Consider the following 72,089-nt stretch of genomic DNA (forward strand, 5'->3'; position numbering starts at 1 on the left):
AATAATGCAATGGATTTAAGACTATGCAGCCTTGGTATTTAGCACACCAATATTTAATTCCACCAGCCTCAGGTTTCTGAGCGGAGCTTTGTGCACTGGCACTCATTATTTTACAAATTAAGCACTGCATACTTGGAATAAATTTGTAAACTTACTATATATCACTACTGATACAGGTCTCCATTCCTTTGCATAGGTGGAACATATGTCCGAGTACTACCTAAACACTCCATCTATTACACACCTTGTTAAAATCCTCTGCACTCAGGTGCTTTTTATGTAAGAAGATAATTTTTATATTTCTACTTTTCATAAGTGAGAACATCCTATAATCTTTGGTGTAATCATGTGATCCCGAGGTATTGCAGGATATCAATGTAAGCCTCTTGCCATCGTAATGTTCACAACTGAAATCCATCATCCCACATTCCAGGATTAATTCACCTTTTCACAGTGTATCATTCTAAAACTTACACCACCACAATTTATCCACAAATCAAGCCCCTAGATTTTGAGAAATTTTGAAATGGTACTGCCATCCAATACATTTCACCATTCCATGCCCTTCAAACCGCGTGGGTGTTGGGAGAACAACTGTTAAACCTTTCTTAGCTGTCCCTCCATCATCTAAATCTCGCCTAGCCCTAAGTAGAACAAACTGCAATAAGAACAAAAACATAACTCTATAAGATAATTCAGAGGGGACAGCAACCATGAGGTTATGAACATCTCTCCCACTCCTGGAAAGACCCTTAGGCATCATCCATGGAACACAAGGTCTAAGGGCCCAGCATTCCCATCCAATTGCGTCTAATGCTGTCGCTGCAGCCACCCTGTCATCTCATAGCTGGAAACAACCTTTACAATGCAGTCATTTCATCGCACTACCTTGACAACGCAGTCATCATAAAGCAACATCCTTTACATCGCATGCCATTCCAAAGCAGCCATTACATAGCATGTCACTACAACGCATGTCATTACAATGCATGTCACTACAACGTATGTCATTACAACGTAATATAAGGTAAGTAATGGTGAAGAGTAATTTTTACCCCTCCCCTATCCAACACTTACCCTACTGTTGCACTCACTGGAGTGGGAATAGTAATTTTTACCCCTTCACTATCCAACACTTACCACACTGTTTCACTCACGAGAGGGGCAATAGTAATTTTTACCCCTACACTATCCAACACTTACCCTACTGTTGCCCTAAGAGTAATATGCGTTGTAATGGTATGCGTTGTAATGGCATGCGTTGTAATGGAATGCGTTGTAAATGTAGTTTCTAAAAATGCGTTGTGATGGCATGTGATGTAAAAACATGCATTGTAATGTATGTTGCGATGTAAAAACTGCGTTGTAAAGGCATGCGTTGTAAATGTTTGCGTTGTATCTTCATACATCCCTCATAGCAATCCTTTGTCATTTCAGCAAAAGGAATTATGCGGGGATCAAGCCACTGCAAGATTGTATCCTCATGTACAGCCACTTTATAGGCCTAATGCATGAAGGTATCACTCGCTGCATCTTCTGAGACCTCTCTATTTATGTCTCCAGTCTAACCCTGGGCGTGACACTACGCTTCGCCCACGTAGTGTACGTAGCACTGCCTGCTTCGCAGTTTTCGAAGTAGGCGAAGCAGGCAGCGCTACGCACACACCAGGGCGAAGCGTAGCTGCCTGCCGCCCACCACCCGCCTCCCGCCCGCCCTCCTTTTAAAACATACCCTTAATGTAAAATAAATAAAAGTAAAGACACTTACCTGAAGCGCGGCATCTCCGGGGCTCCCTCTTCCTGGTTTCCAACTTCTTCTAACAAATGCGCATGTGCGGACGCACGCGCATGCGCATTTCTCGCAAGAAATGCGCATGCGCTGACGTCCGCGCATGCGCATTTCTCGCAAGAAGTTGGAAACCAGGAAGAGGGAGACCCGTAGATGCCGCGCTTCAGGTAAGTGTCTTTACTTTTATTTTTTATAAATTCAGGGTATGTTTTAAAAGGAGGGCGGGCGGGAGGCGGGTGGCGCGTAGTGGGGCTACGCGGAGCACGTGGTGTGCGTAGATTTGGGCACACTACATGCTGCTTCACGTAGCCCCACTACGCCCACCCTTACTCCAGTCCTCCTAGTTCCAGCCACCGCTGTAGTTCAGCTTTTCTCAGTGCTCGGCCATGATTGACCCAGTCCCACAATGTCCTTAGGCAGTGAAAACATATGACTTTCCATCTTATGTTTTATTATTCTTAACTTCGCATGAATGATAACATGTATTTAAGGTTGTGTTCCAGCAACCTGCGCTTCATTCTATCAAAAGATTTCCTCTGGTGTTGCACCAGTTGCATATAATCTGGAAAATTCTAGATTGGAGCTCTGCATATTGCACCTGGTCACCACGCCTCACACCTTGGCATACTGCATCATTCTCTCTGAAGTTTAGGAAATGGGCGAGCACATACCTCACTGGTGCCCCAGCTTGGAGCCCACACTCAAGAACCATGCATTCTTTGATTAGTAGAGATGTTTGAGAGACACAGTGTTATGGGATTCATTGTTCTAGGAACAGTACCACCAGGGAGATGGTTGATTGTTGCAACATGACCTTCCCTCCACTTCTTCCACTCTCACCTCTCATGACTAAGCCTTTCTTGGAGCTTTATGATGCTGTTATGCATTTTAGCATCATTAGTAGTCACATTTGTCATGCATCCTTTGTCAGCTTTTCTTCACTCCAAGAGCTTATAGAGATCTGCTTGGCTGACATTCATTTACGTTAACGATGAGTCTACTTTGATGGGACTCTTTCTTCATAGGTGGCTCGCTGTGGGAGTGCTGCAGGCGGTGGGGCAGGAGAGGGGCAGGGTGGGGGGTAGTGGAGTCGGACATACGACTTCCATGAGCAAGGTAAGTAAATAAATAATTAAAACTATTTACCTTGCGCTCGCTGCACCGCCAACTCTGCGATGCAGCGAGCGCAAGGTGAATAGTTGTAATTATTTATTTACTTAGCTTACTCGTGGACGTCGTATATCCGACTCCACTACCCCCCCCCCTCTCTGCCCCCACCACCCATCACCAACCCCAGCACTCCCACTGTTTTACATGCTCATTAGATCAGACTGGGATTGCAAAAGTTGGCATTAGGGAGGCTGTGAGTGGAGTATCTGAAGGCATGGAATGAGCCCTACATTTGCTAACTGCAAAGAAATAATGTTTTACACATTCACAAGTTTTTAAAAACACTTACATGAGTACCTAAATGACATACCATCAGGAAATCATACTTCTACCATATTAAAATATGTGGCCATTCATCAATTATGTACAATTGTTTGGTTTGGGAAAATGGCACAAGACTTAATTGTATGAGATTATCACACATATAACTGTGTATGGTATAGGTGCAAAGAACTCCAGGAAAGTTGCACTACCGAATATCGACACCAACAAGGTCGAGATGCAAGAATATCGAGGACAGAATATCGAAGGACACATTATCGAAAGGGAAGTGTATAGGGAGGTATAGATTTACTATCCTTAACTCCAGATACCTTGAATACATAAGTAGCGCTAAGGTACACATATGTGGAGTTAGGTCGGAAAGTATAGATTTACAGTTCCTGACTTCACATCTACGTACCTTGAACATATATGTACTGCAAAAGTACACATATGTGGAGTTAGGTATGGAAAATGTAGACTTATCTATCAATACTTTTTTCTATATTTTGTCATTGATATTCTGTCCCTCTGATATTAAGGGTTTGATATTCAGTGTGGGACACCCTCCCGAGTCACATGAAAATGTTTGCAAATTTGTATAGCACTCTAAACTATTCAAATGTATACATACTTGATTTTCCATACATTTGTGAATCACCAGAATAGTCGGTTATCTTTTTCACTATTCTAATGTTAACATTGCCCATGTATCCATCTTTAAGATATAAACAATTGATTTATCAGTCTTTTGTAGCAGGATGGGAGGTTCAGTGCATGGACATCATTTAGGGGTCACCAGGGGTCGCAGTTGCAATCCCCATCTTGCCCCTTGCTACCCCAGGCACTGCCTTTGCGACCCCCGGCCTCAGAGGTGGCAAAATCAGTGCCAATAACACAGGGCTGTCTTGCATTATCAGAGTTAGGCTACAACCTATTTTTGTGCTAATTTTTCTTACATTAATAGAAAATAATGGTTTATTATTCTCTATTAGTGTAATAAAAAGCGGAGCAGCAAGATCTGGACCTTCACCGGCATCTTAGATAATTAAAATAAAATACTTTTAATGTATGTTGTGTGCATGCAGAGCGAGTTTAGGTGAAAGAACATGTATATTCGTGAGCATGTATGTGTGTATATGGGATTGTGGTTGTGTGAGTGGCAAAATGAGTGCGTAAGTATAAGTGAGTCAGTGAGAGTGCAAATGAGTGATGCAGGGTGAGAGTGAGTGCACAAGAGTAGGTGAAAATGAATGAGCACAAGTCAGTGCTAATGATATAATGAGTGTGAATAAGTGAATGTGAGTGACCATGTGTTGTTATGCTTGCAGATCCGCTGTTGGAGCAGGCTTGCTTCTTGGCTTATAGAAGAACCCTTGACAAAATGTTGGCCCTGGAATACTGGAGGCAATACTTGTATATTGGATACCCTTGGCAAAATGCTACTGCTGGTTCTCTATAGGTAACTTTTGGCATGAAGCACCCATGAAAAAATGCAAGCGCTGTCCTCCTGGAGGAAATTCTTGATGTAGTTGTCACCTGTGGCAAATTGCTAGTAATGGCACATTGGAGGAAATTCTTGGTATATGGGAAGACAACTGTGGCAAGGTCATGGGGCCATCAATGACAAAATGTGGTCCATGACATATTAGACATAACCTTTGCCATAAGGGACCTCCATAGTGCAAGAGAAGCAGTATTAGGACACTTTTGGCACTGGCATATTGTATGTAAAATTTGGCCAAAAGGAGCCATCATGGCAAAATGTTGGTCTTAGCAATAGAGGTAATTTTTAACACAAGGGGACTTCATAGGACATTTAAAAAACATCATTGAGTGAACTCATGGGGAGTTAGCTTGGCACACCATGATAGGACTTGAATATTTAATGAATGTTTTTTAGAGCCTATGCGGCTTATTACGAGTCTGGGTTTCCACGAACTTCCAGACTCATGGTGGCACAGTGGTGACAGTGACCAAATGCCCTATTAGGAAGAGGGCCGTCGAGCCACCTAAGACCACCGCAACTGGCAGGGATCAGAGATCCCTGGTGGTGATGTGACAGTCTTGAGGCCAAAATAATCTTGCAGGGCTGCTGCAGCCTGCCGAGCTATTACGAGTTTCCTCAGTACACACTTTTCATGGCAGTGCGACCGCCATGAAAAGTGTGGCAATGAGGAAACAAAGTGGGCCATGCAAGGCCCCCTTGTGCCTCTGCGCCATGGGTTGCATGCAGGGGGACACTTGTTGTGCCCCCCCCTGTCTGCATGCACTCGAAGTTCCTGCAGGGCATTGGCTGACTGTCCATGCCCTGCAGGAACTGCCTTTGATGCTTACATTGCGGTGCCACTGCCAAAGAACCGCCTGCCGGAGTAAAAATAAGTTGTACTCTGGCAGGCGGTCTTTAATGGCTTTGCCGGTCTCGCTGCAGGGCAGCTGCATGGTGACCCCGTTCCGAGACTGCCAGAGTCATAATAAGACCCTAAGGCTTTTTTGCAAATTTATGTGAAAATTGTGCATTACAATTATCTAGTAAAGCACATTCTTTTAAAAATCTTCTCAAGGAAGAGAACCCCCCATCCTTTGTTCTCTCCTAGAAGAATATATAATATTATTTATGCAATTATGTAACTGCAGCAATGTTAATTATTGTGATGTCATCAGGAGTAAGGTTATGCGGCATCATTTCTTATGTTGATGCAGGGTCAAAGAGCATATAATGTCACTGTTGCAACATCATTAAGTTCAAAGGGTATATGACGTTACTTCCGCTACCCCAGGCGTTTTGGTGAATCGACATCCATGGTTCAGTGGAGCCTTATATTTTCGCTAATATGATTGTTTCTCAAAATATGGGCCCAATTAAGCTCAGGAAATCACATGAAGGTCACCTTGTTAGTTGCAATTATGTATTTAGTAGCCAGAATATCAAGAAAACCACGATTCGCGCATGGAGAAAACCGTGACTAAATGTGTGCAAATTACTTTTCTTCGGTCCAATTTACATTTCAGCATCTCTGTAAGGTAACCTGAAATAAATATCGTGCTTGCAGGGCATAAGAACTTGATGCGCCCCCACGAAAGCAGGTTTCACACTTCACAGGAATGTTTGGAGCCCTGGAATTTCTACTGAAGTCCATGGACAAATTATGAGCAAAAAAAGGGCAGGGCATGCAAATAAAGAGGAAATACTTCTGGACCCATCAATTTTCACATTCAGTGTGCACAGGATTTAACTTATTACATTTTTTGCAGAGGCGTTTTAAGTCTTGAGCAAAGTGGGAAATTGCCCAGGGCCACCAACGTCCATGGCACCCTTGAGACAGTGAGCAGGAAAGTCAGACAACTCTCTCTGGGGTCTATTTGAATGTCTAAACCTCTCTCCCTCTCCCTACCCTCTACTTTTCTATCTGTCTCTCTTTATCTGTCTCGCCCATCTCTCTCAAACTTCCATCTCTCTCCCTTCCCTGCTCACTCTTGTTTGCCTCCCTTCATAAACCTATATTTTTTAGTCTTGCCACAATATTTGATATGCAGTTCAGTCTAACCACTCTGCTCCTCCAATTCTAGAAAAGGTATTGTAAAATGTATTGACCTTACCGTGTCCTTTCTGCAAATGGGAGGACGGGGGGTTACACAATGAATTCCACGTAAAATATTGTTATTAAAAATATTAAATATTAAATCTACATCCAAGTACAAAAGTAAATTGCTTGGTCAGTGGCTATTTAAGCTTTCTTAAGGCAATAATTGGTTGGCTGATCAGGCAGCTTTAACTGTTAGCTATTTTTCTGAGTCCATGTATCTAAAAGCCTCACTTATTATTCGATTTTGCTTGGCCTTATGAGGGTTTCAATTAGCTGAAAATAGGTATACAATGTAGGGGGATATTCACAACATTCAGCGTAAACTAACGCTAACCTCAGTTAGCGTTATTTTTTATGTCGGCGTCTACCGCAGAAATTTATCGCAGTGTTAGCGATAAATTCCACTACCGGGTGAAATGTCCGGTGTTAAGGTTAGCGTCACAGCGATACAAATCCTGACCCCAACGTGAAAAAAGTGGCGATGGGCCAATTGGAGACCAGGAACGGCACGCTAATCAGCGTCAGCGCACCTTTTTTCACGTTCAGTGCTCAAAACCACCATAAACCCCCGCTATGCAGCCCAAACACACACACACACAAAAAAGGAAACATAGCAGATCCATGGAGGAGCCTGGACCCAGCACAGAGGCTAACAACAACCACACAAACACCCAGGAGGACCAGTCAGAGACCCAGTGGAAGGCCAAGGAGAAGAGGAAGACGCTGTTCAGTCAGCAGGAAAACCAGGTCCTGATTGCGGGGGTGACAGAACACCAACAACAACATTTTGTCAGCTCCATTGTGACATTGGCAACCAAAAACAAAATATGGCAGTCCATCGTGGCCAAGGTGAATACGGCCGAAGAGGTCAGGAGGACAGTGGACGACTGCAAGAAGCGCTGGCATGATGCCAAGAGCAAGACCAAGCAGAAACTTGCAGCCAACTTGAAAGCAGCAATGCAGACTGGAGGTGTGAGTCCAGCGCCACAGGAGGAGCTGGATCTGTTGGAGGAACAGGTGTGCCAAGTCATCAGTGAGGAGACGGTGGTCGGAGTTCCGGGACAGGATACTGCTCAACACGACCAGACAACAGCTACAGGGTGAGTATCAAGCAGGGAGTGGGGGGATGGAGGGAGATGGGCCCAATGGCACTCATGCACAATTAAATATATTGCAGTGCACACCCACAATGACTGTGGCTCATGTCACGCATCCCCTTGGCCCTGGTGGCATTGACACATCTCACCTTACTCAACTAATACATTGCAAGACACATATTGGTGGAAATGTGTACAGAAAAGTCCAACAAATATAGTCCAAGTATCATATCAGACCACAAGATAAGGGCTACGTAAAAGAGCAAAGGACTACATTGATTGGCGATGTGGCAGTCTGTCAACATGGCTGCCTTGCATTAACACCACGCATATGCATGTGCCCGTATGTCTGAGTTGTGCGCAAGAATGTGCATGTGCATCAAGGGTGACAAAACTGCACATACACAATCTTGCACACAACGCAGACACACAGGCACAATGCCACATGTCTGCTGACATTGGTGGTGGCATGCCCACTCATGCACATGATCAGTCACACACTTAGTACATCCACATGTCAAGTATCAGAGGGATGGGACCCTGTGCAGACGATTAGAAAATGTGTGATGTTGAGGCAAGGTGGCCATGTAGACATCCTGCAACACTCCAGCAAATGATTCCCCCTGCATGCCCATGAGAGGCAGTCCTGTGCACACATTGACGGCTTGCAGCATTAGCCCTGTGGGGCGATGGTGCATGGCAGTTGTGCTGGTTGGGGGCAGGATGAGGGGGGAGGGGAGTTGGAGATAAGACGTACTGGAGTTAGGTAACTAAAAAATAAAGCCAAACAATGACCTTGTGCTTACTGCATAGCTAGCTTGGTGTAGCAGCAAGTGCAAGTTAAATAGTAGGATTATTTAATTACTTACCTAACTCAAGCACGTCGTGTCTCCAACTCCACTACCCCATCCTGCCCCTCACCTGCCCTGCACCAGCACCACACACCACCGCCCTGCAGAACTACCACTGAAAGCCTTCACTGTGTGTACACCAAGTGAGAAACCATCTAGTGAGTCTGCATACCAGAAACACATGCAGGGTCATATTCGCATGGAAGTGGCAGAGAGTGGCGTTAGCCTTCTTGGCTTAACGACTCTCTCCGCCACCTTGGAAAAGCAAGGCTACACCATATCCACAAGCTCATGGTGCAGCCTTGCTTTTCTACCTGCGATGGTGCTAAGTCTCACAACTTAGTGCAAACGCAGGCACCCTTGCACCAGAGTGCAATGGTGACTGCAAGCAGGGAGGTTTCCTTTATGTACGGGAAGGTGTCTCTTCCTGCATAGAAACAAACTTAAAATGCCATTTACTAACTTACTTGTGTGCTGCTTCATGCAGCACACATGCAAGTTACAAAACGTCATTTAAAAATAAAGGTTTGTTTATGTACAGTAAGCTGTCCCTTTCTGTACATAAACAAACCATGGCATTTAGCTTTTCCCATGTGTGCTGCAAAAGGCAGCACACATGGACAATGCAAAAACAAGGAGAAATTAAGCACTTTTCCTCTAATTGCCAACTTGAGACAAGGGTTTTCTTGGTCTTAAGGGTTGTGTTGGCTCCTATTTAAGCTGCCCTTATGAATAGGGAGCAGCGAAAATATCAATGTGTGTTGCGGGGGAACGCCCACCACAACACCCACTGCACGCCCCTTTAACGCTAAACACAGCGTGAAATGGGGCCTATTCACAACGCAGTATTAAACCACATAAAGTGGCTTAACGCTGCCTTGTGAATAAGGCGAGGCCCCTATCGCCACAACAACATCACAGAAAATGACGTTGTGTTCGCGATAGGGGCTTGTGAATATGCTCCGCAATGCCACAACAAACTGATCATGCAGCCAAATGGCTCAAACGTGCATATCCCACAATGCACCCAAATAGCAGACCACTCAAAAGGTGATGTAATACAATGAGCAGGGTGGCTATGCCTACAACCCCACAGGACGGGGACAATGCATATCAGGAATGTGTCAATCAAAACTGTACTACATTACTTATCTGTGTGCCAGACTCACAGAACTACAATGTCCCTGTAAAGAAGTAAGACAACCAAAGCATGACAACAAGCAAGGATAGCAAAGTAGCAACAAATGAAGACAAGTAGCAAAATGGCACCCACACCCCTTATAGAATTGCACACCTCCACTCCCATGAGTACACATCTGCCATAACGAAAACACAATTTCACATCAGTCCAGGTGTCATTTGCCCATGACACCATTATGTGCATGTAAACCTAGCTGTTTGTTAAGTCAACTGTGTCAGTGACCAAATATGGAGTCATAGTTGTTATCAACCACCCGCAAATCTATGCATTGAATATCCGAAACCAGTACAGCATGTATCATCCATGTGACCAGCTGCGCGTCACATACACAAACACACATCACCCTGACATTTGCTTCTGTTGGCAGGTTCGTGGTGACAAGGCCTGAGCACCACAAATATGCCATGGAATTCAACATCCCTGTAATCCCGGGCCACTTAAACATCACACGTGGGCTCAACGTAGAGGGGTATGGTTGTTGACACTGTCCAGCCAGCAAAAACAATAGTAATTCATGCAGCACCATACTCACAATGGGTAAGCCAACAGGAGGACAGTAAACAATGCACACAAGACAAATCACAATAGACAAAGCTACCTGGATGCACATGTATACAGCATAGTGCAGCACACATAGAAACAGCAAGTAGGTCTTAGTAGCCAATGCACATAAAGGGGGCCCTCCTCACAGATAACTAATCTTGCAATCAACCGATGCACATTTGCAGTGCACAGAGAAGGTGCGGCTCTGTCAGCCACACTGACAATGCAAGTGACAGTGCATGATGAATACCATGTCTGCAACCCAAACATCTCCACATGGTGCAGGCCACGTCACAGAGGTGGCTGAGTGTGGCCCACATCCTTAAAGGAGCAGGTCACACTCTGACACATCCAAGTGTACATAAAACCCCATACGTAACCAAGACCTCTACTTGAAAACAATGCACAAGTGTCACAACTTTGACCAAACACATATTTAGCTCAGCTTGCAACATCTCAGCATCGGAAATGCACAGAAGTGGAGGACCATTGCCTGAAAGGGATAAGGGGCAGAAAAACAAAAGCTGCATGGGTGAGTATCCCACAATGCAGCACACACACATGCAATTTGGAGTACAACCACAGTGACTACAATGTGGGACAAACTGCATCCCCCTCACAACTGAACACAGGACACAACTAGTGCTGCCTGTGTGTATAAACTGCACAATCACATTAGTCATAGCTGTAAATTGTGGCATGACAATGTACAAGTACAACCTCATACCTGTAATGTAGTCAAAAAAGCCAACATCCAGCAAGAAATAGGCAACCCCTTCCAAACAGTCACAATGTACATTGACATGAAATCGGCCAGTAAAATTTTGCAGTGCATGATCATCCAATAAACACACAGTTAAAATGCTTCTCCCCTTTACATTGCAGAGGGACAAACATCACCTTCTGAACAGCAGCCTGTCCCACTCTTCACTGATGAAGAGGATGAATTCTCCACCATCAACACGGACACCCTCCAACAGCTACTAGACTCCATCAGCACCCCACCTCCAGGTGCAGGGCAACCCAGCTGCATCGTGCAAACCCGATCCCCTGTACAAACCACACAGAAGCATGCACCTACCACCACAGCTGTCTCCCAGGATCTCCCGGACCCAAATCTTGAATTCCAATGCCGTGTGTTAGAGGTCCAGCAGGAGCTGGCCCATCAGGTGCGGTTAGGGATTGACAGCCTGGCGGCCAAACTTGATTCCATTTGTGGGTGTCTGAGTTCCATCCGGGACCACGTACTAAACATCACGGACACCCCCAGTCCGCTCAATGCTCTCCAACACTCCTTGGCTGACATCGCTGGAGTCATGACTCAGAGACAGGAATAACAGTCCAGTCAGAGTGGCTCTAGCGATGGCAGCCAGGAGTTGGGCCGCATGCGGCGGATAATGGAGAACATGGAGCGGATGCAGGCGGAACAAATGGCTGCCATGGCTGCACACCAGCGAGATGTAGCTGGAATCTTCCATGCCCTGCAGATCATCATCACTGCATTGCTGCAGCAAGGTCTGGCGCAGATGAATGCTGCTGCTTCTACATCCACAGAACCGCCCCCTGATGTGTCAGTACCTCACAGTGCTACAGCCAATCTACCGGCTCCCACATGTGAGGCACATGACACATCAGAAGACAAAGATGATGGGTGGTGGAGTGAGCTAAAGAATGATGATGGATTAAACCCAGATCAGTTGACTGACTGGGGGTGAGTGCTTGCAATGCAGTACAATACAGTGCTGCATCAGATGTAAAAAGCTCATGTGCAGCCCTGTGTGTCCCACAGCAACTGTGTGCAGTTCATCTAGTCAGCGCTAACATAGGCACTCTTGCACAAGAGTGCAAGGGTGTCTGTGTGCAGGGGGACTTGTTAATGTGTAGGAAGGTTACCCTACCTGCACAGGAGCAATCCTGGGACAGCCCTACTCATGCTTTCACCTGTGCTGCATAATGCAGCACACATGTAAACAGGTTGGGTGTCTAAACACTGACTTGTACATGAAGCGCTGTCCCTCTCTTCACCACAACTCCACAATAGGTGACACTTTGCAGCAAGGAAGGGGGAAACATCCTTTCCTCAATATGGTTACTCATGCATGTCTTGGATCCACTAATATCACTCCATAGTGATGCAAGATATGCAGCCCTTTACAACGCAAACTGTTACAATGCATTCACCATTGTAACAGGACCCTGGAGTCTGGGGGCCCGATTCACAGAACTAACTTAAGACAAAATCCTAAACTTACTACCATTTTGGTATTCACAGAAGGCACTTACTCATTTTGGTATTCACAGAAGGCACTTACTCATTTCGGGTATTCACAGAAGTTAGGAGTTCTAACTTTAAGACTCCTAAATGCCTTCTGTGAATACCGAAAGTCTTAAAATTAGGATTTTTCTCAGTTTAGTAGTAGTATAGTTAGGACTCCTAACTTTAGGGCTCCTAAATGCCTTCTGTGAATACCAAAAGTCCTAAAATTAGGATTTTTCTCAATTTAGTAGTAGTAAAGTTAGGACTCCTAACTTTAGGACTCCTAAATGCCTTCTGTGAATACCGAAAGCCTTAAAATTAGGATTTTTCTCAGTGTAGTAGTAGTAAAGTTAGGAGTCCAACTTTAGGACTCCTAAACTGAGAAAAATCCTAATTTTAGGACTTTCGGTATTCACAGAAGGCATTTAGGAGTCCTAAAGTTAGGACTCCTAACTTCTGTGAATACCGAAATGAGTAAGTGTCTTCTGTGAATACCAAAATGAGTAAGTGCCTTCTGTGAATACAAAAATGGTAGTAAGTTTAGGATTTTGTCTTAAGTTAGTTCTGTGAATCGGGTCCATGACGGTTATAGTGTTGTTATGGGTATGCCTTTCTCACAGATAGCGTTCCCCAGGCACAGCAATACATGCTGAGCTAAAGCATGCGGGGTAAATGCATGCAGAGTAATGTCAACAATTGTGGCAGAGGAGCTCGTACTCCTGATTCAGAGTTGGTCTGGAAATGACCCCAAGGAGACAGCTTGACAACACCATTGCAGTGGCCACACATGCCAATGAGGTTCATAGGGCCATCTTTGCTGGGTGTTCGTGGAACATGCCATTGATATGCTTGGCTCAAAGCTATGCACTGCCACTTTTGTGGAGCTCGTATGCAGCTCGTATGCAGCATACCTACGAAATCACAGTACAGACCTGTGTCTGAGCACGTACGGCCTGAAAACCACTGCCTCCTGGTGCATGATGGGGCACAATTGCATAGTCATCTCAGTCAAGGATGTACATGCATTCCATGTCTGATGATACTCATCGGCAATGGGAAACATACATTACCACGCGGGCATTGCATCGCAATGCCTTTACCTCACGGGTAATACAACGCAAGTTCTGTACAGTAACAGACAACGGCGGACACAGTGACCGCACTATCCTATTGTGTACCCTTTGTATGAAGATCAGCAATTTGTTTAGGAAGGGTGTGCATTGACCACTCCAGCACCTGCCGTTGTTTGGTGCTAACTGCGACACAGACAAATGCTAAATCCAAGGTTTGGAGTGGTGCACCACAAAAATATAAAAAAAGTTGTTTTTCAATAAGTCTTAAAGTCTTTTTAGTAGATTATCAAACACAGTCCTTTATTACAAAAATGTTAAATTTTCAGGAAATTGTCAGCCAATGCGTTTCGTTCATAACAATGAACTTCTTCAGGGCATAAGATTAAGTGGCGTCTCGTACGCAATATGAGCGTGTGCAGTGGGCTGCGTGGGCCTCTTTGATAAGGGCTCGCGGTCTTCGTGATAAGATATCTGCTGCTTTCTGCCCTGAAGAAGTTCATTGTTATGAACGAAACGCGTTGACTGACAATTTCCTGAAAATTGAACCTTTTTGTAATAAAGGACTGTGTTTGATAATCTACTAAAAAGACTTTAAAACTTATTGAAAAACAACTTTGTTTATATTTTGGTGGTGCACCACTCCAAGCCTTGGATAATACAACGCAAGTTGTTACAACGACTTGCGCTGGATGGCGCTCTAACCTTAGGAATAGTTTGATTTACTATTTCAACACCTTCCCTACTGTACGTAGACTGGTGCTGGAATAGTCAATCATACTATTCCTAAGTCCAGTTCCCTCCAGCGCAAGTCGTTGTAACGACTTGCATTGTAAAAACTGCGATGTAACGTTCCTCGATCATATTGATTGCGTTGTAATGTCACATATTCATCGGCAACACCACTTACATGTCTCCTCGCCTATCAGTGCACCCTGTAATCCACATGCATGGGTTGTGGTAACAGAATCCATAGACCTTATTTCCATGTGTATCACAGATTGGGGATGTGCAAAGATACAACTGGGAGACAAATGCATTGCGCCACCTTCACTTACAGATTTGTACACACTTCTGACTTCTACAATACATCATCACACTGTAGTCACGGTACATGTGATACACACCCATACTGCATACTACAATGTAGATCATTTGAGGTAGACATTCATCACACCGCACTGCGCCAATATATGATGTCCAAACTCACCTGTGACGTGTGGGTCCTGGAATCTGTCAGTGTCCCCCTGTGTGATGATAGGTCATCCAGCTGTGAGACAACAAAAGTAATTTGTGTTAGTATCAGACGTGAAACCACGTGTCATATTCATCATACAAATCATCACCATAACTGAAAATGCTACGGAACTGTAGTGTTGTGTTTCATGTTGGCTACATCATTGGGTGTACTTTGCCTGCCATTCACACAAGACCTGTGAATGCTGAGTCTGGCCAAACAAGACAATAATGCTAGCAAACATGCACATACTAGTTTTGTGACACATTCACAAGGCCCCGTTTCTAAACTCAAAATGATGTAATACATGATCAGTATACAAATGCATCGCTGCAGACTGCACACAGCCGTTTCACAAAAGTTGTTGGTGGTGGAAGTCACTCTGCGGATCTCCTATTTCATATGAGCATTTGCTCAGATCTCATAGATTGTCACACAGAGGCTATGTACAAGCCCAGCATAGCTAACGTACCACAATTTATGAGGACAGCGTTTTAACACTTCATTTTGGCCAGCACACAGGTCACAGAAACAATTCTCTGGATTGTTCATGTACAGTTACCCTTCCTGCACACAAACAATATTTATCTTGCACACATTTTTGCACAGGCGTGCCAGCTTTGGCCCAACAGTGCTAAGTGTTGCTCCAGTGCAGTGGGTAATACAAACTTGCAACCTATGATTGTCAACATAATATCGCCTTGTGTCTCTGATGTGCCAACATTATGTGTGAACGCATTACGTCTCCTGCCTCATGGTTCTACATTTTTGCACTTGGACACCAGTGTGTTCCACACGGCAAATTTTCTTTTTCGTTACAGTATTGATGAATAAATATAGATTTCAATCTTACCACACTCTAGACCACCGATGACTACCACGTAGTCCATGAGGTCACCTTCCCGGGCCAGGGTATCCTGCCAGCGATGCTTCCACTGGCGCACAGTGCGGTCGACTCCAAATACGCGCAGCCTCTGCATTCGCATTCACTCCCACCTCTACTTGCGCAAACTAACTGGGTATCCGGTGAGGATACGACCTGCCCTCTCCACCATCAGGGGAAGGAAGAACTTTATCAGCCACGGAAGCTCCCCAAAGTCCCCTCGGACATCCTGCCCTCCCTTATCACACCCACCATCTCCCTGCATTCACCTAACAACACTGCCAAAAATAAAGAAACCCTAGTTAATATCCCCAACAACTACAAATAAATTTAACTACCCCAAGACAAACACCCGACAAGATTGATGACAGGAGTCAATAAAACACGTAAATACAAGGACAGCACACTTCGCAGAGACACAATTGACAGGACACAGGACACAGCAACACTCTCCAAACCACAAATCTGCAGTACATACCACCAAACACCTCCAACACTCTCCACAATCACCAGCAATGTGCTCAAAAGAGAAACTGAAAGTGCAGAGCACTCCTACAGGAAACAGGAATCATGCTGACATCACTTCCTGTGCAAATGCGGCCCGTTTTTTTACTTTGCGATGCAAATCTGCATGCAAAAAGGCTTTGGGGTAACATTTCCTATGTATCAATGTGTTTAGCGATGTATGTCCCATCGCTAGAATGAAAAATACATCACATTTTCGGGAAAGCGTACAGTTTTGCATGCTAAGTGCAACTTCTTGCACAGATGAACCTTCTTTAATGTCATTTAATTATTTGGAGAAAATTACACCATGTTAGTTTTGATTGTACCCCAAATGACACCCTAAAATTCCTAATTTACCCCAAATGACACCCTAAATGTAATAATTTACCCCAAATGACACCCTAAATATCATAATTTATCACAAATGACACCCTGAATTTCAAAATTTTCCCCAAATGACACCCTAAATTGAATAATTTTCCACAAATTACACCCTAAATTTCATAATTTTCCACAAATTACACCCTAAATTTCATAATTTACCTCAAATTACACCATAAATGTAATTATTTACCCCAAATTACACCCTGAAATTCCTAGTTGACCACTATTGACATCCTATATGTGATCAGAATCCTCATATAACGCTCTGAACAGTAGATTTTAAAAACACATTTGACACCCTGACATGTCTGGTTTAGAACTTATGTCACACTAAACAGCATCTCTGTTCAGAGGTGACAGATCCACCATCATTTTCTAATTGAGATATTGTGACCACTTAATGTTACACTTACACGTGTCAGAGTGATGTACTCATGCAGATGAGACACATGCACACAGGGTATGTGTGTAGTTCTTTTTTTTAAAATATGTACTGTGCTTGGGGTCATTTGGAACAGATATATGATTGGTATGGACAGTCACGATGTGACGTGCTCATGTGAAGAAATTGTCAATGATTCTGCTCCTTTGTGCTGCTCCTGCTGCAGAAGTGGTGCAGTGTGCTCCACCTGCCTCATCTTCCTCATCATCCGGAGCATTGCCCGGTGCATCTGACACTTGGATCCATGGGGCATTGGTGAGTACACATATATTATGCAATACACAACATGCTATGATCATCTTGCATACTATTTCTGGGCTGCACAACAGTCTTCCACCTGTGATGTCAAGGCACCAGAAACGTGACTTTAGCACACCAAATGTACTCTCCACAATGACCCTGGTGCGCACATGGGCAGAATTATACTGCCTCTGGGCCTGGGTGTTGGTGGCTCGCAGGGGTGTCATCATCCATGGGGTAAGTGCATATCCTTGGTCACCTGTAACATGTAATGGAGAGATGTGTCCGTTAGTAGTTATGCATGCTGTGTGGGCAGTGTTAATAGATTAGTGTTGTGTGATTGGTGCTACTTTGTGATTAATGTTTGCCATGTGTAGCTTCTGGCCAATTGACCAGCATCAATGCACATTACATTGCCTCACAGATGCTTGTACCTCCCCCCCAAGGATATTCACTTGTGTTCGCTGCGCGGTTGCATTACTAGCACTCCAACAGTGCACCAATAGCACATGTCCTCAAGCCTGATACCTACACAAGCAGGGTCCGTGGCTCTCATACCGTTTAACACTGCCACCCATGGGCACTACTCGCAGTCAACGCCAGGAGATCGTTTAGGTGCCAATGGGCCACACCAGACACGGCTCACGTTCTGTTCAGCAGCTGCCACTGCTGCTAGACATTCCCTATCGCCCAACACCTGCATTTTCCGGTCCAGACCTGCCACAAGGGAACACTCAGTGGCACCCTCAGCTGCAGGGTCCACAGAGGGCAGGACCACTTAGCATTCACCATCAACGTCATCATACACAACATCATTTACTCCATGGTATACATACTCAGCCATAGTCAGAGACTCCACCTCACATACCTCAAGTACTCAAAACCCATTACCCTGTGACCGATGCTTGCTAACATCAAACTGAGCCAACTCTTCTCGACACTGATCCACAAGGCAGGGCACACCTTTAACCCCATCTTCACATGTGGAAACTGCGTCCACTTCAACAACCCCACTCAACACCCATAGTGTGACCAGCACAGTGTACAGTTCCTCTTCATGAAACCCCATGACACACAAACCCACAGCAGGGGCCATACAGACTTACAGGAGCTGAGTCAACGAAGCACTGGTACATTCCACCATCAACAGCAACACCCACACCGCTGCAGGCAGCGCCAACAGCGCAGGCCAGATTTTCCAACCATGTATAACTGCACCTACACACTTGCCCCAATATGCAACTCCAACATACAGCGTGCTGTGAAAGCAACTTCGTTCACATACAAGATCGAAGATGACCGATGCATCTGCAGACACCTGGAGTAGAACTTGAGCCACATGAAAGGAAACATTGGACATCACCACCTACAAGGACACCTAGCTCATACTCTCACTCAACAAGGCACCCCCAAACACCAGACCTGGGTTCCAGGGAGGATTGCAGCAAGTTGCAAAATGGATGTTCAACACCTGGGGGTGCTCTACAAAGAGGGGACCTTAGTCCTTATCCTCCTGGCCACAACATCAGCATGTGGCAACACCTGGTGGGCCACCGCCTTTGCCAACCCAACACACAACAACTTTAGATACCTAGCCATCGTACTGGACTCCTCCCTTTCCATGTACATACAGGTCTACGAAGTGGCCAGCAGCTGCTTCAACAGGCTCTGTATCCTACATGCTGCCTTCACATGGTTCCCACCCCCGTCATGTCGGACAGTCAACAACGCTGTCAATGCTATCAGGCTTGAAAGCGGAAACGCACTATATGCCCACTTGGACGTGTCTGTGCTCTGCACAATCAAGACTGGCCAGGACACCACTGCCACACTCGGCCTTGTGCACATTCTTTCTTTGTTGGTCGAGTGCCTATATTGCACATACTTGGTTGCTACCTCTCACAACATTTGCTAGTGTGTGGCAGAAGGGCTATGTTTTTGGGGATGGTTTGTCTACATGGCTGACAACAGTTACCACAGTTACTTGTGTTGTCATGTTTGGTAGGTGGGCATGTAGATTGTCATGTTGAATGTGAGTTTGTAACGTGTGCATTCTCACAGTTGTGTGTTCCATGATTGTGGAGTTGAGGTTTGTGTTGTGTTCAGTTAGTACTTACCAACGAGCAGTGCATTTCCATATGTGCCATCCTCAAATTGCTGATTGATGATGGACTGGCGGAAAATGTAGGAATAATGCACACTGCCTGGAAAATTGGCTACGACATTGGTGAACAGGCCACGGTGATCCACTATTGCCTGCACATTGATGGAATGTGTGTGCTTTCTGTTGCGGTATATGTGCACAGTGTCGGCAGGAGGCACAAGTAAGACATGTGTGCAGTCAATTGCCCCCAACACATGCGGGAAGCCAGCTATGGCGTAGAACCCTTGCTTGGTCTCAAGCTGTTCCTGCACAGTATTGGAGAAGTGAAGGTGCTGGGGTATCAGGCTGATGATGCCATCCAAAACTGTTGTGAGGAACTTTGAAAGGGCTGGCTGTGAGACTCCTCTGACTCTCGCAGTTGTTGGTTTGAAGTTACCAGAGGCCAACAGGTGCAGCACAGCCAGCATATTTGTTTGCGGAGGGATGTTGGTTATCCGTTGTGTTGGTGCCGTCAGCCTGTGGGTGCCTCTGTGTCAGGATACGGAGGATGGCTGTCCTTTTGAGCCTGTAGTGGGCAATGACATCCTCTGGCGTTAGGTCTGGGAGGCTGATGCGTCAGCGGTGGACCTGCAGTCTTATTTTGCGCAGTCTCGGCGGTGGTCCTGGGGGATGTGGCAGTGGTGGTGGTTGTTGTGGCCTTCTTGGTGCTCCAAGCTGCATGATTAGTACCTCCATGGCATCAGTGGGTGCGCAGATGAGGCTCTGGGCTGGTCTCCCTTATATACAGCTATTTTTCACCATTTTAGGAACTCCTTTTTTCTGGTCTTAAGTTCCACCAGCTAATGGCCCTTAGCAGCTGTTTATTTATCGCATCGCTGGTCCTGGCCATCGTTGTGTATAGGGCGATGTGGTGTTTGTGTGCGTTTTTGCACAGGAACGCCTACATAGCATATCATTAGCAATAGGTATTGCTAACATGATAGGCGATGTTGTAAGCAGTTGCTAACGGCGGAAAACTGTCGCTAACAGCTGTTAGCGACAGCTTGAGAATAGGGCGATAAAAATATGGGTGCTTTAGATATCGCCTTGTGAATATGCTCCAAAGTTCCTCAGAACAGGCGCTCCCAAAGTATCTTTAAGATGGCACTGATTTTCAGCCATTTTGCAAAACCCCCTCTGTCTTCGTTTGCACATGAATTAAGAGCAGACTACTTAAATTAACATTGATATAGGGTACGGTTTTGTCCATTTTTCCTTACCACTTTAAGGACAGGCTCTATGTTTATTCCTCTAATATGCATTGCTAGGCAATCCTGCAATAAAGTTCAAAATTCAGAAACGTTAATCAGAGTTTTATAAGTAAAAACTCTACATTCAGACATGCCACTCTGTTTCTTGGTGCCTCCAACAAATGTGTTATCTTTGAAGGGGCTTCCGCCCCAGATGTGCCAGCTGAATCTCAGACAATCAATCTTATATTCTTTTAAGTTGTACATTTTGTTACGAAAAAGAAGGGCACCATTACCTTTTCAAAAGCTGCTGTCTGCTGAATAGTGAGGCATGAAAGTTCTGAAATTTGTGTAAATCTGACATTATCTGTCACAATATATTAACAATGTTTGAGTAACAAGGCCTGTTCATTCAAGTGGTGTTATGGGCACGTAAGGAAAACGCAAAGTCCATCATTACAACTTTGACGGAATAGGGCGGGGTATTTGCCAAACATGGTATATATCTCCTATTCCGAATATTCAACTAGAACTTGAGGCAATACATGAATAAACACTTTTTAACACACCAAGGGGCATATTCACAAGCCCTTATCGCCACCAGATTGTCACTTTTTCTGACGTTGTGGTGGCGATAGGCGGTTCGCCCTATTTACAAGGCAGTTTTAAGCCACTTAACGATGCTTAACGCTGCCTTGTGAATAAGGCCCCCTTAGCATGAAAGGGGTGGGCGATGGGTGTTGCCATGGGCTTCCACCGCAACACCCATTGATTTTGACACTGCCCCATATTTAGAAGGTGGCGTAAATATGGGGCAGCACCAAAATTAGGATCAGGAAAAACCTGATCTTAAACAGGCGCAACAAGGAGAAATGTGCGCTGTGCAGCACACATAGAAAACTAAAAGGCCATTGATTGTTTATGTGCAGGAAGGTGACCCTTCCGGCACATAAACATCAATAAAAAAATGATGTTTAGTAACTTTCTATGTGCGCTGCATTGAGCAGCACACATAGAGGTTTCAAAATGCCATTTCATATTGTTTATCTGCAGGAAAGGACACCTTACTGCACATAACCAATCTTCCCCTACAACGCAGGCTTCCTTGGTGCTATGCAGCTAAAATTAGCGCCAGTGCAGGGGGAAATGCAAGGCTGCCCTGTATCCTTGTAAACACGGTGCAGCCCTGCGTTTTATAAGTGGCGGAGTGCGGCATTAAGCCATGGTGGCTAACACCCCGCTCCGCCACTTCCTCGTAAATATGCCCCCAAATTCCATACATTTTTTATTTGTTCAAGGCCTTTTCGCCTGAATGATTTCAGTAGGTTTGACCTGTTTGAATTTATCAGAGGAAAACATTGAGGGTGAGATAATTATCGCAAAACCGGTAATTCCGATCCCTGTAAAATTCTTGTTTGACAAGGGTTTGGACCTTAGCCATTAAATTGTAATGAGAGTCTGCACGTCTCATATTTTTAAACTGCCACAATTCCGGAACTTGGGCCAATGCATGTCACCCATTAAAGTAGGACAGCAATTCATAACCCTCAACATTGATTTCAAACCGTTCCATTTTTCCATACACCTTATTTTCCTGAAACAGGGACAGTATTAGATTTTCTAGCACTTTCGGTCGCTCTGCATCTTAAGGAGCGGCACCAGTAGAGGAAAGCCACCAATGGACTGACCAAGGAGAGAAATTGCTAAAGAGGATCAGAGCCTCCCTTTTTTATGGTTGGTTAATTTCAGAGAGCTAGGATTCATCCAATGTTCAATTGCGTTGGAATCCAATCCTGGCTTGAGAATGCTTGAGCAAGTAATCTCTTTAAGTTCCGGACAGCATCTTATTTGGGTTTCTTGGGTACTGTTTGTGTTGTGCTGTAGTACTTACATGGCACCACTAATGGCCGCAGGCCAGCCTTTCACCCCCAGAAGCCGCTTCTCACTATGCTCAAGAGCTTTCCCTTGAATGAAGGGCTTCAGCAAGTCTGGTCCATACTCCCCATCCCCAAGAGCTCCAGACAGTTATAGCTGCACTTGCAATCCGTGCATGTATGATGGCATCTTGGAAAAATGTTCAATAGTTTGAAGAAAACCACTCCCTTATGTTATAAGAAGGACCTTAAGAGCTCATATCTAGCTTCTACATTTCCTCAAGCTACCAAAGGATGACGTCTATCACAGCAATTAGAGCTTCATTTTGTAATAAGCATAGTGAGTTGTTCCAGAAAAAGAATCTACACACCCTACGGTTTCTTAGAAGCTGTTGAATTGTAAGTTTTAATGCTAATGTTTTGGGATAGTCGGTCTAAGGTTTAGCATATTAGAAATGTTAAGCATTTTTGACTAGGCCTGGGCAGAGCTGGCAGAGTTCCGTGGGGTGGCCCAAAAACTCAGTGAGATTTCGCAAAATCCCATGGATGGGAGGAGCTGCTTGACGCACCCGTTTGAGCAATGATTTTGACATCCAGTAGTGCGACACGCATTCTCGCGCTGGAAACTTCACCTGAACAGCACCACAGGGTTAACTTTGGAATAGGGTTTAGGATTAGGAAATTAAAATAGTTCAACTTAATACTATTACTATAGGTGATCTGATTTTGAAAAGTACAATGTTACTGCATTTACCTTCGCCTGTTAAAATATATTGGGGAAAATATTAATTGTAACTCTAATCTTTTTATTTTATCTTCTTCATTTCTCACATCAGAATCCAGGGGCCAGAAGAGGACTAGCAGTACGGTGGCGATCAGGGATCCGGAGGTGCCACCACGGCAGGTGGAAGTTCCACCACCACTACCAAAAGCACCGTGGCCGACACCCATGGATCTGCTTGCCCCAGTAAGTCCTCCTGTTAATAATATTATCAGTTCCCCAACTTTTAACGCTCTACATTTACAATAATTTTTCTCTTTTGTGTTTTTACTGTCTCATAAGGTTTTTCAGCTCCTCGTTGTTCTATCTAATCTTTGTTAAATTCTTGTTATCCCTACATTATCTTAGTTATTTTCAATATTTCAAATTTCTGTAGTTGACTTCCTCCTGTCTATATAAGCCTGTCTGTAGCTTCCATTCTTCTTTGTCATTAAGCTTCCCCTTTCCCCTTATATGTCTTGTGGACTGGTACTGTAAGACTATGAAAACTGGTTTTAGGACAGGCACTCTACTGTGAAGATTGAATGCCCAAGTGAGCTATTCTACGCATGTTTGCTGAGAAGCCATTCTTTTTATTGCTCGTGCTCAAACAGTAAAACTAGAGCGTGGCCATGGTCATGGGTGGACTCCCTCAATGTTGTGTATCTATTATCATTCATTTATACAGTAGTAATCCAGCAGATGAATGACAGTGCAGCATGGCTGGAAACTAGTATCAGGACAGTCCCATTGCATTTGCCAACCAAGACCATATGTCTTTAAATAATCAACTATTCCACCCCTTCATTGCGCTTCAATGACTCAAAGTCATCATAGCTCTTCCCCTCCATTACATTCCATTTGGTTGGCTGGACTACCTAGCTTTTCAAACATTGACAACCAACAAAATGCTTACTGTGATATTTTTGGTAGAAGATACTGCAACCGAATTGTAGCGATGTATTGTGGTTGTATTTTATTAAAAAATAATAATAATAAGGGAGGTGTATCTGGCATCTAAAATGTGCCATTATTTTATACCAGCACAAATCACCAGTGCTGGGCTAGAGGCAGCATCAGTGGAGCTTACTTGGCAGCAGTCGAAAGGGGAGTTCTAGCGATGGCAGAGATGAGCTGTGGTAAGTCACATTGCTTGCTTATTGACAATTACAAGTATACTCACTGCAAGGGCGTCATGAAATCCCCACTTTAGCAGCTAATGCAGTGGTTGAGTTCTTAATGGCCTCTTCTATCTGCAACTCAGCAGACAAAAGCTCAGAATGAATGCTAAAAATGATGGATTGATGGAAAAGGGAAATAAGGATGGGTGAAAGTAATATGAGTGAAAGGATGTGTGTGTGGGTGAAAGGATGCATAGGTGGGTTAAAGCAGGATTGGTGAAAGGGTCAATGGGTGAAAGCATGCCTAGGTGGGTAAATGGATGGATTGGTGAGAAAATGGTTGAGAGCCGTGGATAAGTAAATGAATGGATGGATGGCTATATAAAGATGAATGGACAGCTTTCAATGGTGAAAGACTGGATGAGAGAATGCAAAGCTAAAATGGTGGGTATCAAAGGGTGAAGACTAATAGAACAATGAAATGATGAATGGATAATTGCTTGGATTAAGATACAAAGGAGCTCTTCTGGAGAGGAGAGTGCTCACCTACTTCGCTTGCTTGGAATGGTTTTATCAAAGCTTTGGTTCAAAGTGGGAGTGTATTTCTGTCTACTCCCTGTTAAGTGAGGCAGATATGTATCCCATCCATCATCAATCATCACATCCCTGCCCATGGCATTTGGCCTATGCCACCCATGACCTAACTGCTGAATTGTTATTTGGCACTGCAGTGTTGGCTGTGCAATGGCGTCTTCTTCAGCTAATGTGGCATTTACAAAGTTTTCAAAGCATGACAAAGCGAAAACAAGGTGTGTTTTCCTTCCCTCCCAGTGCCTACTCAGTCATCTCATAGTACTTTACTCCTTTATTTTTTTCCTAAGTTCTAGCCCAGCCTACCAAAAAATTGAAAAATCCATTATGGATATATGCCACATATTTCTGTGCAAGAGATTTATATATTTCATGGCTTCCATAACAGATTTACGCCTGTTCAAATTTTCCCTTTTCAACATCCGTCAACTACAGTGACTGACTAAGTCAAAGTTTAGGCACATGATGATGATCAGTGAAACCCAACTATTTTGTAATAAAACCTCTACTTACCTGGCCTAATCCCTCTAACTCACCCGGTCGTAGAGTAAGTTAAGTTTACTTACTGCCAAGCAAATGTACTTGTTGGAAATAATTATAAATTGTGATGGAGAGCGAGGCCAGGGAGTAAAGTGGAACCAAATGTCTTGAGCTTTGCGGATAGGATAGTTTATGATGAATGTGCCAAATGCAATCTATATATCCTGTTCCTTATTTCTTTCCCTGTACTGCAGTGTATCATTTTTCCCACTGTCTACGTACGGCAGACAGCATATCTGAATTGTATGCATGAAGTATATGATGCTGTGCCATTATTATTCATTTGCCTCTTTGGAGTCAGGGTAATATTGAAAGGGATTTTGGAGAAGAGTAGGACCATTGGAATTAAAGTAAGAAAATTGTCCATTACATCTGCCCTAGGTGCTGACTGCAGAGAGTAGCAAAGTACTGACTACGGATGTGCTAGCTAGCACGCCTCCATTAATTCAGCAGAACAAGAATGCTTGTACTATATATTGTATAATGTCTTACTCATTAATGAGAGGTCATTTATTTTTATTTTTCCATACAAAGGGCCTCATGTAGGTAGCCAAATACCGGTCGGTAACGGCCGATATTCGGTAAATATGCCGTTACCGACCGGTATTCAGACAAGTGAGATGTAGGAGTCCAAAAACGACTATTCGGTAAATATGAGGCGGTAAATACCGAATCATATTTACCGAATTCTAAAATACCGAATCAGATTTACCGAATACATACTTAACGAATCGGTAAATATGAAGTGGTAAATATGAAGTGGTAAAAATTAAAATGACATGTAGGAGCACTCGGTAATTAAGAAATCCAAGAAAATCGGTAAATAAGAGTCGGTAATTAACACGGATTGAAAGCAGGTGGTAACCATCAACAGTGCATATTAGCAATCCCAAAATGCAACAGCGTGGACAACATGGCCGCTATGTATGTCATTGCAAGGCGCCTACGTCTACAGGCAGCAGGACTGAGGGTTTGGCGACGGGAGGAACGCATCTACAGACAGAAAGTTGTCTGCTGCAATAATGTTCTTTTTCCACCCCCGCATGGGCGGCTGGATGTTTCCATCTGGCCTTCGATTCCAACCTTGAAAGCAGAGTTCAACAAGTTGTGCAGAATAAGAGCGCTATTGTCCCAAAAAGAGGTGCCTTTGACTTCCTCTCGTGAAACATTTGTCCTTCACGTTGCTAATACGCGCACTGAGGTACAGGCGCTTCTGAATACTGACCTCCCCCTGCATTTCTGCTCTTTGATCCATACTATTTTCAATGCCTCGTCCACGACCGGCCTGGCTCATTTTTTTAAACTTGTGGGCTCGGGTCTCGTGACCTCTTTCCAAACTATTTATGGTGTGATTCCGGCATTTCTTCATTCACTTTTCTCGAGCATCTTTGGAGGTGTCCCGCTGCTTCTGGCGCTAGTGGCAGGTGTGCTGCTTTTCCTTTTCATACTCCGGAATGGCTGCTCCTTCTGTGCCACACGAGCACCTGTCCCGTCTGCATCTTCTTCGTGATAGGATGCTTGACTTTTATGGTACTTTGCCATTGGCGACTTTGAGCCTGGCTTATGGATTATCCTTCAGGTATTCCTACTTCACCTGCGTACAACCTGTATTTCACTGCCTGGATTGTCCCTTTGAATGGCCTCTGGATTTGTGCTTGACCAACATGGTGTCTCCGGTGCCGGATTTCGATCGACTGATGAGGCCCTTAGTGTCTCACGAGTTGGCCTGTTCTGGTGTCCGGATTATGGCCTGTGGTGCGGCGCATGGTATCCTGGGTAATTGGGACATCTCAGCGGCCGCCTACGACTTCTTGGCTATGAGCTATTTGGAGGAACATTCCGGGTGCCCTCTGATTGTGCTAGAGGCTCCGATGGTTGGAGAACACGTATGTTCCTTTTCTTTACTTAATTGGATGGCTGAGACTTTTAGTGGCCCTGCAAACGATTTTTTGTTGGAAGCAGTGGCCACATATGCTGCCTATACATTCATGGATTAACTGGACTGTCGTCCATTGCGCCTGTGCTACTGGACAGCACCCTGGCGCAACATTTATTTCTTTTATTTCTCTTTTTTCTCTTCCTGATGGTCGTTTTGAGTTGTTTTATATACTTGCATTTCTTTTTATGAATTCTATGCTGCTATTTTTTGTAGTTTCGGACTTTGGCGCAGCATTGGTTACGCCTTGTTCTGCTCTGACGAAACTGAACTCTGCGTTCTCTCTTTTCTTGCCTATTGAATAGTGCTTCGATCAAGGGGGCGTGTAGTGAGTTCTCCCTGAATACGTACATACATTGTTAAGTTGGCATAACCACGTTAAATGTTAGAAAGCCATCTTTTTGTCTTTGCACACGACACTGCGTTTACATGTTATTTCTTAAATAAACTGCTGACTCGCGACTTGCTTCACACGAGAGCAATCTGTTGTAACCATCCCAAGCTCTGCGCAGCGACCTTGGTCTGTACATGGTGTGACAAACAGTCTGGAATATTACACAATGCATGTTTTCCACTCTAGGTTGATCGACCCACTGTTTAGCCATAACACACGCGCAGCTGCAAATACCTGAAAGTTGGTGCTTTTAATATCACAGACATCATGTTTATGATTCAGACCGAAGACGAGCCTTCCTGCGAGAGGACTCCTGATGCTCCTGTGATGTGCTTTCACTACGCTGATCTTTGAGGTATGGGGTCCCCTATTCAAGCCTAAGAGACCTTCTATTAGCATAATAATAATATTAGCTTCTTAGTAAAGGCAAGGTGGTAGTATCCTCGGTATTTTCCGATTCGGTAAATACCACCTCGGTATTTTCCGATTCGGTAAATACCACCTCGGTATTTACCGAATCGGTGAATTCCGATTCGTGATTACCGAATGTTACCGAATTGGTAACTGTTACCGAATTTTTACCTACATATAACTTACCGATTCTAATTTACCGATTCGGTACGGCTCGGTATTTAAGAAACGGTAAAATTTATTTACCTACATGAGGCCCAAAGTGTCTGTTTAGTGTATTATTAGAAAATCCTTTAAAACAAAAAACGAACAGTTTTTTTAAACTGATGTGCTCTTTTTCTGCCTTAATTCCTATCACCCAGTTAGCGCATTTGCTTTTATATGTGAAGCATGTGTGGGTAAAAAATGTCTGTGACTCTAATCACATCCAATTCGAATGGCCCTAGGTGACCAGCAATGTACTGCTACTGGGCCACTATGTGTAATGTTAAACAAGTGCTTTGCACAGAGCATTGTTTCCAATGTGTTTTTTTGTCTTTCTTGATTTAGCTACTCATGCTGGTCAACTACCTACCAGGCAGCCTAGCAGGCAGGAGCTAGCAGTCCAGCTGCGGCAGCAGAGGCTGGCGACCTAATGGGCTGAATTTCACTGGCTGGTAGTCCGTAGGAGGAGGAGGCAGCTGCCGCTGCCCATGCCCCAGCCAGCTGTCAGTGCCTACAGCCGACCAGCAAGAACAATGCCAGCACTGCCGGCAGCTGGCAGCCAACCGTTACACCACCAGAGTTGCTCGTTCTCAGACAGCCTTTTCCAGCGCAGCATCCTGCAGAGTCTGGCATGTCTAGAAAGTCAAATGGCAAGCATTGAGGGGCACTTCAAGAATCTTCTGAACCATGTGTAGTGCCCTCTTCTTTAGCCCCTTTTTAAATATTGTTTAAGGTGGGAGGGACTTGTTTTAGGTGATGAAGGTGGGAATTGGGAAGGGAGTTGGGGAGGGACTGTTTCTTAGGACTTTTTGTTGGACATTGGTTGGTTACGGGAGATTTGTTTGGGGATAGGGGTGGGCCTGTTGTAGATGAAGAGGGTAGGTTTACAGTTTGTTTTATTGTTGAAACTTTAAATGAAATAATATTCTTATAGTTTATGTCTAAAGTAGTTTTTTGTGTTTTACTTTTACTTTGCACTGCTGCCTTTTTGTACAGCCTGCTTTTAATTGGATGTTCATAGTGTATGTGTATAGGATGGCAGTTAGTTATAACCCTGACCAACTACCCCATGTAACTATATTATTAATTGAAAAATAGGGGGGTTAGGGTATGCTGTCATACCCTATATTGCTACAACAACCTAGATAAACAAGCACATTCAAAGTAGTACTTTTTGCAGTAGAAGTTAGTTACATGCTAATTAAACTAGTTCACTTCACTCCATAGTTCTCTTACCTGAATATTTTCCCAAGGTACCACTCTCACCTAAGTGAGCTCCAACTGTAGGTTTACTCAAAAGGATTATCAATCAATGGCAACTAAATTGAAAGGAAAAGAAAAACACACAGCTTCACAAAGAGTAAGACAAAATACTACCACCATGACACAATAAAGAAAAGAATACCTGTTATCATTACTTCAACTAGCAATAGAAACTTCTTCTGAGCAATGGGGAGCCAGTTTTAATTTAAAACTAAAGTGATGAAATCCTCCAGTCCGGAGGAGAGGTGGACTCTGAGTCAGGAGTGGATTCGACAAGCTTAAGCATTTACACAGCACAAGGCCTGAATGATGATGTTAACAAATGATGTTCTCTATATATAATCTAATCTCTTTTTATGCATAGGTGTGGACTATTGTTGGGGTAATAAAAGATCCTGCAGTAAGTTGGTGGCAATTTCACCATATCCGCCCCACCAAGTGGTTAATCCATTTATAGTACAAATTAAGTCACACCTCAATAAATCACACAGCCTGGGGGAAGAGGGTTAGGGATTTGAGGAATGGATGAAAAAAGTATTTCAGGGAAAGGTATGTCAGAGACAAACACTACACAATAACACAATATTCATCAGGGCGATGAGCAGCACATCATCAACAATCTGTTGTGGAAGGAAATTAAGAAAAATAGTAAGACAGTTCAATATATGCTTTGCACACAATCCTTTAGCCCAGAGACCCAAGTTATTACTATATCTAAATGTTCTGTCATCTATGCTTCAAAAACACAAAAGTATGGAGTAGGGAACACTTACGAAGTGCAGTCTGAGTGTGCTGAGGGGCTGTCCAAAGTAGTAAGTACCTGGACAGTATATACCTGAGCAATGTTTCTGGTCCAGGGAGGACCTGGCTTGGCAGTTCGGGCTGGGCTGTTCCCATGAGACACAGGGTCAAGACTGATTTGCATATGGCTGGATCTAAACTGGGGTGGCAAGGTGAGCAAAAGAACAATGGATTTATCCCAAATCTATTGAATGGGGGTGAATGTTTGGTTTGCTCTGCATTCCATCCATTATATGTGTGTCTTTTGCTTTCTCACCCTAACTGCGCCAGGTATGCCCAGACGTGGGTCCCGGGCTTACTGTGTCACTGTATTCAAGCCAGGCTGGCTGATGGGGAGTGATGCCCTTAAACCAGTCCCAGGATGCTTGTTTCCAGTCCAGGGAGGACCTGGCTTGGCAGTTCGGACTGGATTGTTCCCATGAGGCACAGGGTCAAGACTGATTTGCGTATGGCTGGATCTAAAATGAGGTGGCATGGTGAGGAAAGGAATGATGGATTTAACCGAGATCTATTGACTGGGGGGAATGTTTGATTTGCTCTGCATTCTATTCATCATCTGTGTGTCTTTAGCTTAACTATATTACTGCCATTGTCTTTGGCAACAAACCCAATTCTGAGACCTCTTGGTCACAGCGGTTGAAACACATTGCTGTTAAAGTCTTCCAAGATGTTTGCAGCTGTATGGGATTTCTCCATGGCGAACATGGCTCCTGTTGCATGCCGCTGAATGCCCTTAAAAGTATCTTCAGCACTGAGGCCAGTTGTTATCTGTTGCCTAACCTCCACGAAAGAGATCCAGTGTGCAGTGATATACATGTGATCAGTGTCTTGCCAACTGGTCCACATGTCTGTCATCAGGCAGATAGTCTAAACAACACTCTGCTGCAAAGCTTGTATAACCTATTCTAGCACATTGTGATGGAGCACTGGAACAGACTCTCTGGCAAAGTAGGTCCTACTGGGAACCTTCCATTTTGGGCAGATTACCGCCACAAACTCTAAAATTCCCACTCCTTCCACAAAAGAAAAGGTGTGAAGGTCCAGTGCTAACATTTTAGCAAGCTTCCCGTTGTACAAATGTGCCATTGGGTGAATGCATTCGTAGGGCCCCTCATGCCTCCTGAACATGCCTGTAATAGTAGCCTGGATTTTTTTCTTTTCTGGTGCCACTGACACAGGGGACTTGCGGAGAGAAGATGAATCAGCAGGTGGTAGACTCAATGTGCGTTTGGTTAGGACAGTCACTGTATGATGCCGTGGTGTCTCATCTGACCTTTGTGCCATAGCCAGGTTGCTGAGGCAGGTGATGATAATGGCGCACTGCTGGGGACAGGGCTGCTTTGCATAAAGATGTAACCCTGTTCCTCCACATCACCTACACCTCCCACTGTGATCGCCAGCTCCGGAGCCGATTCCCCTCTCACATCACCATGACCACCACATGCAGAAGTTGATTAAGGTTCACCTCCCAGTGGAGTGTGTGATGTTTCTTCAAATGGGTCACTTGGTCTCTAGTGCCATAGTGTGTACCAATTTTACCTCGAGGAAAATTAGTGTTGCAAATGGAGCATAATGCAATGTTATCCTCCTGCCTGCTAACTGTAAAAAAGTCCCTAACTGGTAGGGGTGTACTTTTTCAGTGGGTCACTGGTGCCACTGCCATTGCCTGAAGAACTGGGGGTAGGCGAGTGTGTCGATGATTGTCACTCTGCAGTGCATAATTCTTCTGAGCCAGTGGTGGATGCAGGTTGAATTGGGGTAATGTTGCTCTCCTCTGAGCCAGCTTCCACAATGACTGGCTCATCATCCTCATCACCTCCCATAATTGTAAGGCTTTCTAGAACTTTCCATTTCCTGAGCCTTTCATGGTGTGTTTCGGACTCAGCAGGGGTCCAATCTGGGTCCAGATCATCAGAAGAGGAGCTTGGAGAAGATGGTGGAGTACTCTTCCTTTTTCTTGCTGGAGATTTGGAAGCCAGTTGTTGCAAAAGAGGAGTTACTTGCTCAGCAGGAAGCTCAACTTCCTGTTCTGCTCCTACTTCAGGATGATCTATTGCAGGCTGTTGCCCACTTTCCTGCAACGACTTGGTTACTATTTTGTGAAAGAGACAAATCCAATTCAATGTCACTGCTCTTCGGCATAGACATGATTGGAGTGGCTGCCTCTATGGGAGGCATGGTCTTGGGCTTAGGTTGGGGTGGTGCCTCTAATGCAGGAGTGCTGCTCCCGGCTTGCTCCCCAAAAGCCAGTGTGGCAGACACATGAGCCCGAAACTTTCCTGGCAGCACTTTTCTTTGGGGTCATCTTGAAGCTGTGAGTTGGCAGTGACGCTTAGCTGCATAAGCGGAAGGGATTGGTAGACTCACGTGACTGTCTGGCAGTACTGTGGGTGATGTCTCTTGGGCACTTAAAAGCAAACAAGCAAGAAAAACATTTAGTGAACATGGCATTGATGCAGTTTGAGTTAGTACAGACAATATAATTTAGCGTGGTTGCTCAAGTTATCATTATTATCCTAAGCAATTAACAAGAACAGTGCATTCCAAAGTTAAACCATACCATCAGAACATAATATTTATTTTCCAATCAGGATAACAACGTGCAGATGTAATTGTTTGCTTTGTGTGAATCTGAGGGAGACACCTGTGGAAGTCAAGAAGGTACAGGGTAAAACTGAACAATGCCTAAAAATGGAATGCTAGTGTGTGCCTATGGCAGGCAAAGGGCCACAGGGGGAAACTAAATAATCCTTAAAAATGAATAGTGGTGTGTGTGCACCTACAGCAGGCAGGGGATCCAGGGTAAAATGGAATAATAATACTTCAAAAAACGTATTCTGTTGTGTGGGTATGCACTTTTTGCAGTCAGATGGTTGATGGAGGGTGGAAAAATGCGGAAGAAATTTTTTAATTGAAATAAAAAATTGAAAAAACCTTAAATACAAAAAGAAAAGAAAAAAATTATTAAACGAAAAACCAAACTTAAAAGAGAAAAATAAATGTACACAATAATTGCTGGTGTACTAGGGGATACTATGGGACTTTGAGAAACCCTTTGGGAGGCAAGGAGGTGCAGGTGAAAAATATTTTAAAAAATGCATATAACATAAAACACTGATAATAATTAATATACAAATACTACAATGGCCCTCAAGCACATTATTATTATTAAACTGATAGCTCAGAAAAGTAAAAAACAATAACAAATACAAAAATGCATAGCCCTAGCCTATAATCTCCCTTTGAAAACTGGAAAAAGGGTAACTGTGCAAAATGACCGCTGTCCAAGTGGTCAACCAACAACAGAAAGCAAGGAGGCATGGCCACAACAATGAACACATGCAGGACTATGACAAAAGCATGCGGGATGGCTACACAAAATGGCCACATGGTCAAGCAGCAAGCAAGGAGGCATGGCCACAACAAAGAACACTTATAGGCATATGGCAAGAGCACAATAGTTGGCATCACAAAATGGCCACCGACAACATGGTGAAACAGCAAGCAAGGAGGCAGGGCAATGAACAAAGAACACATGCAGGACTACGGCAAAAGCACACTGTCTGGCTACACAAAATGGCCACCGACCACATGGTCAACCAACAACAGCAAGCAAGCAGGCATGGCCACAAGAAAGAACACATGCAGGCCTATGGCAAACGCCCATTGGCTAGCTTCACAAAATGTCTGCCGGCCACATGGTCAACCAACAACAACAAGAACGGAGGCATGGCCACAAAAAAGAACACATGCAGGCATGTGGCAACAGCAAACAGGTCCAGGGAAGACCTGGCTTGGCAGTTCGGTCTAGACTGTTCCCATGAGGCACAGGGTCAAGACTGATTTGCATATGGCTGGGTCTGAATTGGGGTGGCAAAGTGAGCTAAAGAACAATTTTGGATTCAACCCAGATCTGTGACGGGGGTGAGCATCTGAAAAGCTTCAGGACTCCGCCCATCATCTCCTTGTATTTGGTTTGTTCGCCCTAAGTTGGCAGGGTATGCCCAGACGTGGGTCCCTCGCTCACTTTGCCACTGGATTCAAGCCAGCCTGGCTGATGAGGGGTGTTACCCCAAAACCAGTTCCAGGATGCTTATTTCTGGTCCAGGGAAGTCCTGGCTTGGCAGTTCGGTCTGGACTGTTCCGATGAGGCACAGGGTCAAGACAGATTTGCATATGGCTGGGTCTGAACTGGGGTAGGGAAGTGAGCTAAAGAACGATGATGGATTCAACCCAGATCTGCGACTGGGGGTGAGTGTCTGAAAAGTTTCAGCGCTCCGTCCACCATCTCCTTTTGTTTGCATATGGCAAAAGCACACTGGCTGGCTACACAAAATGACTACCAACCACATGGTCAAACAGCAAGCAAGGAGGCATGGCCTTAACTCAAAGTGCTAATCGTCACTGGTCTATATAAACACACTGCAAGAATGAGGTCCCCACAGAGGCTGGACACAGAGATAAATGATAAATGGCATTAGAATTATTATATTGATTCCAAACAAATATAAATATATCAAGGAAGTTAATGAACAAGCAATCAATCAATCAATCAAAGATCTTTATTCGGTTATCATAAAAATAACCAAAAAAGCACAGAACAATTGACAAAATATAAAAACTCCATTGTAGTGCAAAATCATGTCATAGCTACATTATACAGATGTTGAGTACTTACATAAAATCAGATCACATAGTCATAGATTTACAATAATTAAAAACAAAATTTAAAAAGGCTGTAACAGCAGCAACGACATATACTTCATCCAGACATTGCAAAGCCAATAATGCGGGGCGACATTGTTTCAGTCCAAATTTCTGCAATACATGGATAATTCATCTCCTTCTCGGTCTAACATAGTATTGACAGAAAAATAATATGTGAATAGTGGACTGGGTGGAGGCATCATCACACGGGCATTTACATAAATATTTAGACCAGTCATTTAGTTCTGGAAAACTTAGGGATCTATAAAGAATGTTCAATCTGAAGCGTGTCAGCAGGAAACGATCATGATCGCCAAAAAATAAAAAGTTATATGGCTATATGCTGTGGGTCAACAGTGTAAGTTGATGTGCTTGGACACTTGATTTTTCATTTTAATTAAAGCTCTGGTTTCACCCATATAACGTATACAGCTAGCTTTAAAAAAATTCCTAGACACATTACACATAGTATATGGCTCAGCAAAGTATTCTCTGTGACCGAGTTTAATTAAAAACATTTTGACATATTCTAGCCATCTAATGTGTTTGGCCCCATCCATCCCTAAAGCATCAGTTAACATATGATGATTAAAAGCAGTTTCATCTGTGGTCCAAATTCTGTGCCATAGGAGAACGGGCTCAATCTTAATCATGTCTTCCAAATTTGGCATGCCCAGTTCCGAATGACAGACATAATTTGAAGTGCTGTCCGGGACTGCCAGGAGAAACTTAAGAAACACATTTTCCACAAGCTGCAGAGCATTTACCTCAGCATAGCCCCAGATTCCAGCTCTATAGGTGGCTATTGCCACACACTTAGCCTTATAAATGCGTAGCAGTTCCACAGGAGGACGTCTGCCTAATTTGCGACTAATGTTAGTAAATGCCATCAGTGACTTAGTAAACAACAGCCGTCTAGTTTTAGCTGCTTGCGTCCAAAATCCTGACCTGTCAAATAAGATCCCTAAATAGGAGAGGTGTTTTAGTGGATAATACCTCCCGGTTAGTATTCTGTTGTCCTAAAATGTGTGATGCTTGTATTGGGTCTTTGTTTCTGTCACGGGCTGGGTTGTTAATAAGGCATCGTGTTGTTATTGTTAGTCTGGCCTGACTATTTACATGACCAACTATTAGCTCCTTGCCAGATTTCATAGGGGTTTCTAGACATTTAGATAAAACTTCTTCTATTTTTCCAAATCTGCACATCAAATTATTTAGTGTTTCTCTAAGGAAAGTGTCTAAATTTTCCAATTTAGATTTTATCTTTGCCACCTCGTTCTGTGTGCGTGCATTTAAGCTAGCTAAGGATTTTTCCCCACCCACTATTTTCTGTGTAGACATGGTCTTATCCTTATTGGCAGCTTTTTTTCCATACTTTTAAGTTGGTCTCCCTAAGTAGTGATCCATTAGCCTTTGTTGTGAGGGGAAGGGGGTCTGGGTCAGGATTTCCAGCACGCTTAGTTGGTGGTTGGGCGTCGTACTCCTGGTCGCTTCCTGAAATATGATCCGCTATATCTACGACGCAACCGTTAATGCATGAAGGTCTCCTGGAAGGGTCAGTATGTATATCGGGTTCCCCCTGGGCTAACTTTATCCTCTCCTGCATTTCCCTCCACACCCAGGTTCCCCGTGTTCAGGGACTCTTCTACTGTAATAATCTGCTGCTCAATGACTCCCTTGGCGCCCGTTAAATAACTTAATAAGGTCTTACAAGACTGTCCCCCTGGCTTAGAATGCTTTTTGACATTGGCTCTCTGCGTTTTTTCTCTTCCCAATGGCTATGATTGTAAACCAAGTGTTTATGTTTGTTAATCTCGACTCGTCCGCAATAACCAAGATTGGCAGGATATAACTATGAAATATGATGTTTGCCAACCTGCTATGGTAGAGTAAAGAAATATAATTCACCAAAATTGTTCCAAGTACACGGAGTATACGGCGGGTAGAAGCATTGAAAGTTCAGGCGTTTTTTTGTTTTTTTAAAAATATTCTCCTGCTCTTATCATATGATCACTATCACAGTACCTTAAAATGCAGGGTAAAGGGCCGTGGCCCAGCCCGGCCTCTTCTGGTCTATGACGGGCTCAGACGGGCCTGTCTTGGCCCGGTCTTCGCCCGCGCTGAGCCCGCGCGCGTCCCGCGTTGCGGTCCCAGCTCTGAGTTCTTATTACATCCTCCAGGGAGCGGGGGTAAAGTGCTGCGTGCCCGGCCCGGCAGGAGTCAGTGTCCGTTGGTAAAGTGCAAGGTGCTGATGCCAAAACGTTGCAGAGTGGTCTCCCGTGCTGCGGGACCAGCTCTGACCTCTTATTACGTCCTCCAGGGAGCGGGGGTAAAGTGTTGCGTGCCCGGCCTGGCCCGGCAGGAGTCAGGGTCCATTGGTAAAGTGTGAGGTGCTGATGCCAAAACGTTGCAGAGTGGTTTCTCGTGCTGCGGGACCAGCTCTGAGTTCTTATTACGTCCTCCAGGGAGCGGGGGTAAAGTGCTGTGTGCCTGGCCCGGCAGGAGTCAGGGTCCATTGGTAAAGTGCGAGGTGCTGATGCCAAAACATTGCAGAGCGGTCTCCCGCGCTGCGGGATCTGCTCTGAGTTCCTTATTACGTCCTCCAGGGAGCGGGGGTAAAGTGCTGCGTGCCGGCCCAGCAGGAATCAGGGTCCGTTGGTAAAGTGCGAGGTGCTGATGCCAAAACGTTGTAGAGCGGTCTCCCCAGCATAAATTACCCAGGTGCGACTCACACACAACTTCACACCCATTCAGACAAACCAATACATACTCATTCATTCACATGTATCCTACAAAGACACACAAATCAAACTGAACTTTTATAAGATAAACATTCAAATATTGGTCCCCCACATGTGTCTAGTTGAAGAATGATGATATCAACACAGTCGAAATAAGGAGAGGGGAGAGGAGGATATGGCTAGGTTCGTCCTCCTAAGTACTAATAACGCAAAAAAAACGCAAAAAAAAAAGCAAAAAAAGATCCGACATCAGGGATCAGAGAACCTAGCTAGATGGGAAGGGAGGGGTCTACTTAGTGAGTAAGACGCTCCTCAAATAGAGAAAAGAAAATACTTTTCTTGAGTCCCCTCACTCACCAAAGGTTTCCCCTAGGTGACATGCTTCATCATTGGGGCCATCCCAAGCATCTACTGCTTGGGGCGTGCTGCGACTTGCAACAGTTACGTAGGAGCACTATTTAGTGAAGACTATGTGTAGTGCAGTGAGAGGGGAGTGGTGTGGGTTTAATTAAAAATTACCTAGCTAGTGAGCGTAAATGAGTTTATTTGTGCTCCTAGTTGGTAAAGGATAAAAAGGGGGGTTAATAAAAGGGAGGAGTTAGGTAATAATGTGCTAATAGTCTTTAATATTGAAAGCCAACATGTTTCGAGGTTATCCCCTAAACCTCTTCTTCAGGACCGCATGGGGACCAGCCCCATGTGTACCACTCCGTGCAAAGACCTATAATAAGGTGATAAAGTAAAAAGGAAAAATAAACGTGCACCATGGTGCCAGCGTAAATCAATTACATACGGTTAGATTGAACGCGTAGTATTTAGTAGTTAATCAAAATTTGCCTCATGGTCTGCCGGGGTGGAGGATCCTAAATAACCTTGACTCGGCTTGCCTCCGTCAACTTGACCTATTAGATCCCATCGGCGGATTTTGATTTACGCTGACACTATTGTGCGCGTTTATTTTTCCTTTTTACTTTATCACCTTATTATAGGTCTTTGCACGAGTGGTAGACATGGGGCTGGTCCCCATGCGGTCCTGAAGAAGAGGTTTAGGGGATAACCTCGAAACATGTTGGCTTTCAATGCCAAAATGAAAGTTAACTGAGATATAAAAATGTTACAACAAGTCACCACACATCCTCCCAAGACATCAAATATTATACCACATATACACATTTTGCATACCAAAAAAATGTGTAATACAAAAACATCTACCACATTTGTAATGTAATCCAATGCCATCCAAGCCCTAAATTATGTTTTAAAACAACATATACCACAGAAACAGCTTTTTCATGCACCCATGACTATTACTGGCCTGAACCTACTGACTGGATGGTCCATTGGCAGACTAGGCCACATAGTCAAATGAATGAATATTGCAAATTTAACAAACATGGAGAAAATGTACTGAACTATGCAGCATTGTTCCTTTACAAAAGAAGAGAAATTGAATTTAAAAATATAACTAGGCCCCTACTGAAACTGCAGGGCGCCAAGCACAATAAATTTTAAAATTCGAATAAAAGTACAAATAAATACTTGTGCATGCCCTCTATACAATAAGCAACACCCTTATAAACCAGTTTTTGAACTTACTTGTGAAATCTCAAAAACAAAGTCCTTAAATACAATAGTATATATGCAGCAGACAAAGAGAGTAGAATAGTAACTCGAAAACGCCTTTTCAGGTAGATTCAGCTGCCTCTTGAGTAGAGAATCTCCTTGCGGTGGAGCCGCGGTCGCTCACGCGCACCAGCATCATGAAAAAAGCACTGAAAGCCGTGTTAGCGTCCACTGAGCCTCACACGTGCTCGCTAGCGGCCGGCAAGTCTTGCTGAACTCGCTGGCATGCGCCAAAACATGTCTCATACGTGAAACAGAAAAACTCTGCTCTGTGATGTGAGGCAGAATTTTATTTGGAACTCCACGTTGCATGCCGAACGCAGAGTTCTTGAATTGCGCAAACTCCACGAGAAGATTGAATTTCTCCGCACAGGCATACTTTTGACCCAAATAGAATGAGTTACTGCCAATGGAAATCAATTTCCACATGCGTCTGGATTTTTCTCCATTGCAGTTTCTTAGCTGTCCAAGTACTGATGTAATAGCAACCAGGTCAAGTAGAAATCACTAGTGTCTGGATAGGTCGAATTTCCACCTGAAGAGACTAAATGAAGGCAGCAGAAATATGATTATGAGGCAGTACATAAGCGTATACAACAGCAGTGTCAAACTTAAACCAAGGCTTCACGGATCCATTGTAATTTATCAGGATAGTCGCATAAGAAACATATATAGCCTTTGAATTCAAGTGGTACATATATTTAAAGACAACAGTAAAGCTTTGAAATCTGCTACATCTCTGGCCCTCCTGAACCTAGTTGTCACAATTCTCACCTGAATGCTCAATACAATAAAGCATTTTCCATGCTATGAAAGCATAGTAAGGTCATTCAAAAAAGCTAGAAGTAATCTAGAACTTCAGTCCCCCAGAATCTCTTTGACCAGTCCCAAACAAACATCAAAAAAGTCACCATTTCGAACCATATTTTTATAACCAATTTAATCTTATAAAACAGTTTTTTTACTGTTACTGCTACTGATTTGCTAGAACCCTTTTAAAAAGTCTCCCCATAGAAAAATACACTCTTGTTAAATTCCTCCATCATACTGAATTATCTGTACAGAAACAATCTTCACCTGTTGGAAAATGTTATAGTTCCCTGACAATAGGTATTCTTAGAGAACCAACCATGTATGGCTCCCATTCATCACAGATTTTACCTGTTAAAATTCTGCTTACTGCAGAGTGTGATGTCCCACTGTGGACTGCAGGTATCCCACTTCGACCACTCTCTCATGGTCCTTCTTGTTGGTAGTGTTTTACACTGGATCAATTCTTCCTGGATCACGTTTTGACCTTGGTAAGCCATGGACACGTGGGACTCTCATTCTGGAGCACACATGCAAAGATGAATAAGCCTTTAAGAATTAGGTTTTCTGCACAAAAACATCCTGACCACAACACAGGCACCCATGCACCATAGTGTGAGGGTGCCTGCATTAGCGCTCGGCTGCTACAAGAGCGCTAGTGCAAGGAGAGTGCAGAAGCGCTTCATATCTTAATAGGCATGGTATATTAATGCTCTCTCCCTTTCACACAATACAGAACAGCAAGTTGTGTTGCTGCAATTTGTTTTGTGAAACAATAGTAAATGAGCCCTGTTATGCCTCCAACAGAGCAAAGGGCTAATAATAAAATTGGCACGCTTGCTGTTCACCAGCATTGCTTACCGCTCCAATTATCAGCCTCCATGCCACATGGTCCTATACATAACTGCATTCTGACATACGTTTAAGGCCTGTCCCAATTTGGAACTTAATAGCACTTTATAGAATGCGCCCCTGATAAAAGTCTCTATACAAGTTGTGTTACTCACCCAACTATAAAATAAGCTTCCTGCATGAAATTTTGCTGCTGGAGCACAACTAATCACAAGCATTTGCAATACATTAGGTCTCGTATTTTTTTAGAGTTAGAGCTATTGGGGTTGTAAATGAGAATGTCTTTTACCTAAGTATTTTGGTTTGGAGTGTAGTGGATTTATGAATAGAGGCACAGCTGCAGCACTGGCTAGAGGACTAAGAATGAGGAATTACCTTTAGGACCAGAGAAGCAGCTGCAGCACTGACTAGAGAAGTTATAATGAGGAATATACCATACTTTAAATTAAAACCTTATTACCACATGTTATATAACCTCAAAGAAAAATTTCACAACCGATTAACCACCAGAAGAAACCGCCTTTCTCACTGCATAACATAAAGAAATAAATAGGAACAATATTAATTTTGCACCAAGCTAACCACCTGCCGTTATTTTATGGAATTTGTTTTTCTGGAACAGTAGCGTACTCCTTTTTTCTGCTATATTTTAGAGATCTTCCCAGTGCAACAGGGCCAGACCTTTGGGAAAGTAAGTACACTAAAAAACATGGCATAACCTTGAAGATTATCATTCCTCATTCATAAGAAAAATACCTCAACAACATTTTTCCCCCTTTAGAAATGACCCACAACCACCATCACCAGACAAAATGAGTCCCAAAATGATACAACTACTTAAGGAAAACCTGACCTGCCTAATCTTGGCACGACTAATTCAAATTGTCACTCCAGGCAAGCCACGGACTAGACAGAGCGCACTGTATGTGACCTGGAGAGAGATGTCCCCTCTTTGCTGTCCTGCCCCTCACCACTCCCGGAGATCTGCCCTCCACCCACTTCTGCCTGCAGACTTCCTTCTCCCATCCGGGACTCGAAATGCACCAATGTGGGTGTAAAGTTGCATTTAAGCATTTGTAGAATGAAAGATAATAATCCAAATTGACAAGAAGAAGTAGATCTTGAAGGTTTATTAAGCATTCATGAAGACACCACTGGAGTGCGTCCTTCCCTTCTGAAGTATGAACGGCAACTGTTTACTGATACCGTTCATAGCTCAGAAGAAGGTTGAACGCACGGGGATGCATCTTTAAGAGATGCTAATTTCAAATCATATCACACAGCATGCGCGTGTACATAAACCACGCGCATGCAAGCTAACATGAACACGAGCTCACTAACAGAATGTGAGAACGTAAGAAAGCAAAGAGGAACATGTATTGCATATATTACATCACCCTTCTCCTTTCACAAAGAAAACGAAAATTGAATTTAATGAAAATAAAAATCCTTGTATCTAGAAGAAAATGTACAGTTGCGAATAGGTCTTGAAGAATTAGACTCAGAATAATTATTAACAACAACATTTTGAGGGTCAGCATAAAATGATGATCTAGAAATACAATCTCTTGAACACTCATTGCTAACTGACATTGGTACATCTGATGAAATAGAAGCATCTAGAAAGTGTGAAAAATGTAAATCATCTTGAAGAACATTTTTTTTTTTATCCAACATTTCTTTTGCTTGATGCGGAGATAATTTAATTAACATTCTCTTGCTCCACCAACCTTTCTGACCAAGAAACACAGAACCTTTAGATAATTTTAAAATTTGTACAGGAAGAGATAGTTTAGAAAGACCCTTTTTGACTTTCTTAGGAGATTTTATCATCACCCAGTCTCCAATTACGAATTCATTAAAATAGCTAAAAGGCTCTGGTATCGAAACTTTTCTTTTGTATAGCTTGTTGAACTGCAACCTTTTTGAGCATGCTTTGTTTGTCTTTGCAAGCTAGACATGAATTATCATTTTTCTTCAAAATTCTAATCCATGATGGACAAAGAGTTCCATTTGGATCTCTTTTCCTGAGCAATCTAAATGGTGAAACACCAGTTGAAGAGTGGGGGGTTGTAAGATATGACCAAATCTTTTTCTTTAAAAACATGTCCACAGGTACATTAGTAGCTAAGGCTGACTGTATTCCCTCTTTTATAAATCTATTCATTCGTTCCACTAATCCATTGGCCGAAGGGGAATACAACGCTACCTTTAAATGCTTAATAGCATGAGATTCCAAGAAACTCTCCATTGCACTTGAAGTAAAATGAGAACCATTGTCTGTAACTAATTCTCTCGGAAATCCTTCAGAAAGAAAAATTCTAGAAAGAAAATCAATTACAGACGAGGTGCAGGAGGAAGAACAAAATTCTACCTCCACCCACTTTGAATAGTAATCTATTAAGACTAATATGTATTTTTTGTCAGTCGAGAGTACATCAAATGGACCTGCAAAATCCAAAGCTAATTTTGTCCATGCTTCTTCTGGAACTGGAACATTATGCAAAGGTGTTTTTACCGTTTTCCAGTGTTTATCAGATACCAGACAAGTTGCACAAGAATTTATCCACTTGGTAACATCTGAATCTAAACCAGGCCACCAAAAGTTTTCTTTCAACCTCCTTGAGGTGGCACCTATACCCAGATGCCCTTCATGTGCTATTTTAAAAATTTTATTTCGCAAAGAGGTTGGAGGAATTGCGAGATCGCCACGCATAACCAATCCTTCAACTTGTGAAAGTTCTTGACTAATTTGTGCAAAAGACTTTAACGGAGAGGGAAGAGACCGTTCTTTAGGCCAACCTGAAACAATCATGTTTTTTACTGCTAAAAGAATGGAATCTTCCACAGACGCTTTCAGCCAGTCCTCTCGTGTAATATGAGGTAAGTCAATGACAAAATCATCAATAGACGCTACCACACATTCTACATCATCAAATCTGGAACATGAATAGTTATCATTTAAAGATAATCTAGAGAGGCAATCCGCTCTTGAATTGCGACCACCAGGTATGTGTTTTATAATAAAGTTGTATTCATGTAAGCGTGACAATAAACGAACAAGTCTAGAGGAAGCCTTTCCTGTACCATTTCCATTTAGTAAATGTATTAGTGGCTTGTGATCAGATAAGATTTCAAATTGTGTACCCCAAATGAAAGTTTTAAACTTCTCAACAGCCCATGTGCAAGCAAGAGCTTCTCTCTCAATAGTGCTGTAATTTGATTCTGCAGTAGAAAGAGATCTGGACGAAAAAGCCACTGTATTTTCCTTGCCGTTGACCCATTGACAGAGAACAGCCCCTAAACCATTTTGGCTAGCATCAACGGACAAGGTGCATTTTTCACCTGGTGAGAATGGAGAGAGAGCAGGAGCTTGAATGATGAGTTTCTTAATTAATTCAAAAGCTTGTTGTGCTTCTATACCCCATGCAAAGCGTGTGTTCTTTTTTAACAAAACACGTAAGGGTTGGACCACTTGAGCATAATTTGATATGAACTTTGAATAGTATTCTGTCATGCCCAGAAATGATCTTAACAGATCTTTGTTTTCAGGTACAACAACCTCATCAATAGCTCGAGTGAGGGAAAACTTAGGCTTGATTCCTGAGGCAGAAATAGTGTGTCCTAAGTATTCAATGGATTCAGCCATAAATTTGCATTTGTCTGTACCTAAAGTAACCCCATATTCCTTGAATTTATTAAGGACTTCTCTGAGAGTAGATAAATGTTCAACTCTATTTTTTGAAAAAATCAAAACATCATCCTGGTAAGCTTGGACAGAGTCAATACCCTTTAATATGTGATCCATAAACCTTTGAAAAACACTTGCCGCAGATGCTAGACCAAAAGGGAGTCTAAGATATTTAAATGCACCAAAAGGTGTTACAAATGTGGTCAAGTCAGTGGATGATCCAGATAATGGTATTTGATGATAGGCTGACCTTAAATCCAGAATGGTAAAACAGGTTGCGCCAGCTATATTGGATAGTAAATCCTGGATCTTTGGTAACGGATGACAATCAACTATGATACTCTTGTTAAGTGTGCGTAAGTCAGCACACAGACGAATAGAGTTATCCTTTTTCTTTACTATTACAATTGGACTTACCCATTCTGATGATTCTGTAGGTTGGATAACACCTTCTTTAACCAGCTTATCTAACAGTACTTTAAGATCATTCCTTACACTTAGTGGAACTGGTCTTGCTTTATGACAAATTGGTATAGCATTATCTTTTAGCTTGATGACATGTTCTACTTTTTTGACCTTACCAATGTTTGTTGTAAAAACTTCAGGAAATTCTGTAAGCATGGTTTCAGCAATATTTGTACAATTAAGCAAGTTATTATGATCATTAATAGAGGAAATTACAAATTCCTCATTAATCTGAATGGGATTATCTGAGCCAGGGACCAGTTTCAGGCCCATTTTGGCTAAATCTTGCCATCCAATAATGTTTTTGCCATTAGTGGCTACATATATTTTTGTAAAAATGTTTCGTTCTAAGCACGTAACAAATTCCAAGAAATACCCATGCATGTCGATTATGTGACCACCATATGCTTTTGGAATAATGTCCAAGGCTAATAGAGGTTTCTTGGATGACCAACACTCTTCAAACAGAGTGTCAGACACAATGGTGACTGGTGCACCAGAGTCCGCCATCATATCAACCTTAACATTTCCAATGGTGACTTCACATAATGGTTCCTTAAATTTCTGAGTTGAAGAGGTTAAATCTAAAGAATCAATAGACAACATAAGTCTTTCAAGATTATCATCAAGTGAGTGAATAGCTTCCACATTAATATTTCTAGAAGTTTCATCAGTGTCTAAATTACTAACCCTGACCATTTTCTTACTTCTACACACTGTATAAAAATGACCCATTTTCCCACATTTGGTACATTTTTTACCTAGTGCCATACAAATAGGACTATCACCTAAATGTGATTTTGAACCACACCTAAAACAAAAAGAGTTAGTTTTGAACTGTTTTTGAGAGAAGTTTTTTGCAAATTTTGGCCTGAAAGAAATATTGTTAATGTGAGGATCATTTTGAATCATGTTAACAGGTGAAACATTGTCATTGCTTAAACATTTTGACGTTATAATAGATCTCTCAATTCCTTTTGCAATGTCAATAACTTCACTTAAGGAAGGATCTCTGCAGCTGAGGAGGCGTTCTTGAATTTTTTTGTGAAAACAGCTGTAAACAAACTGATCCCTTATGTAAGAATCTAGTTCAGCCCCAAAGTTACAATTTGCCGCCAGGTTTCTTAAAACTGATATGTAATCTTCAATGGATTCATCTGAATTCTGTTTTCTTTTCATAAAATTAAATCTCTCGAACATCACACTTGGTTGCTCTAAATACTTTTTGTTTAATCTGTTGACAGCATCAGTGTAAACGTTCCAACCATCTCCTTCTCCTGGGGGTGGGATGGTGACAGGTAAATTGTCAAAGGTTTCTCGTCCAGCACTACCCAAAAAACTGTAAAGTATTGCAAGTTTGCGTTTGGGTGAATATTGCTCAGCATCTATTGCAACAAGGTAATTCTCAAAAGATTTAAACCAAAGTTTCCAAAGCTCTTTTGGCTTTCCTGCTTTAGGAAGAAACTGATCCAGTTGACATATTTGCTGAGAAGCCATTTTAAATTTGTATAAACTGTGTTTAACACACTGCTCTTTCAGTCAGAGATGTAATAAATCCCAGATTTAGCTTCTGCCTTTGTTTAATTAAATAATTAAAGTTATAGGCAAGTTGAGCGTATGAAAAAAACACTTACTTTGTCATTAGAGTGCTTCCCTGGTGAGCTCTGTTTACTTTTCTCCGTTATCCGATGATTTTAAAGACAAGCGTGAAAACAAAAGCGCTGCAGGTCTACGAGGTGTGAAAAATCAATTAGACGGTTATATCCAATGGCCATGCACGTTTGGATGACGAAGGGAGATTGCTGCGTGAGCCAATCAAGCGGTTACTTACAACTCGACAAAACATGAAGAGCTTAACGTGAAAGAGACGCGTTAACTCTTTGGTGCGTCTTACGCTAATCCGGAAACTCCTCCAATCTTGATCCAGAAATGAAAAGAAGATTCCTTAGCGAGACGGACGTACTTGAAGAAACGAGGTTTTTTCCTTGTTGAATGTGAGTAGGAAGCACAAATCTTTGTGGTGTTGGGTTTTAAGTTAAAATAAATCGTCGCCAAATGTAAAGTTGCATTTAAGCATTTGTAGAATGAAAGATAATAATCCAAATTGACAAGAAGAAGTAGATCTTGAAGGTTTATTAAGCATTCATGAAGACACCACTGGAGTGCGTCCTTCCCTTCTGAAGTATGAACGGCAACTGTTTACTGATACCGTTCATAGCTCAGAAGAAGGTTGAACGCACGGGGATGCATCTTTAAGAGATGCTAATTTCAAATCATATCACACAGCATGAGCGTGTACATAAACCACGCGCATGCAAGCTAACATGAACACGAGCTCACTAACAGAATGTGAGAACGTAAGAAAGCAAATAGGAACATGTATTGCATATATTGCAGTGGGCCACGGTGCTCTCTGCTGCCCCGACACTCAGCGACCGAAAACACACATCAGTGATTGAAACACCGCTGCAGAGCTCCAGGGCACACTGGACACCTTGGCAGTAACCAGACCTGGGTCTTATAATGCCATGGAGGGTCCTCCCTGTGGACACGCATACCAGCCACTGCCGGGGCAGAGACGAGTAAAGACATAGTAACGGGTGGGCACTGTGGTTTCTTTCGGGAGGTGGTTGGCAATGCCCCCTTTTTATAAAGCGGTACAAAAGGGGGTGGTGATGGAAAGAGCATCAGAACCAATCAAACACTCACACCCAGTCAACAGATCTGGGTTTGATCCATCACCGTTGTTTATCCCACTCTGCCACCCCATTTCAGACATGGCCATATGCAAATCAGTCTGACCCTGTGCCTCATGGGAACAGTCCAGCCCGAACTGCCAAGCCATGCCTTCCCTGTACCGGAAACAAGCTTCCTAGGACCGGTTTCTGGCATTTCAGCCGTCTTCAGCCAGGCTTGCTTGAATCCAGTGGCAAAGTGAGCAAGGGACTCACGTCTGTGCATACCCTGCCAACTTATGGCAAACAAAGCGGTACAAAAGGGGGTGGTGATGGACAGAGCATCAGAACCAATCAAACACTCACACCCAGTCAACAGATCTGGGTTTGATCCATCACCGTTCTTTAGCCCACTCTGCCACCCCAGTTCAGACATGGCCATATGCAAATCAGTCTGACCCTGTGCCTCATGGGAACAGTCCAGCCCGAACTGCCAAGCCATGCCTTCCCTGGACCGGAAACAAGCTTCCTAGGACCGGTTTCTGGCATTTCAGCCGTCTTCAGCCAGGCTTGCTTGAATCCAGTGGCAAAATGAGCAAGGGACTCACGTCTGAGCATACCCTGCCAACTTATGGCAAACAAAGCGGTACAAAAGGGGGTGGTGATGGACAGAGCATCAGAACCAATCAAACACTCACACCCAGTCAACAGATCTGGGTTTGATCCATCACCGTTCTTTAGCCCACTCTGCCACCCCAGTTCAGACATTGCCATATGCAAATCAGTCTGACCCTGTGCCTCATGGGAACAGTCCAGCCCGAACTGCCAAGCCATGCCTTCCCTGGACCGGAAACAAGCTTCCTAGGACTAGTTTCTGGCATTTCAGCCGTCTTCAGCCAGGCTTGCTTGAATCCAGTGGCAAAGTGAGCAAGGGTCTCACGTCTGAGCATACCCTGTCAACTTATGGCAAACAAAGCGGTACAAAAGGGGGTAGTGATGGACAGAGCATCAGAACCAATCAAACACTCACACCCAGTCAACAGATCTGGGTTTGATCCATCACCGTTCTTTAGCCCACTCTGCCACCCCAGTTCAGACATGGTCATATGCAAATCAGTCTGACCCTGTGCCTCATGGGAACATTCCAGCCCGAAATGCCAAGCCATGCCTTCCCTGGACCGGAAACAAGCTTCCTAGGACCGGTTTCTGGCCTTTCAGCCGTCTTCAGCCAGGCTTGCTTGAATCCAGTGGCAAAGTGAGCAAGGGACTCACATCTGAGCATACCCTGCCAACTTATGGCAAACAAAGCGGTACAAAAGGGGGTGGTGATGGACAGAGCATCAGAACCAATCCAACACTCACACCCAGTCAACAGATCTGGGTTTGATCCATCACCGTTCTTTAGCCCACTCTGCCACCCCAGTTCAGACATGGCCATATGCAAATCAGTCTGACCCTGTGCCTCATGGGAACAGTCCAGCCCGAACTGTCAAGCTATCCTGGCTGAAGAGGGGTGAAACCCCGAAACCGGTCCTAGGATGCTTGTTTCCAGTCCAGGGAGGACCTGGCTTGGCAGTTCGGGCTGGACTGTTCCCATGAGGCACAGGGTCAAGACTGATTTAACATATGGCCTGGTTCAAACTGGAACGGCATGGTGAGCAAGAAAACGATGGATTTAGGTCCAGATCTCTGTACTGGGGTGAATGTATGACATTGTTCTGCATTCTGTCCATCAATTGTTGTTTTTGCATTTGTCACCCCAAGTGGGAAGGGTATGCCCAGATGTGGGTTCCTTGCTCTCCATGCCACTGGAATCAAGCTATCCTGGCTGAAGAGGGGTGAAACCCCGAAACCGGTCCTAGGATGCTTGTTTCCAGTCCAGGGAGGACCTGGCTTGGCAGTTCGGGCTGGACTATTTCCATGAGGCACAGGGTCAAGACTGATTTGCATATGGCCTGGTTCAAACTGGAACGGCATGGTGAGCAAAAAAACGATGGATTTAGGCCCAGATCTCTGTACTGGGGTGAATGTATGACATTGTTCTGCATTCTGTCCATCAATTGTTGTTTTTGCATTTGTCACCCCGAGTGGGAAGGGTATGCCCAGACGTGGGTCCCTTGCTCTCCATGCCACTGGAATCAAGCTATCCTGGCTGAAAAGGGGTGAAACCCTGACACCGCTCCTAGGATGCTTGTTTCCAGTCCAGGGATGACCTGGCTTGGCAGTTCGGGCTGGACTGTTCCCATGAGGCACAGAGTCAAGACTGATTTGCATATGGCCTGGTTCAAACTGGAACGGCATGGTAAGCAAAAAAACGATGGATTTAGGCCCAGATCTCTGTACTGGGGTGAATGTATGACATTGTTCTGCATTCTGTCCATCAATTGTTGTGTTTGCATCCCTTTTTATAAAGGGCACAGGACCTGTGGAAACACAATAGCAGGGGAGATAAGTAGCTTTCCTACCGTTTGAGCTCCTGGAAGGATGAAGGCCAGGACATCTGTGATTTCTTCAGCCTCTGCCGGAGCCGGTGTCCATGGCGTAGGAGGTGTGGTCCATGGTGCGGTAGTGCAAAGAGCGCTCGGTGTCCGAGAAGCCGCGGTGCTGGACCCTGGCTGAGGCCGACGACTGCTGTGGGCTGGAGAGGCTGTGGGGGCTCGGGGGGGGGCACTGCTGGAGTGGGACCTGCTGTCAGTGAGGCGGGCTCTTATGCTTCTGATCGTGTGTATCTGTGCATCCTGTTCTCAAGAGGCCCTCGTGTGTATGTTTGGCTATTACGAGCCTTGGTGCATTGAAAAAACGCATAAAGAGGAGGAGTCATTTTATTTGAGGTAAATGGGAGCTTCGCCGGGACTTGTACAATGTAAACCACTCATGTCCTTATTAGGTCTCGCCTGGCGAAGAGCAGCGCATGCGGTGCTCTCGTCAGAGAGACCTTTTGGAATCGATTCTGCCAAGGGCATGCATGCACGTGCCTGCATGAACAAAGATGGCTGCTCTCGCCATCTGTCCAATGCAGACAGCATGCGCGTGCCCCTACGGACTGTGGACAGTCCGCCGCCATCTTTTTCACACCGGCTTCCTTCAACTCTGGCTCCGGCGTGCTTCCACTTTAAACAGTGCACGCGCGACGGACCCAGAGTTGAAGGAAGCCGGCACAGGAGACAGAGCCTCAAGCAGCGCCAGCGTCAGTGCCCTCCCTGTCACAAAAACATTGTTACAGAACATAAGCAACACCACAACCTCACTGGAGACTGTGTCTGTAAATAAAAACATTGCATCCTTCTGTTCTTTTCTTTTTGCACGTGCCGTGTTTCTGATATGCCATCAGAATAATTTTCGATGCATTTGAAAAAATAAGTTAGTTTGACGCACTTAAAATGCCCATTCAGTGATGCACAATACGGGGCAATTTGTATTTCACGTCCTCTCTTTTTTACTCCTTCTCCTTTCGCTTGCGGTATTAAATCCATCATTCTAACTAATTTGATGTGAATTTGAGCGTGCTCACCTGTAAACAAAGCTACTGAGGTGATGCGCTCCTGTGCGCCCTGAAAATAACATGCGCCATGCATTCTTAGTCGCCGTCTTATTTCGCTCAAAATCGAAACTCTGTGGGGGTTTCAGACCTTTTGTTAAATTGTCTGGAATTAACCAAAAAAAAACGGAGATGCACACTACAGCAGCGCCCAAGTCCCACGGATTGCCGAGTCTCTCTATTTCCCACCCTTCCCCCCCTGCCTGCCTCTGCTTGTCTGTCGCTGGGAGAGGGGTGAGTGTGGTTTCAACTGCCAGTTTGTGCCCTCAGCTCCCATCAAAGCCATAGTTGTTGCTTATTTATCTTACGCCACTAACAACCACAGACAAAGCCAATAGTCCTGGCTTGTTGTAGGTGTAATGTTATTTGTTGTATTATATATCTGTGTGCAATGACAGAAACAGCGAAATACCAGTCGGCTGTTCACTACGCTATGCACAGATTTTAAGCTTAGACATTTTAAGCCACTCCCATAATTACATCGGCCATGCCCCTTTGAGAGACCCCCCGTGTGTTCATTCCACTTAAACCCCTGTTTGTGATATTTAGAGGGCACACCGGCAGCTGCAGGTTTCATGGACTGTGCACTGGGCATTCATTTCCACACAAAGATTGAGAGTCAGCATTGAATCTGTTGCCGCCTAACGCCGCAGGGATGCTGTATTTTTTCCAAATACACTTTGCGTTGCAGTACCATGTGACAGAGCTATTAAATGCCTTTATTTTCCCTGGATTCCAGTCCAATCCAGCTTCACCACCCGTGTGTCACTCCTGCAGGAGAGTTATTTATGTCTTACAAATTCTCCACTCAATGTTTTGAAAAGATATTCGACGGGCAAGTTTAGACGGCAGTCCTATACTCACACAGAAGGCAGTGCGATGTGCAACTGAAGACATGCGGCACTATATTTAAACAAGCATTAAAAATACAGTAGGTTTCGCCTTTTATTAAGTTAAAGCCATTTGCTTTGCTATACAATACCATTAGCAAAGCAAATGGCTTTAACTTAACCAAAGGCGAGACCTGTTACATTTTCAATGCTTGTTATGTTTAAGGGGCACCCAGGCAGTGAAAACAAACACTTTGTACTGCTGAAAGTGAGATGATGGTAGTTGGGGGAAAAAAAGCAAAAACGTGAGGTAGAGGGTGCAGGAGTACAAGCAAGGGGGGAGGGAGGAGGAGGAGAGCAGAGAAAGCAACCAGCAACAGGACTGAAACGAACAACAAGAGTTACAAGGAGGGAAGAGGGTGGGTAGGCGGTAGGCAGGGAGTAAAGGTCGTAGCTAAGAAGTGTGCCATTTAGCAAAACGCAACTACAGTTCCCAAACGAGAGGGGAAAAAAATCAGAAACGTCAATGACATACTAGGCTTTCTGCATTTGCCACTCACTTGCATGCACACAGACAAAATGCTGTCGCCTCCAACATGCTGGCTATGAGCAGCTTGAACCTATGCTCTTCGGCACATTTGTGGTAAGTACATCCCTCGTAATTTTGGGGCGATTCACTGCCCTAAGCCATGAACATTGCGTGCTCGCAGGTGAGTACCACGCCTGACTGAGGGGAAGGCGACGGAGGGTAACCCATAACCGGTCTCGATATGTACTGGTCCCAAAAAGCACCCAACTGCCTTCCAAAGTTTGGAATCTAACGTCCCTCTCTAACCAAACATTGCACAAAGATCGGCGGATGGGGAGTCCTCTACTTGCATTCATCAGCTCCGGCCGGTCAAAAGACAAGCAGCGCCGCTCCAAGGACAGGAAGAACGTAGATTAAACCAGCGTTTTAAGCACAGCCACGGCGTATCCTACTCACCATGGCTGCAGCTACAGGGAAAAGGGCCTCCTTCTTCCCGTCCACTGCTGATGATGCTCCCCGGCCTACCGCAAGCTGGAAATGCATGTGGTGTTTGCAAACACCAGCCTGGACCTACGGCAAGCCGGACAAGCGTGTGGTGTTTTGTCGTGCATGCGTATGATGTAAGGCATCGCACGCATGCAAGACAATGAGTGCAAATTCACCCACGAATCAAATAACAAACAAGCATTGAAAATGCAATAGGACTCGTATTTACGCAAGACCTATTGCATTTTTAACGGAAGTGCGGACGTGAAAGAAGACACGAACAGGAGGGGGTGGGCGGGTGGTCGTGGTCCAAGAAGTCACGCACTACGGGAGGGAACGGGGAGAGACAGGAGAAAAAAACAGTTTTTGAAGTAAAGGGGCCGATAGCCTTGGAAGGAAAAATATTACGACATAGCCGTCAGAAGGCGGGACTAACAAGCTAGAAACCAATCACGATGCAGAATTTATGATTGGATCCAATCAAAAATATGGCCGGAAAGTGGGCAGAGCTTCCCCCCGCTATAGTGTATACTGCATGCCTCGCAAAGCGAGCAACGCGTAGCGCTGCAACACTATGCCAGACCTAAAAAGGGAGTTTTTTAGCCCCTTTCTTGGAAATTTAGCACAAGGGAGTTTGTAAGACTCTCGGGATCTATATACTGTTTTTTTGGGCGGAAGAAGGATGGCATACACGTTCAATCTCATTGGTAGGCTCAAGGAATTGGTTCTCTTCTCAATCTAGAGGTAGTAGCACAGATTTTAAAGAGATGGAATAAGTGATTAATCCCTGCCAACCTAAAGGGAGAATGATATAAAGCTGTGATTTACCTGTATGATAAGATTGCAAATCTCTATAGGTGGAATTACTGAATTACGTCAGATTTACACGGAGATGCAGGCATACCCAGCCTTGAAACACATCTAGTTTAATTCATAGATTTTCATGTGGAGTGCTTCTTACCCAAACTAAGTGTCAGAGTGCTTTTCCAGTTAATGAAAAAATGATAAATTGGATCACAGGGACCTATTACATGGAGTTAACAAGCGAAGAGAGTATTTTAAGGTATCATGCTGATGACTAAACATAATTGGGCAATGGTAAGTAATTTTAAAATACCTCTCTCTGAATATACATGTGCAGAATAAATCATCTGGTATCTTGATAAGAAGGGGACGGAGAGCGGTTACAAAAAGATATAAGCATCGAAAAGGAATGCTTTTAGTATTTTGGCATTGCAGGTTGTCTTGTTACCTTATTTGCGGATTTAGAAAGTTCAATAGTGAACGAGGAGGACTTGTGAAGAACTTTAAGGCAGCGGTGTGATAGTTGAAGTATTGGACTATAGGCAAAGTGCTGTTGTCCTCCTAAGAATCTGGGGGCATATTTACCAAGCAGTTGAGTTGCCCTTGCACCACACAATGGGGCACAAGGGCGACGCAACTGCTAAGTAAGATTTATCAAGCCACGCAAGGCCACCTTGCGTGACTTGGCGTGGCTTGATAAATGGAGTAATGCAACACAGCCCAAATTGCTGCATTGCGTTACTCTGCCCCGGGGAGGCGTTACATGGGTGGAATGTGGGTGTTCCCATGCATCCACCCATGGATTTTGACGCCTTTCCACATTTACCATGGGAATGCGTCAAAATGCTAGGCCTCTCCAGATGAGTCATAACGAGGAGAAGTATATTTACTTCTCCTCGTTTTTGTGCCGTATAATGTTAGATATGCCGCATTCCTGCCCTTTCCCTATCACGCAGTGCAGCAACATGGCTTGCTGCGCTGTGTGAATTTTCAATAAATGAGCCCCTAAGGCTGTGGGATAATGTTAGGAAATCCTCAAGGTATGTGGGCTGCGAACTTTGAAGGATGTCTGGGATAGGCAGAGAGTTTGAATTTGATTCTGCCGTCTTTCGGCAACCACTTTAGATGGTTTAGCAGGACGATGGTGGCATGTGGAATTTGGGCGCGGCCAGCTGGACATAGGATGATGGTGGCCTCTGGAATAACACATGGACATTGGCACGTGGGATGACAGTGAACGTATTAGTGCGTTAGTAGTGAGGTCGAGGAGCAAAGGATTTGCATTTGAGTAGTTGTGGCTGTAGGGAATACCAGAGAGAAAGAGCACAAAGATAGTTATTGGGCATAAAGCATTATTTGCCAGTGAATCTCCATTTTTAGGTTGAGTACTTGGACAGAAATAACAGAGGTCAATACATGGCATTAAAACGGATCTGAGGATATTGAAAGCTAGCAACAAGATGTGTCACTTGAGAACACTTCACGACTCTGACTTAGAAGCAAATTAGCTGGAGACTGTTAGTGGCCAGGCAGGGGTAATGCAGGGACCTGCAGCCACTGCGTAACAGGGGAGCTCCAACCCTTCAGGGGTCTCTAACCCCTCAAGGGGTCCCCATTCAGCCCAATGCCAATGAATATCTATGAGATTTGAGAGAGTCAGGGCCAGGAGCGGCCTGTGCAGGTAAGAGCGGTGGGCGGTGGGGGGAGGGGTGGAGTCGACAAACGACGACGAGGGGAAATTTAATTAAAAAAACACTTACCTTGCGCTCGTCGAGTCTGGGCCGCTCTTCACATTCGTCGTTGGGGGTGGGGGGAGCATCATCAATTTGGGTTACGTCACATTGTGACACTCATACAAGGGTCAGCATATATTATTGATCCGTTTCCTTTGTTTCAGAGTCCTCAAAGGAAGCATTGTGATAAATATTTTCAAATTAGTGAAGATCAGGTTTCGCCTGAATAGAACTGTCCTTTTTATGCTTCCCCCAAAATAATTACAATTCCATTCTCAAGACGAGAATATTGACAATCATTCCATGCGGGAGGATTGGGACTCTCTGCTGTCCAATAATCGAAGTGTAAAAAGATGAGATGCCAGACAACTTAAAATGTACTAATAGGAAATACGTAAAAGTGAATCTTCACCTGTAAGTATGCATCTTGCCTAGAATATCATGAATACATTATGAAGTCAGGGACTGAACGTAGAAAAGTTGTGTTTTTATGGTATTCACAGGGATTCTGAATGGCTACCTGCAGATTAAGCACAGATGGTTACTCACCAAAGTGCTGCATGGGCGCATAAAAATGAGCAAAATTAAGAACCATTTAAATCTCTCCTTTTAGATTATTTTCCATCTCCTTAGGTTCAATTAGTGTATTAGAAAGCACAGTGTTCACATAAATGTGCTCAGAAACCACATGCTCTGAAAGAACATTCATTAAATATTCAAATACTTGTTTGTGCACCAAGTCAATGAAGCCGGATGCTCCCACGAGCTGTACCCACTTTTAAAAAAAAATGCGCAATGGGTTCTCCCATATGTCAATAATTACCTTCATTGTGCAGAACCAGCATTTTGTCATGGGTGCACCTCCCAGACCATAAGCCACAGGCGCCCCCATATAGGAATAATTACATACAGTATGCCAGTGCCCGCATTTTGCCATTGACAGCATCTGTATTTCTTCAGTGACAATCAAATCAAAAAATTACCTCTAGTATGCCATGCTCAGCATTTTCTCATGGTTGCCTCCTAGCCTATGTGCCATGGTTGCACTCTCGAATGCGAAAAATTCCTATGCCAGCAAATTGCCATGTGTGTACCGTAGGCAAAGAATTGAATCTGGTGTGCCAGTGCCAGCATTTAACAAAGGTGTCTCATAAGCCAAGAATTACATCTGGTGTGCCAGCGTTGACCAAAGGTGTCTCATAATCCAAGAATTACATCTGGTGTGCCAGCGTTGGCCAAAGGTGTCTCATAAGACAAGAACTACATCTTGTGTGCCAGCGCTGATCAAAGGTGTCTCATACGACAAGAACTACATCTGGTGTGCCAGCATTGACCAAAGGTGTCTCATAAGACAAGAACTACATCTGGTGTGCCAGTCTTGACCAAAGGTGTCTCATAAGCCAAGAATTACATCTGGTGTGCCAGCGTTGGCCAAAGGTGTCTCATAAACCAAGAATTACATCTGGTGTGCCAGCGTTGGCCAAAGGTGTCTCATAAGACAAGAACTACATCTGGTGTGCCAGCGCTGACCAAAGGTGTCTCATACAACAAGATCTACATCTGGTGTGCCTGCATTGACCAAAGGTGTCTCATAAGACAAGAACTACATCTGGTGTGCAAGCGCTGACCAAAGGTGTCTCATACGACAAGAACTACATCTGGTGTGCCAGCGTTGACTAAAGGTGTCTCATAAGACAAGAACTACATCTGGTGTGCCAGTCTTGACCAAAGGTGTCTCATAAGCCAAGAATTACATCTAGTGTGTCAGTGACATTATTTTGTCATTGGTGCCCCCTCTACCAAGAATAACCTCCAACAGGCCAGTTTTTTGTCTTGAGTGCTCTTTCTGCCAAAACTTACCCCCAGTATGACATGACCAGTGGAAGACTCACAAATGCAACACATTCACACATCCTCTCTTGCTCACTCAGCTTCACATACATTCAATGTCACTCATACTTCCCACTCACGCTCACTGCCACTCATTCTCACTCCCTCATTCTTACTACTTCACCCACTTACAATGTGTCATACTCATTCTCACTCACACAGTCACTCACTTGTACTCCCACTCACTGGCACTCACTCTCACAGTCTTACGCTGTCGCTTTCATTCCCGATCACTTGTACTACTCTAACAGTGTCATGCCCTCATTCTCATTTATTTTCACTCACTCATTACCACCAACAGTTGTACTCACCCTCACTTATTCTCACTCGCTCTGATTGTCACTTAACCTCACTTACTCACTCACTTTCACTTACACACACAAAAAATGCACACTTACTCTCACTTATGCTCACATACTTTCGCTCTCTCACACTAATTCTCACGCATACTCATTCTCACTCCCTCACAATCTAATACTCACTCACCCTTCCTCACACTCATTCTTGCTCATCATAACCCACTGTGTAACTCACACTCACTTTCACTCACTCTTACACAACATTTGAGGGACGATGTTTTTAATTACCTTCAGTTGCGTATGCTGGTCTACTTCAGTTGCCAATGCTGGTCTACTTCAGTTGCCAGTGTTAGATAGACCCTTGAGGCAAGCACACAGCTCCCAGAAACCTCAGATACTGAAGAAGAAAACTGAATGCTGGAGTGTGCACAAGCTCCAGCTTGCAGCTGCTTGATTGTTCACCTCTGCCTGCCCCGATTCATCAGAAAGTTAGGCGGGTTCATTGAGGCGCCTGATCCCACCCACCCTGTGATGAGATGGAAAAGGGTGAGGTGACAGTCTGACTGAAGTGTGGGTCTGAGCACTATAATTCTGAAGCCCAGAGTACTAAGGGGTTCCTTTACAGGTGAGTCTACTGCGCATGAGTGATGGGGAAGTATCTTGGCATGTCAGACCCTTTAGATCAGGGATTGGAAATCACAAGCCCTGGACAATCTACCCGATGGCCGGTGCAAGCACCTTGATGTGCATACACCAGTCACGAGCTAGATTCAGAGCTTCGGGCTGCTGCCTGGGTTGTCACTTTGTAGGACATTTTCACTACTGGTAAAAAAGGGGAAATAAACAAAGAGAGTGGTGTTCCAATTGCCGATAAGTGTGAACTTCCATTGATCTCTCTTCCAACTCATATGGTCAGAAATTATCTAAAAAAAAAACTTTAATGCAGGGATAGATCAAATGGAAGAAAGGAATCTGCAACTCTGTGTAAACCCTTCTGAGTGCTGATTTCTGTCCTGCAGGAGGAAAAGAACTCTATGGATCTGCGTCCAAGTGACAGTTTCCAAACACATGCTCTCTCTCTAATATTACCAGCACTTCGGGTGTTAGTCCACCTCCAGCCAGCCCCATCGGTGCAGAACCGTGATCGTGTGGCTAGTGTGGTGCGAGAGGGGCAACAGTTGAACAAAGGACTGAGGTCAAAATCTGGGCCACTTCTACTCACCTTCACAAAGCGGGTGGGCTGCCTGCCCATCTCCCACAACCTGTGTCCGGAGCTGCTGGAGAAGGAAGGATCCAGCAGCGGCCCTTGAAGGGCCAGAGGTCATCTGACTCCAGTTTACAAAACCAAGAATGCATTATGGGTTTCCTGCCAACCTCAAGCAAGCGATATTCACAGTGCACATTATAGTGCTTAATTTGTTTTTAAAAAAACATAGGAGCCGATGCTCAAAATTTTACTCAGTAGACCACCACTCATTTTCACCTCTGGTGTAGTCCACTTTCACCACGAGCAAGGGTTCTAGCAAATGGCAATACTGAGCTTTCTTAAAAGTCAGGAGTTTTACAAAGGCCCAATTTCAAATGCAATGCAGGAAAATGGGTAACGGGCAGCAGCTCTGAGATTGATTGATGTCCATGGGTTAATATTTAGGGCCTGTGTTGCTACTGAAATGTAGACTAGTGGTGGAGAAGATGTAGTAATGAGCTCCTAGAATGCGTATGGTTTCACTGAGTTCTCATTAATGCTGGAAAGCATATAAAGTAGCATGTTACCCATCCAGTAAAAGTGCTACAAAGCCTTACCAAGAGTGTAAAGCACTGTATAAATGTAATAGCAGAGTAATTAAGCGATGTGCCAGTTGGAACGTGTTAGAAATTGGGGTGTTGGTTGACTGGGGTGTGATTCCTGGTCAAGCAGCAACCACAATCCTTGCCAGGGTAAGGCACAAGCCAATGCCAAATTAACCTGTGCTCTACCTCCTGGTAGCCTGGCACAGAGCAGGCAGGCTTAACTTAGAGGCAATGTGTAAAGTATTTGTGCAACACTTCGAAAGGTAAAACAGTGAAAACACCACATAAAAAGATCCCACACCAGGTTAGAACACTAGAGCTTAATCTAGTAAATAAAAAAAGACTGAAATGACAAAAATCCAATCAGTAGAACTGGATTTATGAATTGTTAAGGCATAAATTGCAATGTAGCCCCTAATACCAGAAAGTACCAACCGCGGCTCTGCACTTAGTTAAATTCAAAACTTTAGGCTCCCTGCAATGGAGGGCGGGTAGGATACAGTATCGGATTAGTCGAGCGGAAGTTTTACCTTCCCAAGTTTTGTGCCAGGAGTCTCATTTGCATTGGAGAGGTCCATGAGGATCAATGAGAGGTTCACAGATGGAGTTCGGCGTGGTGCAAAGAACAGGCTGGCGTCACAGACAGGCGGGCTGGAGCTTCATGTTGCCAGCCCCCCGTGGGCTGTCGATAGTGCTGTGTGAAGAGACAGGCAGGAGCCGGCTCGTGCTGATTTTCAGAGCAAGCAGCGAGGTTCCGGTGCAAACGGTCTCCTTCACGGTTGTGAAGAGCCCAAAAGCTTGGTTTCAAGAGCTCGAGGGCCACACCAAGGGTCCAGGGCCTGGGAGGCACAACTTGGGGTCAGGAACTCACTAACAACGGGTCCAGGAGCTGTTAGGGAGCCTTTTATGTCCCTGAGGCTCAGATCAGGAGGTCAGCGGACTAGCCCTTTGAGTAATTTTGGGGTCTGGGTTCAAGATGGAGTTTCACATCCAGTTCTTCTTCCCCAGACAAGAGGCAGCAGGTAGCAGGTCAGCACAGCAGGGTAGCAGTTCCTTGTAAAGCAGCAGTCCAGGAGAGTGGCAGTCCTTGTAGCAGCACAACAGTCCTTCTTCCTGGCAGATTATTCACTGGCCCAGAAGTGTACTGAAGTGGTGGTGTCTAAGGTCCTTTACACACAGTTGTGCCTTTGAAGTGGGGAGAAATTTCTAGAGGAATGCCTTTGAAGAGCACAGATGCCCTGCCTTCCCTGCCCTGGCTTCAGACTAGCTACAGGGGGTATGCAGCCCTTTGTGTGGGGACAGGACACAGCCTTTTCAGGTGTAAGTAAGGCTGGGCTTAGCTCCTCCCTCCAATTCTGCCAGTGATGGCCTATCCATTCTCACCTAAGCTCAGATTATGCATGGCTGTCTTGGAGGAATACACAAAGCCCAACTACATCCAGTCATGTGAACAGAGACAGGCTGCAGGCACCAAATGGCTAGAGCAAAAAATGGCAACTTTCTAAATATGCAAAAAGAACAGATGGTGGATGGAATGCTGAACAAATCAAACATTCACCCCAGTCACAGATCTGGGATAAATCCATTATTTAGTAGCTTGCCATGCTATTTCGGTTTAGACCCAGCCATATGCAAATCAGTCTTGACCCTGCTCCCCATGGGAACAGTCCAGCCCAAACTGCTAGGCTAGATTTTTCCTGAACCAGAAACAAGCATCCTGGGAACAATTTGGGTGTATCACCCCATATCAGCCAGGCTAGCTGAAATCTGGTGGCATAGCAAGCAAGGGACTCACGTGTGGGCATGCCCTTTCTACTTAGGCTGACAAATGCAAAATGAACAGATGATGGACAGAATGCTGAACAAATCAAACATTCACCCCAAGTCACAGGTCTGGGTTAAATCCATTATTTGGTTGCACTCCATGCCATTTCAGTTTGGACCAAGCCATATGCAAATCAGCCTTGACCTTGTTCCCCATGGGAACAATCCAGCCCAAACTGCTAGGTCAGGTTCTCCCTGGACCAGAAACAAGCATCCTGGGACCGCTTTCAGGGTATCACCGCATATCAGCCAGGCTAGCTGGAATCCGGTGGCATAGCGAGCACAAGACCCACGTGTGGGCAAACCCTTCCTGCTTAGGGTGACAAATGCAAATAGAACCTCAGACGTCCTTGGAGGGTTGGTACTGCTGCCTTCTCTCATTGGCTGACGTAAAGTTGGTCAGTGAGGGAAGGCAGTAGTCCCTTGCTCGTCACAGAGTGGGAGGGAGTCAGTGAGAATGCTAACCCCATCCCATTCAAGTGACGAAGTGTCACTGATTGACACTCGGCCCTGGGCATTTCAGGGCTTAAAACTAAAGTGCCCAAGTCTCAGGCAATTATGGACGCTGCCCTCGTCACGAGGGGGCCAGACCTCGAGGCACTTTTTCCAGGCTGAGGAGGTCATGCCCACAGGACTGTGAAATCATCAAAAGTTCAGCTCAGGTGGCCAGGAATTGGCGCTTTTAGCACATGTCTAGCTACTGGCTGCCTGACCTGAACAATAAGTGTATCTGTCAGGCTGACCTTCGCTCAGCCTGACAGTGACTCTGCTTGTCATGAAAAAGGTGGGGGCGTGGCCCCTCAGCCCATACGGATAGGCTACTGCTGCACTCTATATACAATCCAGGCCATGGTGCTGCCACTGTTCAGATGTTGAGGTCTACCAATGAGGTTAACGTCCAGGGCAGCAGGAGTACAAGGTCCGATTATGCACACTTCTGCGCCCACACAAATATAGTCACACATGCTTCTACAGCAGCAGATCAAGCTTATTTTACACACACAACATTGTTACCCAAATTACAGCAGCAGTGAAAGTGATGCTGACATTAGGCGGTGAGGTGGATAGACAAGAAAGAAAAGCAGAGAAAGGAGAGTGTGATTCGTAGGTTAGTTAGAAGGAGAGAGAGGAGAAGGAGGCAGAGAGAGTGTGGATAGTGAGAAATAGAGGGAAGACCGTGAAATGAAGAGAAGAAGGGTGGATTGGAAAGACAGAGGATGGAGCAAAGAGTGAGATGAGGGGGAGACCAAACAAGAAGGGTGAGGCAGGGAGAGATGGTGAGAAGGAGACAGAGGGATAAGGTCAAGGGAGAGGAAGCTGATGCACAGTGAGAGGAGGGCATGGTAGAGAAATGAGGAAGGTGAGGAGAAAAGATAAGAGTGAGGTGGAAAGAGATGGTGAGGCAGAGAGAGAAACTAGGCCACGTCATGGGGGAAAGAAGGATGAGGTGGAGAGAAAGAGGGCAGGTCAGAGAACGAGGTAGGAGAAAGCAAAGACTGAGGAGGGTGGGCAGGAGAGCAGGGTCAAGCAGAGAGCGCGGAGTGTGAGGCAGAGAGTGAACGGGCGGGTGAGGTGGAGAAAGCAGGTGAGATAAAGCACATGTGTACAAACCTCCAGAGAAACAGAGTAAAACTAGTAGGCACAACCGGGACCGTAGGTAAAGTATGTGCTCCTTGCTCCTACAGGGTTCTTTAAATGAAAACATAGAAGTGCAGGTACTCACTGTCCAGAGTACCGGTTTGCTTCTGAAAAGTGACGGTACTCTCCCATTAAATGTATTGAAGCAGTGCTGAAAACTGCAGGTACTCTCCTTTTCAAAGCAAAGAAGTACAGGTACTCAGTACTGGACAGTACCTACCATTTATAGCATTGCCCCTACAAGACTATCCTGCAAGTCCAGATCCAGCTCTCAGACACCTGGGAGATGTAGGGCAACCCCATTCATTTTCATGGCCCATCTGTGCTCTTCATGACAGCCGGGCTTGTAGCCAGGTGGGCCGGTTTTTACTGTTGACTTCCCTTATATTACCACAAACATTCTTTTCTTGAAATAATGTGTTTATTAGCATTTTAGAGAAAGAAACATCAACAAGGTAATCAATCACAGGTATGGATAGGAAGAGAAGGGAAATCAGGGGACAGACAGTTACTTCAGCTTATACATTCTCGCGATGTAAGGAATGGCGAGACAAACACCATATCAGAGGGACTGTCCAGACCAATCAGGCATGCAGTGTTCAGATGTCACGGAGCTAGGTGGCCCTCCTGGTGAATGTATGGATGCCAAGTGATATAAGGTGCCTCATCAGGTGGAGGGGCTGTTTCTGGAACTGACTGGGCCCCCTCCGTTTCTAAAGTGGTATTGAGCACTCTGTGTCCCAAGTAGGTCATCAGCGGTTCCCAAATGTCCTTGAATGTGATTACAGTGGCCTGAGTCCCACAAAAATTAGAGAGCGACTCCTGGCAGTACGCAGCATCCTGCAGTCAACCTGCAACCTTAGGCACAGTCCATCTGACCAAAGGGATGTCCACCCACCTTTTGCCTGGTAGAAGTAGCATTGCAGTGAGGCATCGGGCTTTGGGGTTGGGGGGCATCTTTGACATATCCCAGGAGTTCCACCAGTGGTGTCTGTAGACTGTGAGTGGCCAGTGATATGGGCTAGGGCATCATAGACATCAGTCCAGTAGCCAGCCATGTGTGGGCACTCCCTAGCTAGGTGGGGGAATGTAGCTTGTGGGGCTGTGCACCTCAGGGAACGCATCCCCTCAGCCAGTCCCATACGATGCAGTTGTACCGGTGTGTGGTATAGTCTGTTTAGGAACTTAGGGGCTCATTTATGAGCCCCTGCGTCACTTTTGCGCCACTGGTGCGTCACAAAAAGTGACGCACCAGTGGCGTAAAACATGCGCCATGATGCGCCATATTTACAAAGTGACGCATCTACCTAGATGCGTCACTTTGTAAACCCCTGCGCTACATTATACCTGCGTCAGGTATAATGTATGCAGGGTGGGCGTTCCCACGTAAGTAAGCATCGTAGAAGTGATGCAGTGAAATCTATGAGATTTCACTGCGCCACTTCTAGGGTGCAAATGCGTCAATATCTTGCGCCTGCCTCACAGCAGGCGTAAGACTGACGCAGGCCCTTTCACATGGGGCTTGCCCCATGTGAAAGGACACATTGCTGGAGTTGCGTCACTTTTGTGACACACTCCAGCAATGCGTCACTTTTGCGCCTACAGATACGTCAGAAATACTGACGTATCTGTGACTCCTTGCGACATGATGCGTCATACTGTAAATATGACGCATCATTGGAGTCGCAGGGAGGGCGCAGTGAAAAGTGACGCATCACTGTTTTCACGCAGTGATGCGTCACTTTTCATAAATGAGGCCCCTAAAGTGAAGGAGCCTGCGTCTGTAATTGGGTGACAAGGCCACAGTCTGTCTGCGGCAATGAATCCACTGTGCTTCTGAGATGGGTGACGGATGTCCAGTTCCCATGCCGAACGGGCCACGGGGGCGTGGGAATGTGTTTCATTTCATATTTGTCACAGTTCCAGGGAGTGGGCATCCTTTTAGGCAGTGGCCTAAAAAATTAAATGAATCTGCCAATTTCCTTGCACTCGCGTACTGGTCCTGACAGCTTTAGGCTTCCCTACCCAAGATGCACCGCTTTACTTTGTGTTCCATTAGAAAGCGTAATATCTAGCGCTGGAATCTGCTCTGTATGGCAGGAGGCCTCTTCCAGGAAACCTTACATAGCACGATTTAAACCCTGCCTCCTCACCTTGCTGAAAAAGCACTCGAATATGACAAGGGGGAGGGCTGGATGGCTTGACAGCTTGTCACTGGCTTGGAGAGCCCTTCACCCTGAGGCCACTCGCTCACATCACGCAAAGACAGGGCTGTCAGGCTGCTAATCCCTCCATGGCAGCCACTCTCGAGTCATTCAAAAGATGCGATTAAAGGCCTAAAACGCGTTTTTAAATATCTTATTATCCTTTATGCGCATATTTTTGTAGGTGTGAGGTTTACTGAAAATGTGAAGGGTTAGGGTTAGAGTGGACAAACTGTGGGTGGCCAATTTGTAGTGAGAGACTACGCACCTAGGCAGGTGCGGGGGCACGAACCTGCAGAAGGCCAGGTTGGGGAAAGACTCACAATGTGCATTTGTAACTCTATACCCTAAGTGTTATGCTGCTGGCACATATATCACAAGCACCGCATGCTCAGCGTCTGCAAATTGTAATTGTATTTATATAGCGCTTACTACCCCTGACGAGGTGTTGAAGCACTTTTCGGCAAACAGCACGTTACTCTGGATCCTAAAGAGGATTAGTGGTGAAATTAGTATAGGGAGATATGAAATTCATTTGAGCGGTGAACATGTGAGTTAGTTATTTGGGTTGAAAAGGGATAGTGGAGGGATTGAAGATGGAAGGGTTTGCATTTATATATTGCACTTGCTACTCCTGATGAGGCGCTTTTCGACGAGTAGCACGCTGTGAAATGTGAAAACTATTTACATTGAGCATTTTGCCCTTGACGCATCTAGAGGCGTAAAGGGATGTGGGCAAAAAAGACAACTGGACAAATTGTATATAAAAATCACAGTGCTTATTTGTTTTGAAAACAGACACTGGAAGAGTCAAAAGGCCATTGCCAAAGAGGGAATCATGTGTAATTTTTGCTTTTCTAAATACTACACGAACATTGCCATGCTCGTGTTGGTTTTGATTAGTCTATTTAGGGGTAGTGGGTACCTTTACGACGGTCATTGCTACCCCTGAGCTCAGAAGTCACCGAGGCAGCACAGGAACGTAATATTAAGAGGCACCTAAGAGCCCTGTTAACTTTGTTCAGTTTCTACAACTTTCCATTTATCCTAGCCCTTTTGCAACAATCAGAAGGCTGCTTATGGGCTATTAGTGGGATAAGACCGTAGCACCATAAGGTCATTGGGTTTAAAGTGCGTTAGAATGTAACTCCCACCATTTTGACAAATTGTGTCCATGGCCATGGTATCTCACACTATGAACATTCGCTTGTTGGCAATCGTAGAGTTAGGTTAAGAAGCAAACTTGGAAGCTGCGTTTGATGAAGGCTTCAAGAGGTCAGACATAATAATCAAGTTGTCCATCTGTAGCATTTCTCTTTGCACCAAACATTAGCAATGTTGAGGACCCACTAGAGTTGGGTAAATGTGTGAGAGGATTCGAAGTTGCTCCTGGAATTCTAGTGGAAGTTTGTCCATAGGTTTTTGGTAGCAATAACCATTTATGTAGAAGTCCTTACATTTTAAAAACGGACTTTTCAGATTCCAATCCACTTACATCAGTTTCAGGGGTATCCACAAAACACAACTTTCATGTACATGGAAAAGCCCAATATCCACTGGACTTTGTCCAGGCAGGACTTAGTCTCCTCTGTTTGAGGGCCTTCAACATCTCCCTTTCTTCAGGACAGAGGTTAAACTGCGTAAAAAAGGCATCAATGGAAGGACCACAACACTGGTCAGCACTGTGAGTCAAGCATATACAAGCATCAATAGCCATTGAGAAAATTCTGGATGCAGAAGTTAGAGTAGACGGCAACATGCTCCAATCATCTCCTGAAAGGACACAAGGAAATCTTCTGTACAGCAGGGATACCTTCATCTCTCTTCATGTAGCGACAACTACTATCCTTGGAGTGAGTCATGAAGGGTGTTAGAAATTGGATTAATGGTTGACTAGGGTGTGAACCCTTGTTCAAGCAGCAACCACAATCCTAGTCAGGGTAAGTCATAAGCAAACCCCAAATTAACCTTCGCTCACCCCCTGGTAGCTTGCCACAGAGCAGTGAGGCTTAACTTAGTGTAAGTGTAAAGTGTAAAGTAATTGTGCAACACTTCAAACAGTAAAACAGTGAAAACACAACACAAAAAGGACCCCACACCAAGTTAGTAAAATGAAGCTTCTTTTAATAAAGAAAACAAGACCACGATGAGGGTTTTTTGCACTGGGTCAATCCATGGAGCAGCAGTGATGTGTCGATTCTGCTCAGAGATGCGCCACACTGTCGAGGAGATGCGTCGGTTCTGCTCAGTGATGAATCGCTCTGCAAAGAAGATGCATAGGTTCAACAGTCAAGCACCTTAGACCCACTTCCAAGAGTCCCGAACTGGGGTGGCACAACTTGGCTGGGTAGACTCACAGATGGCAGAGTCCAGGTGCAGGTGCAAGGAAGTTGGAAGCCTGTTATGTCCCTGAGGCTTTGGATCAGGAGGCCAGCCAACTAGCCCTTGGAGTCACTCTGGGTTCAAGAGATGCAGGTCCAGTCCTTCTCACCCAGGCAAGAGGGCAGCAGGCTGCAGGCCAGCAAAGCAAAGCAGGAGTCCAGCAGAGTAGCAGTCCTTCAGCAGCACAGCAGTTCTTCTTTCTGGTAAAGCATCCACAGGTCCAGAAGTGTATTGAAGTGGTGGTGTCTGAGGCTCTTCTTTATACAATGGCAGGCCTGAGACACGTTTAAAGGGCTACTTAGGTGGGTGGCACAATTAGTGCTGCAGGCCCGCTAGTAGCATTTGATTTAGAGGCCCTGGGCACATGTAGTGCACTTTACTAGGGACTTATAAGTAAATTAACAAGCATTGGCATAGCCAATAGGTCTCGCCTTTGGGACCTTATAAGCGTTTAGCCATGCAACACTTGATATTGTTGCACCAAGGATATTGTGCTGGATAACTAAATACTTATAAGGTCCCAAAGGCGAGACCTATTGCCTATGCCAATGCTTGTTTGTTTTCCCTGTACGCTGCATGCAGTTCACTCACATTAATGCATATGCTCATATTAGCATAGAGCATGCAGTCCTATTTGGGGTGCAAAGTGGCCCCTTGCACTATTGATAGCTTTGATCCAGTGCAGACAACCATCGAACCCCTCACTGTGAAGACACCTTGGGAATGCTCCACTGCTGTCAGTCAGGACCGCGTGCCCTGCAGGTGCTCTCTGCAGCTCTCATTACCACAGAGGAAGCACCGGACAGTCACTGCTGCTACCACGCTTGTCTGTAGTAAGGGAATCATGCAGGGAGGAGAGCATGCTGGAAAGCCTGCGCTTTGTTTGCTGGCTGTGCAGTTCGGACTTCCATGTCAAAGATAATGCAGCTATCGGAGCTGAGGGGAGGGAAGGCTATGTGAGCAGAAACATTACTGCTAATCTGCCGGAGAGAGACGAGGCAAACCAGCGCCGCTCTCGAGCCGCACAGAGAGGGGAGCTGAATGCAACTTGACCATGTGCCTGAAAATCACCGCTGCAAGAACATCAGAGCGTGGATAAAGCAAAAATGTACCCTTAGGTTGGCTTGTGCGGCTGGACCTATGACAGCGCAGCAGTGTAAGAGTCTGCCCCTCCTTACTAGCCTGTGTGCGCGTGCAGTCAGGGAGGCTTTGCCGATGTGCTGAGGGAAACTCTGCTTTCTACTAAGTTTCAACAGATATTTTGCATACATCGCAATGGATGGAAACTAAGGGTCTGTCTTAAGGGACGAGGAGCGCGCGAGATGTGCAATCTGTTTTGGGGTATAGTTTTTGTATTCATGTAAACTACAGGGACTCATAGAGAAAGTGGCAAGGCGTGTATTTTTACATGAACTATACCGGGAACAAGTCTGTGTGTAAGAATCCTTTACGTTTTGTTTTCTGCATGCTGCGAATGCTACAAGTGAGGGGGAGGGGTTTGCACTGCTCCGCCGTCTTCCGCAGTCCACAACCCTCGACACCTTTTCCAGAGGCTGAGAATAAAAAACAAGCAGAGATTGATAAAAATAAAAACTAGCGGGAGCAGCGGCGCGCGGCCCATGGGCGCGCGCTGTTAGGGTGCCCGCGAGCGATGCGCTTAATGAGCCATTACAACGGAGCATCCTGCGAGTGGCGCGCGCGAGAGCGAGCACCATGCCATATGTTTTGAATTATCACACCCGTGTCTGGGCACGATAATTCAAAACATATGGCGCCCGTGCGGGTAACCTCAAGCAATAGGCCACACACGCACGAGCGTGTGTGTGGTGAGCTTTTGAAAGCTCCTTACTAAAAGTCTCGCCAGAGCAGCACATGCGCGCTGCTACAGGCTCGACCTAAAAATGGGAATTTGGCATGACCCAATGTTACCATGTTTTAGGGAACGAGCACAAGCACTTTGGCACTGGTTAACAGTGGTAAAGTGCACCGAGTCCTAAAGCCAGTAAACATGAAGTCAGCTAAAACAGGAGGCCAGAAGGCAAAAAGTTAGGGGAAACCACACCAAGGATGCCAGGTCTAACAGAGAGTGTTTTCAAACAACCTAGTCAGCCCTGGGTGGCGAGATCCACATATCCTAATATAATTCAAATGCTTCACATTCTCAGTTTTTTATGTATTTAATGTCTTGGTACACAAACTGGGACAGCAAACCCAATCCAGAGTTCTTAACCCCTTCGATGCGCATGACGGAGCGGTTCCGTCATGCGCATCGGTTGCGCTGTGCGGATGACGGAAACGCTCCGTCATGGCCCCGCCCGCGCACGAACCCTTCAGCACAGCGCGGTAAGCCGCGCCGTGCTGAAGGGGTTAAGCAACACTTGCTAACTCCAGTAAGCCTCCTTGTCCTCAAGTCTACATTGCAAAGGAATCTATTGATTGTATAGAAGCACAGATGTCCCATATGGCTGGCCCACAAGGACTCCTCTGTTACATCATGTGCAGTGTTTGGTCAGTGCTTTGAAGTGGCCACTGGCAGATTGGTCATCATATGGTATGAAGTTAATGGGATTCGAGACAGAATTGTTTATGTCATTGGAATACATTGTAACTTAGCTGATAAAGAATATATTTCACAACTCTCAAATGACATAAGGATGCCTAGGGCCTGATTCACAAAGGAAAATGCACACTTTTGTATACGTTTATGATTGTTTGATTTTAACAAAGGAATTTACAAGTGAAATCTTCACACGTGCAGAGTCACCATACTTAAAAGGACCTATCTTTTTATGTGCGCAGAGTTCGCATTCATAAAGATACTGTCATAAATCCTTTTTTCTGAATTGCAAACAATCTTAAATGTACACAAAAGTGTAAATTTACCTTTGCGAATCAAGCCCTTGGTAACCACCATCTAAATTCAGTGATAGCCTTTTCATCCCAGATTTCTTATAGACTATCACTTTCAATCTAGTTTCCTTATTAAGTACGTCACATTATATTTAATTGGCAGGAATTATTTCCTGCAATAGAGATTGGCAGGAAAACATTAAGACACTGATAAGTACTTTTCCATTGGTGAAGTTGCTGGAAGTTTTCTGACTTTTAAATCTTTACCAGGATTAAGTTTCCAGTGCACACCCTGACAGCAGTAATATTTTCTTGCTGCATCATGAACAGGGCCACTGGTATTATGAGGCAGGAGAGGGACAAATTATGTGGCAGGGTCGAGCAAAGTATGCAGCAAGAAAAGGCAAATTATGCGGTGTGATTTTTAAAATAGTGTTTTTAGTAACTTTTGAACCGTTTGAGCTAGAAATAATGTTTTGTGTTAAAATGTGCATATTATGAGGCAGATTATGGATTATGTGGCAAATGCGGCAAATCTATAATTTTGCGAAAAACGCTGCTGCCGCACTATCGCATAATTCCAGTGGCCCTGATCATGACTCAAGGACAGGATATCCTGCTGAATGGAATTGTACTGTGAAGTTGCATCCTCCTGCCTCTCCCAAGCATGAGTTGTCAAAGAGGATAGCAGGGAACGATGAAGAAAGGCAGGGAACACTTACAGGGCAGAGGATGATGCAAAGGCAGGAGCACAGGGTTTGGGAATAAGGACTTTACATGAGGAGTGGGTCCTCAGAATTGGTGACAGCTGTCAACTGGCACCGATCCACTGGTGGACCTACAAGGCTGCTGGAACAGTTTCTGCTCCTGTCAACGACTGGCAAATCAGCCTTTTCTAATTTGTGAATTTTGCACTTTGTGAAGCTTGTGAAGTTTTATAATAAAAGTGCAAAGTTAAGCGAATGTTCAGTTTTGCACAC

The 72,089-nt window shown here is 44.6% G+C and overlaps 1 long non-coding RNA gene across 1 annotated transcript; it reads left to right on the forward strand.

Moving 5' to 3' along the window:
* Positions 1-23,560: 23,560 nt before the first annotated feature.
* Positions 23,561-29,268, forward strand: LOC146861361 (uncharacterized). The gene is made up of 3 exons (XR_014979249.1): positions 23,561-23,693; positions 24,531-24,625; positions 29,029-29,268. It is a non-coding gene; the product is annotated as an uncharacterized LOC146861361 (long non-coding RNA).
* Positions 29,269-72,089: the final 42,821 nt, after the last annotated feature.

Source organism: Triturus cristatus, chromosome 3_1 (genome assembly GCF_964204655.1).
Source record: "Triturus cristatus chromosome 3_1, aTriCri1.1, whole genome shotgun sequence".
NCBI classification, from domain to species: Eukaryota; Metazoa; Chordata; class Amphibia; order Caudata; family Salamandridae; genus Triturus; species Triturus cristatus.